This window comes from Oncorhynchus mykiss, chromosome 6 (genome assembly GCF_013265735.2).
Source record: "Oncorhynchus mykiss isolate Arlee chromosome 6, USDA_OmykA_1.1, whole genome shotgun sequence".
NCBI lineage: Eukaryota > Metazoa > Chordata > Actinopteri > Salmoniformes > Salmonidae > Oncorhynchus > Oncorhynchus mykiss.
In genome coordinates, this window is record NC_048570.1 from 51,362,234 (window position 1) to 51,434,322 (window position 72,089).

At 41.3% G+C, this 72,089-nt stretch overlaps 1 protein-coding gene across 2 annotated transcripts; it reads right to left on the minus strand.

Annotated features, from left to right (window-relative positions):
* Positions 1-10,629: 10,629 nt before the first annotated feature.
* Positions 10,630-36,630, minus strand: LOC110526142 (synuclein, alpha interacting protein). 2 transcript variants are annotated; one of them, XM_021606782.2, is made up of 10 exons: positions 36,515-36,630; positions 23,286-23,383; positions 22,932-22,983; positions 21,971-22,815; positions 21,678-21,857; positions 21,161-21,274; positions 19,102-19,227; positions 13,919-14,088; positions 11,991-12,080; positions 10,630-11,871 (listed from the first exon to the last, which is right to left on the minus strand). In XM_021606782.2, the coding sequence occupies exons 2-10, from the start codon at positions 23,340-23,342 to the stop codon at positions 10,872-10,874; spliced, it is 2,634 nt and encodes an 877-aa protein (XP_021462457.2). In that variant the 5' UTR covers positions 23,343-23,383; positions 36,515-36,630; the 3' UTR covers positions 10,630-10,871. The 2 variants fall into 2 exon arrangements, with proteins under 2 accessions (XP_021462457.2, XP_021462456.2); XM_021606781.2 differs by having other exon boundaries at positions 22,932-23,004; positions 36,515-36,629.
* Between the last annotated feature and the right edge of the window lie 35,459 nt (positions 36,631-72,089).

The following is a 72,089-nucleotide window of genomic DNA, read 5'->3' on the forward strand; positions in this document are numbered from 1 at the left end:
CTTCCAATACTCTACTCGGCAAACTGGATGCAGTTTATCACAGTGCCATCCGTTTTGTTACTAAAGCACCTTATACCACCCACCACTGCGACCTGTATGCTCTAGTCGGCTGGCCCTCGCTACATATTCGTCGCCAGACCCACTGGCTCCAGGTCATCTACAAGTCCATGCTAGGTAAAGCTCCGCCTTATCTCAGTTCACTGGTCACGATGGCAACACCCACCCGTAGCACACGCTCCAGCAGGTGTATCTCACTGATCATCCCTAAAGCCAACACCTCATTTGGCCGCCTTTCCTTCCAGTTCTCTGCTGCCTGTGACTGGAACGAATTGCAAAAATCGCTGAATTTGGAGACTTTTATCTCCCTCACCAACTTCAAACATCTGCTATCTGAGCAGCTAACCGATCGCTGCAGCTGTACATAGTCTATCGGTAAATAGCCCACCCAATTTTACCTACCTCATCCCCATACTGTTTATATTTATTTACTTTTCTGCTCTTTTGCACACCAATATCTCTACCTGTACATGACCATCTGATCATTTATCACTCCAGTGTTAATCTGCAAAATTGTAATTATTCGCCTACCTACTCATGCCTTTTGCACACAATGTATAGACCCTCTTTTTTTTCCTACTGTGTTATTGACTTGTTAATTGTTTACTCCATGTGTAACTCTGTGTTGTCTGTTCACACTGCTATGCTTTATCTTGGCCAGGTTGCAGTTGCAAATGAGAACTTGTTCTCAACTAGCCTACCTGGTTAAATAAAGGTGAAAAAAATATATAAAAAAATTGAAACTGGTAATACATTCTAGGGTCTCCCGAGTGGCGCAGTGGTCTAAGGCACTGCATCTCAGTGCTAGAGGTGTCACTACAGACCCTGGTTTGATCCCAGGCTGTTTCACAACCGGCCTTGAACGGCAGGCGCAGCGTCATCCGGGTAAGGGGAGGGTTTGGCTGGTGTAGGTCGTCATTGTAAATAAGAATTTGTTCATAACTGACTTGCTTACAGAGTTATATAAAGGTGAAGAAAAATGAATGCATCTGTTGGTCACATATACCTTTAAAATAAAAAAAAAGGGCCTCACAATGGGCCTCAGAAATACGCTTTTTGTGCGTATGGAACATTTTCAAGGAGCTTTTGAAACAGGACCAACACTTTACATGTTGCGTTTATATTTTTGTTCAGTGTATATTTTCAGAGTACCTTCCCTAACACTGCTCACATGATATTTATGTATTTCCAGTATCACTAGCTAGAGAGCAATTGAAAGAAATGGACCTATTTAATTTCCGCAGTAACTTTGCACACTCTTCGGAACCTTGCCTATGGAAAATGGGCTTCTAAAAGGCCTGCAGATCTACTATGTGTACAGTAACAATGTAAATAGGCCTACAGTATACCTGCACTGTAATTATGTGTACCTATACTGTAATATAATTGCAATGTAAATACATTTTACATTTACCACTTTTTACACAGAAATGGCTCATTGATGAATAAGGGATGTTATACCCAGACACAAAGACTTGCTGTAGATGTTTGATCACAGTTTATACACATTACTATACACCTACCTCTATGCTAGTTTGTGTTATATATTTTAAAGGTTTTGCCACTCATGATAAAGATAGGCATAGGATTACTTGTAGAAGATACTAGCTAGGCTACTCTGTGTAAAAAGTTGGAATATCTCTTCAGACAATGTATTGGTGAAGACATCTTGACATAACTTTACAGAGAATGCTTAGAAACATGGGAGGTTTCCATTACCTTGTCTAATCCATTGTGTCACATATCACATCAGCAGTATGGGAGACATGTTCCAACAAGATACAAAGAGAGATGGGGAGATTATTTTATTGATGTCACAAAATAGGGTGACTAGGCTATTAACTAAAGAAGTATAAAACCGTGTTGGATGAATTGCATCGCACAGGACTATGGGTGACTTAAGAAAACTGCGACCACATCTGTCTCTAACTAAATGACAACTGTAAAAGTCATTTGCCGGGATGCAACAGGATAGGGTGACAAAATGTTTTAAATCCACAAACTAAACTCTCGCATTGAACCCTGACAGTTTGAGAGCCCAAGATAGGGCCGCACGAGACACCATCCCCCACTCCCTGCACCCTCAACCCCCTAGACCCCCCAGTCCAGAATCGCAGACGGGCTGAACGCAGGCATCGAGCTGTAACGACAGTGCACTTGTCTGCCCCGCGATAATGAGCTGCTATTTACAGCAAATAAGGTGGCTAAGAGAACACAGGCCTAAATGAAGCGCTGGTGAAGCCGCCACTCCCCTGAGGGCAGGGCCTGGTAGGGAGGCAGGCCGGCATTGAGGGACTTCTTATTCCTTTCTCCGTGGACACACTTCTGAGCTTTAATGGGAGACACTCACCAATCAATGGAATAGGTTAAAGGAGCCATTGCATTCCAATAAATGTATGCTGGGCCCATCCGACTATGGCATTGGAGTGGGTTGAAGCACAGTGTGACATACACAATGAAAGTGCAGCCCCGGAAATATTAGGCTACAATCTAATAGGAAAATAATAAATCCAGGGCATGATAAAGAAGTTGAATAATGACTGGATGTTAGAATAAAGAGGGTTCTCCTTGGATCATTGGTTGCACTTGTAGACATTTCCCCTTCTGTTTAATAAGAACTCATCACAATTTTTTAACACTAGATTACCTAATCTAATCCCAGATCGGTTCGTGCAATAATGTCAACTCCTTGTCATCAAGCACAAACATATCTGGGACCAGGCTATAGATTTCCCTATGTCCTAGAAATTGAATAATTTCTAATCATAAACCAAGGCACAATTTTCAAAGTGGGACTAGGTCAGTGGTTCTCTAACCATATTTCTTGCCACACCCAAACCAGGAGGACCCAAGAGGAATTGGCTGGCTGGCTCCTGACTGATCCATTTGGGAAACACTGGTAGGCTTTAGGCAGCAAATAACTCTCTTTCATAATAGTTTTCAGAAATAGAAGGTGGTGGAACCGTCACCTTTCCTCCGTCAATATAACTCCTGGTTATGGTAAAGGATGCCCAGTAATGGAGTAAGCTTTTTCTTTCTGTTCGTAAGCATGATAATGTTTTATAAAACTCAGTATTGCAGGACCTCAAGACTGCACTGTACTTGAAGTCCACTACAAAGGATATAATTTGTAAAACTACTGGAGCTGATGTCCCAGACCCAAGTTAAGCCTATAGTCCTGGAATAAAAATCATTTTCGATGGAGAATCTTCATTGAAAGTGCCTTCCAGGACTAGTCTTAATCGGTGTCTGGGAAAACAGCCCAGAAAGTATACAATTAGTCATGCTTTGTTCTTTCATAACTTTTACATTAGAAATTTCAAGAAATGTGTGTCTTTCAGGAAATGGTAATGTGAGGAATCTGTACACACTGCAGATTGAGTCAGTGGGAAGAGTTGTCCTAACTGGAACTGCTTTCATGAAATGACAACATAGAAAAGCATTTGGGTGAATAAAGTGGCTTGCAACACAAAGTGAGACAGACAGACAGCATAGGATAGATGACAGAAGTACTCTTTAAAGGCCCAGTGCAATCAAATTGGTTTTTCCTGTGATTTGTATCCTATACATGTAACTAACACTAAATGTGTGAAAAATGTGATCAGTGTTATTTCCTGATAGTTGCTGGTTGAAAATATAATTTACACAGGACCTTCTAATCCTGTAGGTTTGGCATGTGTGGAGTTTTGACTTGCTGGGTGACATCCCCAGGCAGTATAAGTTCATAGACCAATAACAAAGAGAATTCGAAACCTCTGCCAATAACACCATCGTTTTCAGGTTACATATCCCTCCCATTTGGCCCCTCCAATTAGGCTCCTCACTCAGACCACTCCCAGACAGTCCTAGCAAAAATTCTTGCTTGAGAAATAGACTTTTGCTGAAAAACGTTTTATTTTTTACAATTGGAATGGGAAAGTATTAGAGTAAGAAAGGACGTTGAGATAAAAACAGCTACAGAAGTTTTTGGGAAATATATTTTTTAAGATTGAGTTGTATTGTTTCCAGAATACCTGTCAGCTACTTGTTTGAGAAGGAGTTCTCAGGCAGGCAAGCAGCCTGACAGCAGGTCAAGGGTAATTTCTAGCAGTACAAGAACACCACTCTGTACGGACACTCAGTGGACTGACAGACATAGGTACCATCTATAAGGAATAATTTGACAATCTCTCTGAATATGACAGCAGCTATTGTTTTCTCTATTCTCTCCAATGGCAGCTGTGCACAGTTGTATCAACCAGGTATGCACACCATTGGTGGTGGATGAGGTAAATTCCCCATTACAAAGTAAAGTACTAAACACGTAAATACACAAAATAAATCCAATCTATTGTTATCATTACAGTAATCTCGGTTAAACCCTTAAAGTCTCCGTAATTGGTCAGCTGCCCGATTAAGTTACGGGTCCATATGTTAAGAGAAGAGATGCTAGAACAAGGAGTGTAACCAGAACAAAGAGCTCCACCCTATCTCTTTGTTTATGGGCCGAATGTCCCATCCGCTTCCGAAATTCGAAAGATGCTAACACCTGCAAAACCGTAATTTGTCCAAATAACCAGTGCTGAAAAATTCAAACACCGGAACTGCTGCTGCTCGTTATCCCACGCATCCCATTCCTTCCCAACATATTCTACCGGTACCAGTTATGTTTACGTAGATATGTCCATGAGAGATTATCATTACATAATTCAAGGGATGCCCACTACACACATATTTCAACACATACTTGACTTCATACTGTGCTGCAACACTGTACTGTATGTACATAAAATGTTTTCCTCTCTCTCTCTCTTCCAAAGGGAAAATGGGTAGCATATGTTGCAACTTCCAAAATATGTAAACTGCAATAAAAACCCATTTGTTTATCATGATCTTCTACTGATGCTATTTTCACATTTCAATCTTTAATTCGTTGGGTGACCATTATTTGCCCTCTTCTCCTCTTCTGTGTGACTGTTATTAAAGGAGCAATCTGGGATTGGTAGATACATTTTTGGACGCATAAATTAATGATATACAGCCATTGATTCTTGAAGAATATAATTTATAAACGCCTCATGAGCTCAGTTCAACTGTCGTTCGCCATCAGAACCTAAAATATAAGATTGTTTTACTGCATCATTTGTAAGCAATGTGATTGTAAACAAACTTAAAGCATGGCTAAAAATAATTCTAATAATTCTAATAATTCTCATGGATGGTAAGTCCTTGCTTCAATAGCTCTGTTTAAAAATTTGAGAGTGGTTACATTTCTTCAGCCTCATCCCACAGCTGTTTACCAAATCAAGGGGTGAGGTCACCGCTTTGTTGTTTTTCAAATTCTGGATTGCCCCTTTGAGATGTTAAATAGAGTGTTTTACTATTATGGGATGTGTCCTAAATGGCACCCTATTCCCTGTGTAGCGCACTAATTTTGACCAGGACCCATAGAGCTCTAGTCTAAAGTACTGCACTATATAGGGAATAGCCTAGGGTGCCATTTGGGACAGGCCCATGTTTGGTCTGGAGCCATCTCCGGGGACTAGGGATTAACAATGAGCTGCCTGTCTCTAGTGGCTGTGTTGACAGACTTCATGTTGTTATGATTTACAAGGTGCTCTACAAACAAGCATCATTATTAATGCTGTAAAAAAGGGAAAGATAACATTCTCTATTATCTATTTCCTCCTCACTAATGCAAATCAAAAAGTTGACATTACAATTTCAGGATGTGCTCATGAGGTATTTTCAGACAGTTAAATAGTAGTTGTAATATACATCTGCCAGATGACCCCTGTTTTGCAGTGTATTTCTAAAACACATTTGATGCATACCAGTCTCATGCCCACATAAGTCAAATATACACTATGTAATGTGTGGTATGTTTATAAGGGGTCCATCAGGAATAACTTAAAAACCCAAGCATTCCAGTCCAAATACGGAGTGTGAATGGTGCTGCTTTCTAATTCCAAAATAGCACTCGCTTAAAAACCAAATAGCCATTATTCTTTCTTCCATGAATATGAAAAAAATATATTTTTATTTGCAAATTATGTTTTCTTACTCTCTGGTTATGTATATTAAAATAGTTATGATTATTACGTTATTACCAATCACTTAATGTTTTTAGCATACATAAATTATACATAACTTATACATTTGGAGGTTCATTAGAGTTTGCATCATCATAAGAGTTTTTGCTCTGTTATGAACATGCTCTATATTGAAAACTTGACTGCTGGCATGCACATTTTTGGGAGGATTGCATTAACGTTTTGAGTGTAGAATTACTTTAAACATACTATACTATAGCAATATACCGGGTATATGTTTAATACGGCACAGAGACAAGACCTAACTCCTTTTCTTTGTGGATAACCCTTATTTAATGACTTCAATATACCAACAGACAATTCGTCCATGTGGCCTAAGACTTTTGGAGCCTGATTGAAAATCACTGGACTTTCAGGTTCCACCTAATTTTTCATTCTCAAAATGTCTTTAAGTAAGAATAAAATTGCTTTTAAAGACTACCTGTTCATTGCTGGATAAAGATGACAGCTTTTGACAGCACAGGTAAATAATATAAGCAAATAAATGTTGAGATAAACAAAATGGCTTTGGTTTGTGAGTTACAAGATGTAAAACAGTACTAAGAGAATGAATGCTGCTGTTATTTGGTCTTTTTGCATGTGGTGCAACTTGAACAGCAATGCTTCCCTCTTCTGGTACACTGTGGAAGGAACAATCTACCCTACTGGATACCAAGCATTTCTCTGAATGAGTAGATGGCCATTTGCTATCTTAATATAATGCAACAATGACTAACCATATACGATATTAAGTTGCAAATGTCTTATTGTGAGCAAATCTATAAAATAACAAACTCCATGCAATACAACGAGTGAATGCTGGATACTTTCATTATTTGTTTTCCAATCTCTTTACATGCAAATGTGTTTGCTTGTGTATGTACAAAACTGTGTCTTACAAAAATGTGCTTTTCAAGTTGTTCCTATGCCATGAACAAAATAATACGTGGGGCTTTTGTGATGTATCATTGTTTACCGGCTCCCAGGTTCAACCAGCATGCATGTGAGCAATACAATTACCTTTTTTCAAAGGTTGCATTTATTAGTATCCATCATCTCTGCCATTACATCAATTAATGCTGTTGACGGGTGAAAGATTGTCACAGGCCAGGCAGAAACCTTTTCCCATCCTTCACAGGGAGAAGTTTCCTCCTAGCGTTTTTTTCCACTGGCATTTACTGCTGTCATCCCAGAAACAACAGAGCCCAGTGGTGTCAATTATATTTGATTGACTGAGTAAAGCACACACAAATAAGCCAAAACAATGGACACAAAAATCTATATATGACTCCCCTTGTCAAATCAAGTGCTTGTCTCCTCCATTTTCATGTTGCACACCAGGCCTGGCGCCCCATGCTTAAACGTTTCCTCTCACACCATCACCCAATTAAACTCCCTGGGTCTTCAAAGGTGTGGAATGGCTCCCTGGGATATTGACTCAAACTGTTGTCCAATAAATGAGGTCTAATTTGTCAGTTTAACTTCACCAAAAAATTGCTCGTTTTTTGGAACATGAACTGCGATCTGCTCCTGTGGTATAAAATGAAAATGTCTCTCAACCGATTCCCAAACTGATGCATTTTATGGATGTATTCAATTGACACTACTCACATCTGTGAATTATTGTTAGGCTAATTGTGTACCTATGGAAAATGTTTCATATTGTGGACGTATAACGTTACAGTAATGTGTTTCTGATAGCATGAAGCCACAACATGTATAGTGGCTATAACAACAAGCTGACATTATTCTTGTTTTTAACATACATTTTGAGGTCTGAACAAACCATATTGAAAGATTGTCTTAAGTGTCACCCCATGAAAAATATATGATCTTATTTAAACCCATCAGTCTCAATGATCTATCTCAATAGAACGAACCAATGACATATTACACTTTGATACAGCCTATCTATTGGTTGAATTGGGTTTAAAAAAACAGCATAAACCCAATGTGTTGTATCTATAAAAAAAATGCCAACCTGTCAGGCTCCTTAACGTAGAGTAGTCATCTTTAACTATGCTTGCTAAGAAATGATTGAATGGGCTCAATTTAATGGACTCCTTTATTTCCTGTTCCTGTATGTACTGTATTTTTGTTGTATGAACCACACCCCACAAGACATTCCCTGCACAGGAAAATCAAGTTACTCGAATTGAATACTTGGGGGGACACAACTTACATTACATGTGTAATAACTCTGTATTACCTCATCATGATGGCATTTTATCTTGATTATGGATTGTGGTGAGCCAATACTGACTCATGACTGCATTTGGACTAACATCTGAGAATGACCCAGGTAATGTTTCAAACCGTAACAATTTCAGACTTGTTTTGAATCCACAGAATCATACAGACAAACAGGAGACAGAAGACAAGTAATGGTTTATTTCAGCTCAGAGTTTGTCGTAACTAGTGGGAGGGCGCAAAGCATCATCAACATTTGGTTAATTCCGTCTTTGTGCATACAAAACCTAACAACTCATTTACAAAATGTAAAATACACTTTAGGTTTAACACCGCACATAGACTAGAGCAACTATTGCATTTGTACTGAAGGAAGTGTCAAATTCATCGTTTGACATTTTGTAAAATGTGTGTTACACCAAAGATAAGAACAAAAAACATGATCAACCATTTATATTCCACCAGAGCCCTAACAATGCTATCATAATTAGAAAAGGACACGTGTCCTCATTCTCAAAGTGTGGTTATATTAAATCACTGCATTCAAACCTCTCATCAATACATGTCACTGATACAGACAGGAACTCAAATATTGGCAATAACCAACCACTGCATAGATAATGAAACTACGAATTACTAGAAGTGATGTGAAGGAAGCTTTAAATATATACAGTGGTTGCAAATACACTGAACTAAAACATAAACGCAAAATGTAGTGTTGGTCTCATGTTTCATCAGCTGAAATAAAAGATCCCAGAAATGTTCCATATGCACAAAAAACTTATTTCTAAAAAAAAAGAAGAAAAAAAGCACAAATTTGTTTACATCCTTGTTAGTGAGCATTTCCCCTTTGCCAAGATAATCCATCTACCTTACAGGGGAGGCATATCAAGAAGCTGATTAAACAGCATGATCATTACACAGGTGCACCTTGTGCTGGGGACAAAAGTTCACTAAAATGCGCAGTTGTCACGCAACACAATGCCACAGATGTTTCAAGTTCTGAGGGAGCGTACAATTGGCAAGCAGGAATGTCCACTAGAGCTGTTCCCTGACAATTTACTGTTAATTTATTTACCATAAGGCGCCTCTGACGTCCTTTTAGAGAATTTGTCAGTACGCCTCACAAAACACAGACCATGTGTAACCATGCCAGCCAAGGACCTTCATGTTCGGCTTCTTCACCTGTGGGATCATCTGAGATCAGCCACCCCGGCAGCAGATGTTTTTTATTTAACCATTACTTAACTAGGCAAGTCAGTTAAGAACAAATTCTTATTTACAATGACGACCTACCCTGGCCAAACCCTAACCAGAACGGCGCTGGGACAATTGTGCGCCGCCCTATGGGACTCCCAATCACGGCCAGTTTTGATACAGCCTGGAATTGAAACAGGGTCTGTAGTGACACCTCTAGCACTGAGATGCAGTGCCTTAGACCACTGCGCCACTCAGGAGCCCACAACTAAAGAGTTTCAGCACAAACTGTCAGAAACCGTCTCAGGGAAGCTCATCTGCATGCTCATCCTCACTAGGGACTTGACCGGACTGCAGTTTGGTGTCGTAACCGACTTCAGTGAGCACATGCTCAACTTCGATGGCCACTGGCAAGCTGGAGATGTGTGCTCTTCACGGATGAATCCCGGTTTCAGCTGTGCATGGTGTTGTGTGTGCGAGCGTTTTGCTGATGTCAACGTTGTGAACAGTGCACCATGGTTGAGGTGGGGTTATTATATGGGCAGGCATAAGATAAGGACAATGAACACAACTGCATTTTATCGATGGCAGTTGAATGCAGATACCGTGACGAGATTCTGAGGCCCATTGTCGTGCCATTCATCCACTGCCATCACCTCATGTTTCAGCATGATAATGAACAGCCCCATGTCGCAAGGGTCTGTACACAATTCCTGGAAGCTGTCCCAGTTCTTCCATGGTCTGCATACTCACCAGACATGTCACCCATTTAGCATGTTTCGGATGCACTGGATCGACAGCATGTTCCATGTCCCGCCAATTTCCAGCAACTTCGCACAGCCATTGAAGAGGAGTTGGACAACATTCCACAGGCTACAATCAACTGCCTGATCAACTCTATGTGAAGGAGATGTCACACTGCATGAGGCAAATTGTGGTTAAACCAGATCCACGCCCCTACCCTTTTTTTAAAGGTATCCGTGACCAACAGATGCATATCTCTATTCCCAGTCATGTGAAATTCATAGATTAGTGCCAAATGAATTCATTTCAATTGAGTGATTTCCTTATAAGAACAGTAACTCAGTAAAATCTTTGAAATTGTTGCATGTTGCGTTTATATTTTTAATTCAGTGTATACGCTTTGTGCTAGTGCACATTAAGTGCATGAGAAAAACCACAGATTGTTTTACCAATGGTATAACTGTGTGTGCATAAGTATACATACTCTAATACAATTGTATTGGATACTTCAGAGGACACTTCAGTTACAGATAAATTGTCAAGTTGATCAAATACTGTGAGAGAAAGTACAATACTTTTTATTGTGTCCTTTAAAAAAGCAAACAAAGGCCCCTAAACAGCACTAGCTTTGCTCTTGCCCTTGGAGTGCCCACATGGACTGGTTTTAACCTCAGTTTTCCTGCCAGGCGAGCCCTGGGACACACCACAGCTTGACTGTTTGACAGAGGGAGACGATTGGACATTATTATTGTTGCTGTTCTGATTTCCACTCAGCGATTCCATTAGGGAGCGGAATGTCCCGAACGGGCGCTTCACCGTCTCAGACCCTGTGGGAGTCCTACCTCCGGCTCCTTCTTTACTGTGGGAACCCTTGGGCGGCTCACTCTCTGGTGGCCCCGTCTTGTGAACCACCTGCTCATCAAAGGTCACCCTCAGTTTCAGGTTCTGGGAGGTCTTCCTTCGAGAGGTAGGCGATTTGAGTGCACTTTTGGGGCTCGTCGTGATCTTTTGTCCATTGTTGTAGTCGGGGAAATCTCCACCGGCCTCCGGTTTCCCGTCAGCGTCAAGCTCGCTTTTGTCCGATGTGGGCGAGGGGTATCCATCCATGGACTTGGAGGTGCTGAGGACGAAAGCTGACTTGTGCTCAGTGGTCGATGTGTGCTTCTTCATGCCCAGATGCAGGCTGCCGACAGGTTCCTCGCTTTCTGCAATGGGCAGGTGGCTGGGTCTCTCTAGGCGCACCCCTGGGGGGGGGCCATGTTTGGCCTCTTCAGGGGGGTAGGTGTCCGAGTCGGACTCGCTGAGAGAGCGCTGCATGATCTGCTTGAGTCTGGCCAGCTTCAGCTCCCGTCTTTCCACCACCCCCATCCTGCGCAGGGGCCCAGGGTTGGCCCCGTTCAGACTAGGAGGCCCCGCTTTGGAGCCCTCCTGGAACTCCAGGGACAGCTTCTCCTTGGTGCACACCTTGTCTGAGATGTCTTTACCCAGTAGTTGGCGCAGGACGGTGTCTGAGTCGACGCTCCTCTGCCTCAGGATCCAGTGGCCATCCCCGGGGGTCCCCTCTGCGGTCAGGGTCATCTCAGGCCACGCCTCCACAGACGGGACATGGGAGCTGATCATCAAAAAGACAGAAATGACTGATTTGGAAATATTTAATTTACATGTACGTGCTTGTAATCAATGTGTAGACGGTGAATGGTGTACAGTACAGTATGTGGTGGAAGATCAGACCTGGGCGATCGTGGCAAAGTTCCCTCTGCTTTTAAGGGATCCAGGTGTAGCTGAACTTGATTCTGTAGAGCATTCGTCTTTGTTGCTTGTCTGAAATTTTTTGGAACAATATATAATGATAACACTGACATGCATTCAAGGTAAATTAACCAGCTAAGGAAATCTTCATTTTTAAAACATTGATTCATAAAAATTAACCTCCAAAAAATCCTCAGTGCATCTCCATTTCCAAAACGCTGTATAGAAGAAGTTTGCATGCTAAAAATGTACATTTTCTGAAATACTGCGGTTATTACACCCTTTTAAAGAAATTATTATTTATTTTTATCCACATTGGTGTAAAGACTAGGTTTTTGTGCATCCCAAATGGCACCCTATTCCCCATGTAGTGCACTACTTCTGACCAGAGACGAAGTGCACTGATAGCCAGAGGTGAGACCAAGTCCCTATTATTCGAGTAACAAGTGTTGTAACAATGGTACATACGTCTTCATCAGACTTATTGATTATTAATAATATTTCATCAACATTCATACATGGAACAATAATTCTCTCTTGTGCAACGTACTGACTCCAAAGTGTGGCACACAGTCCACGTAGCCTAGAATAGGCACTGAGGTGGGCGCAACCAGAATGACAGAGACATAGGACACAGACACACGGAACTCCGACATGAACAGGGAAATATGAGAAACGATACATTGAATTAAAGAAACAGAACTTCCACCACATGAGTCTCACAAACGCTCATGTGAACAATAAACCTTGCGCCGCCTCAGAGTGTAAGAAATGTTAAATTAAAATGTATCGTATCAAACAGAAAAGTCCAAGTGTTGCAATAAACAGTACGGGCATGGAATGATGAAACGCTAGCAATTATTGTCGGATTAGATTAAATATAGATTTACCATGTATGCATTTAAAACATGTGAAAGTAACAGCAACCATTTCAACAAGAAAACAAAGCTCTCTACACTGGCGAGAATTGCGCAACAGTAATAATGAATTTTAACATCAAATTCCAAATGCAAGATTCATAAGTAAACTATACATTTTAAGCAATTTTGACATACCAAAAGACCAGTAAGCCTATGCTATTAATTGTTCCTTGATGCCCCATTGCTGGTGAACTTTCATTTACATTTTAATTACTTAACAGATGCACTTATCCAGAGCGACTTACAGGAGCAATTTGGGTTAAGTGCCTTGCTCAAGGGCAGACAGATTTTTCACCTAGTCAGCTCGAGGACTCGAACCAACAGCCTTTCTGTTACTGGCCCAACGTTCTTCACCACTAGGCTGTCGGCAGTTAATATTCTTGATCACCAATTTTTTGGGGAGATGCATATTTATTTATTATGGCAATCCTCTCTCACTACCATTTCATGTTTGCGCTGCACCTGTACAGCAAATCAGCAATCTGTTCGCTAGCTCACCTGACCTGTGTTGAGGGTGAGGGTCGAGTGTGAATTTCACTAGCCAATCTGTTGCCTTTTTTGCTAAGGTGATGCTGTGGCTACTGTCTCTGACTGCATGGAGAGTGATCCACGGAGACTCTGTGCCACAATGAGTGACAAAATGTTACAAAACCTGGCCGGATAATTTCAAGTCATCAGTCTCAAGTCTTGAGAGTCCAAATCAAGTATTAAGTTATTTTCTTTTCTATTAAGTCGAGTCTCAAGACTCGAGTCCAAGTCATGTGACTCAAATCCAGAACTCTGCTAATAGTACTATATAGGGAATAATTTCAGAAAACAAGTAATCTGAGGTGAGTTAAAGGCCGCATCCTGAATAACACCCTGCTCCCTATATAGGGAACTCCTTTTGACCAGGACCCATAGGCCTCTGGTCAAAAGTAGTGCACTATGTATGCAATAGGATGCTTTTTGGGACAGATCAAAAGAGTCAGACAGGAACCTCCCACTCACTCGTTGAGCTGCTTGGTGAGCTTGACCACCTGGGAGGCCAGCGACATGCACGTCTCCACCACCACCAGGTAGCGGGCGCAGGTGGTGTGGCCCTGCCGTTCGGCGCTCTGGGAAGGCCTCTCGCCGCCCTGGTTCTGCACGGTGACGTTGGAGCCGTACTCCACCAGGGTCTGAGGAAAGAAAGACATGCTGCTTTGTCAGTTCATGTAGGAGGAGCTCCAAACAAAGACCTATCGGCTGTTAGTAGTGTCTGAAATGGCATTGAAGCCTTACCAGAATAATGAATAGCTGTTCAAGAAAATGGTACAGAAAGCATTTAGTGCAAACGGATGGGCAAACATCCAAAAAGTACATTTACAAATGTCCTTATCGTCCAGTATTCTTCCTCTAAAACAACTTAGTTTAACAACAAAACATGCAAATGAAATCTGTATTATCTAGCGTACATAGAAGTGCAGAAACAAAGTAAAACAGTGTTTTCAATGTTTCCTAGGCCCAGCTTGTCTCTCTGAAACATAGTTCATGTGGTCACCGACCGTACTTTGATACGTCTGGCTTGCTGAATCAACAGCCGGCCCCGCATCCTCATTCTATTTTGTAAAAGCACAGTCTAAAATTCCAGATCCTCTCTTTAATAGACAAGGGCACAATAGAATGAGCGGATATATAACTCCTGATTTGTTTCCTGCTGTTGATTCAGCAAGCCAGGAACAACCAGACGCTGCACTTGACACATTTACAACATTGCTTATTCCAGTTACTAATAAGCATGCATCCAGTAATAAAATGACTGTAAAAACTGTAAATGTAAAAAAAAAAATGTATGGTTGAGAGGGATGAGGCAAAAGTATGGCAAATAAGTCTGGTTGGCAAATGTACTACAAATTAAGAAATCATGTGACTAAAGTAAATAAAAAATAAACTTATGAAACAAAGAAAAATTATATAAAAAAAATGATAGTAAAAAGCTTTGGGGCACCTTAAATGAAAAAAAAAAAAAAAAGCCAACTCGGCACCATCATTGAATCAGATGGCTCATTCATCACAAAGCCCACTGATATTGCCAACTACTTTAATTACTTTTTCCATTGGCAAGATAAGCAAACTTGGGGATGACATACCAGCAACAAATGCTGACCACTACACATCCGAGTATATCGGACCAAATTATGAAAGACAAGAATTGTATTTTTGAACTCCATAAAGTCATTGTGGAAGAGGTAAAAAAAGTATTGTTGTCCATCAACAATGACAAGCCACCGGTGTCTGACAATCTGGATGGAAAATTACTGAGGATCATAGCTGACGATATTGCCACATCTTTAATTTAAGCCTACTAGAAAATGTGTTCCCTCAGGCTTGGAGGGAAGCTAAAGTCATTCTGCTACCCAAGAATAGTAAAGCCCCCTTTACTGGCTCAAATAGCTGACCAATCAGCCTGTTACCAACCCTTAGTAAACTTCTTGAAAAAATTGTGTTTGACCAGATACAATGCTATTTCACCGTACACAAATTGACAACAGACTTTCAGCAAACTTATAGGGAAGGACACGCAACAAGCACAGCACTTACACAAATGACTGATGATTGGCTGAGAGAAATTGATAAAATGATTGTGGGTGCTGTCTTGTTAGAGGTGTTGACATGTTGTTAACATTATCGATCATTCTGCTACTGGAAAAACGTATGTGTTATTGCTTTACACCCCCTGCTATAATGTGGATAAAGAGTTACTTGACTAACAGAACACAGAGGTTGTTCTTTAATGGAACATAATCCAGATAGAATCAGGAATTCCCCAGAGTAGCTGTTTAGGCCCCTTGCTTTTTTCAATCTTTAATAACGACATTACGGCAGTCACAAAATGTTATCAGCCGGTGATTGTCAAGCAAATAACTTCCGGTCTCACGGTAATTGAACATGAATTAACATCAATATATTTAGCATCTCCTGGCCTATGCCCTCCCAGGCCCACCAATATGGCTGTGCTACCCTGCCCAGTCATGTGAAATCCATAGACAATGGCTAGTGGATACATTTCTTACTCAGTAAAATCTTTGAAATTGTTGCATGTTGCATTTCTATTTCTGTTCAGTATGTATACAGTGGGGCAAAAAAAGTATTTAGTCAGCCACCAATTGTGCAAGTTCTCCCACTTAAAAAGATGAGAGAGGCCTGTAATTTTCATCATAGGTACACTTCAACTATGCCAGACAAAATGAGAAAAAAAATCCAGAAAATCACATTGTAGGATTTTTAATGAATTTATTTGAAAATTATGGTGGAAAATAAGTATTTGGTCAATAACAAAAGTTTCTCAATACTTTGTTATATACCCTTTGTTGGCAATGACAGAGGTCAAACGTTTTCTGTATGTCTTCACAATGTTTTCACACGCTGTTGCTGGTATTTTGGCCCATTCCTCCATTCAGATCTCCTCTAGAGCAGTGTTTTGGAGCTGTTGCTGGGCAACAAGGACTTTTAACTCCCTCCAAATATTTTCTATGGGGTTGAGATCTGGAGACTGGCTAGGCCACTCCAGGACCTTGAAATGCTTCTTACGAAGCCACTCCTTCGTTGCCCGGGCGGTGTGTTTGGGATCATTGTCATGCTGAAAGACCCAGCCACGTTTCATCTTCAATGCCCTTGCTGATGGAAGGAGGTTTTCACTCAAAATCTCATGATACATGGCCCCATTAATTCTTTCCTTTACACAGATCAGTCGTCCTGGTCCCTTTGCAGAAAAACAGCCCCAAAGCATGATGTTTCCACCCCCATGCTTCACAGTAGGTATGGTGTTCTTTGGATGCAACTCAGCATTCTTTGTCCTCCAAACACGACGAGTTGAGTTTTTACCAAAAAGTTATATTTTGGTTTCATCTGACCATATGACATTCTCCCAATCTTCTTCTGGATCATCCAAATGCTCTCTAGCAAACTTCAGACGGGCCTGGACATGTACTGGCTTAAGCAGGGGGACACGTCTGGCACTGCAGGATTTGAGTCCCTAGCGGCGTAGTGTGTTACTAATGGTAGGCTTTGTTACTTTGGTCCCAGCTCTCTGCAGGTCATTCACTAGGTCCCCTCGTGTGGTTCTGGGATTTTTGCTCACCGTTCTTGTGATCATTTTGACCCCACGGGGTGAGATCTTGCATGGAGCCCCAGATCGAGGGAGATTATCAGTGGTCTTGTATGTCTTCCATTTCCTAATAATTGCTCCCACAGTTGATTTCTTCAAACCAAGCTGCTTACCTATTGCAGATTCAGTCTTCCCAGCCTGGTGCAGGTCTACAATTTTGTTTCTGGTGTCCTTTGACAGCTCTTTGGTCTTGGCCATAGTGGAGTTTGGAGTGTGACTGTTTGAGGTTGTGGACAGGTGTCTTTTATACTGATAACAAGTTCAAATAGGTGCCATTAATAAATCAAATCACATTTTATTTGTCACATACACATGGTTAGCAGATGTTAATGCGAGTGTAGCGAAATGCTTGTGCTTCTAGTTCCGACAATGCAGTAATAACCAACAAGTAATCTAGCTAACAATTCCAAAACTACTACCTTAAAGACACAAGTGTAAGGGGATAAAGAATATGTACATAAAGATATATGAATGAGTGATGGTACAGAGCGGCATAGGCAAGATACAGTAGATGGTATTGAGTGCAATATATACATATGAGATGAGTATGTAAACAAAGTGGCATAGTTAAAGTGGCTAGTGATACATGTATTACATAAAGATGCAGTAGATGATATAGAGTACAGTATATACATATACATATGAGATGAATAATGTAGGGTATGTAAACATATTAGGTAGCATTGTTTAAAGTGGCTAGTGATATATTTTACACAATTTCCCATCAATTCCCATTATTAAAGTGGCTGAAGTTGAGTCAGTGTGTTGGCAGCAGCCACTCAATGTTAGTGGTGGCTGTTTAACAGTCTGATGGCCTTGAGATAGAAGCTGTTTTTCAGTCTCTCGGTCCCAGCTTTGATGCACCTGTACTGACCTCGCCTTCTGGATGATAGCGGGGTGAACAGGCAGTGGCTCGGGTGGTTGTTGTCCTTGATGGTCTTTATGGCCTTCCTGTGACATCGGGTGGTGTAGGTGTCCTGGAGGGCAGGTAGTTTGCCCCCGGTGATGCGTTGTGCAGACCTCACTACCCTCTGGAGAGCCTTACGGTTGTGGGCGGAGCAGTTGCCGTACCAGGCGGTGATAGAAGTTTGTGAGTGCTTCTGGTGACAAGCCGAATTTCTTCAGCCTCCTGAGGTTCTTCACGATGCTGTCTGTGTGGGTGGACCAATTCAGTTTGTCTGTGATGTGTACGCCGAGGAACTTAAAACTTACTACCCTCTCCACTACTGTTCCATCGATGTGGATAGGGGGGTGTTCCCTCTGCTGTTTCCTGAAGTCCACAATCATCCCCTTAGTTTTGTTGACGTTGAGTGTGAGGTTATTTTCCTGACACCACACTCCCGAGGGCCCTCACCTCCTCCCTGTAGGCCGTCTCGTCGTTGTTGGTAATCAAGCCTACCACTGTTGTGTCGTCCGCAAACTTGATGATTGAGTTGGAGGCGTGCGTGGCCACGCAGTCGTGGGTGAACAGGGAGTACAGGAGAGGGCTCAGAACGCACCCTTGTGGGGCCCCAGTGTTGATAATCATCGGGGTGGAAATGTTGTTGCCTACCCTCACCACCATAATACAGTTAACAAGTGGAGGACAGAGGAGCCTCTTAAAGAAGAAGTTACAGGTCTGTGAGAGCCAGAAATCTTGCTTGTTTGTAGGTGACCAAATACTTATTTTCCACCATAATTTGCAAATAAATTCATTAAAAATCCTACAATGTGATTTTCTGGATTTTTTTTTCTCATTTTGTCTGTCATAGTTGAAAGTGTGCCTATGGTGAAAATTACAGGCCTCTCACATATTTTTAAAGTGGGAGAACTTGCACAATTGGTGGCTGACTAAATACTTTTTTGCTCCACTGTATATATATTCTTTGGGGAGCCAAAGAATCAATATCTTCAAAAATAACATTCTTGAAGCACACGGCAAACAGTTGAGTATGAAAAACCCAGCAGCATTTCAGTTCTTGACATAAACCGGTGCGCCTAGCACCTACTACCATACCTTGTTCGAAGGCGCCATGCTTTTCCAACAGCCACATTGGCTACATACCTGAATGCAAGTGAGATGGCCGTACTGAGCAGCTACATGCACTGCACTGTTTCCGTACTGGTCCACTTCGTCCAGAGAAATGGCTTGCTCTTGCATGAATTGGAGCAGCCACAGCAGAACCTTTTCCTAAAAGAGAGATCATGAACATCCAAAAGGACAAAATATACACTAAAAAATATTAAAGAAAATGGGATTAAAAAGTCATACTATATAATACTAAGTGTGGATAGATATTGCGGTAACAGAAATGCTGCAGTGGTGACCACACTGCAATATACTGTATATATTTACACTAGAGGTCGACCGATTAATCGGAATGGCCGATTAATTAGGGCTGATTTCAAGTTTTCGTAACAATCGGAAATCTGTATTTTTGGGTGCCGATTTTGCAGTTTTTAATTATTTAATTTGATACCTTTATTTAACTAGGCAAGTCAGTTAAGAACACATTCTTATTTTCAATGACGGCCTAGGAACGGTGGGTTAACTGCCTTGTTCAGGGGCAGAATGACAGATTTTCACCTTGTCAGCTCGGGGGATCCAATCTTGCAACCTTACAGTTAACTAGTCCAACGCTCTAACCACCTGCCTCTCATTGCACTCCACGAGGAGCCTGCCTGTTACACAAATGCAGTAGAAGCCAAGGTAAGTTGCTAGCTAGCATTAAACTTATCTTATAAAAAACAAATCAATCAAACATAATCACTAGTTATAACTACACATGGTTGATGATATTACTCGTTTATCTAGCGTGTCCTGCGTTGCATATAATCGATGCAACGCTGGGGGATGATTTAACAAAAGCGCATTTGTGAAAAAAGCACAATCGTTGGACGACTTGTACCTAACCATAAACACCAATGCCTTTCTTAAAATCAATACAAAGAAGTAAATATTTTTAAACCTGCATATTTAGCTAAAAGAAATCCAGGTTAGCAGGCAATATTAACCAGCTGAAATTGTGTCATCTCTCTTGCGTTCATTGCACGCAGAGTCAGTGTATATGCAACAGTTTGGGCAGCCTGGCTCATTGCGAACTAATTTGCCAGAATTTTACGTAATTATGACATAACATTGAAGGTTGTGCAATGTAACAAGAATATTTAGACTTAGGGATGCCACCCGTTAGATAAAATACCGAACGGTTAAGTATTTCACTGAAATAAACGTTTTGTTTCTGAAATGATAGTTTCTGGATTCGACCATATTAATGACCAAAGGCTCGTATTTCTGTGTGTTATTATGTTATAATTAAGTCTATGATTTGATAAAGCAGTCTGACTGAGCGATGGTAGGCAGCAGCAGCCTCGTAAGCATTCATTCAAACAGCACTGTCGTGTGTTTTGCCAGCAGCTCTTCGCAAGCACAGCGCCGTTTATGACTTCAAGCCTATCAGCCTAATGGCTGGTGTAACCAATGTGAAATGGCTAGCTAGTTAGCTGGGTGTGCGCTAATAGCGTTTCAAACGTCACTCGCTGAGACTTGGAGTAGTTACTCCCCTTGCTCTGCAAGGGTCGCGGCTTTTGTGGAGCGATGGGTAACGCTGCTTCGAGTGTGGCTGTTGTCGATGTGTTCCTGGTTCGAGCCTAGGTAGGGGTGAGGAGAGGGACGGAAGCTATACTGTTACACTGGCAATACTATAGTGCCTATAAGAACATCCCATAGTCAAAGGTTAATTAAATACAAATGGTATCGAGAGAAATGGTCCTATAAATACTATATTAACTACAACCTAAAACCCCTTACCTTGGAATATTGAAGTCTCATGTTAAAAGGAACCACCAACTTTCATATGTTCTCATGTTCTGAGCAAGGAACTCAAACGTTGTACTTTTACATATTTTATTTAAATCGGCATCGGCTTTTTTGGTCCTCCAATAATCGGTATCGGCGTTGAAAAATTATAATCGGTCGACCTCTAATTTCCACACTTAAAAGATGCACTACGCAGAAATCGCTCCGCCATTTCATGGTTGCTAAAATTCTAATAGTTCTAATTCTAATAGTTATATTTCCCCAATGATAGGGTTATAAAACGGTGTGCGTCTGTCTCCCTCACCTGTCCGTAGCGGGCTGCGTAGTGGATGAGACTGGGGTGCTCTCGGCTACAGCTTAGCTCAGCGATGGCCTCCGTCTCACTCACCATCCAGCGCACACACTCCAAATGGCCGTTCTGCACGCACACAAACATGCACAAGTTATTCTGTAGATCAGTTTGATATAGACACTGTCCTGATGCTCTTTTATTGAAGACAAGGAATGAAAGAGGGTAAATGAGAAAAATACAGATAAGTATCCAAAACCCAGACTTGCACAGCCGGAGACATGGTGTCATCTATCCCCACAGGAATATCAAGGTCTTAACTAACAACCAACTCTAGTAGGCATTCGTTCCAAATGGCACCCTTTTCACTATATAGCGCAGTACCTTAGACTAGGGCCCATAGGGTGCCATTTAGAATGAAACCTAGACGTCTGCCTTGGTTGACATGGTAGGTGGACATCATTGGACATGGTTGACTCGCAATGTCCACAAGTTAAGTTCTCTCTCACCCGTCCTCTAACCCCTCACTCACCTTCACCCCGAGCCCAGCAGGTGTAAGCTGGTGGTTGTTGCGCTCGTTGAGGCAGTCCTCTCCCATGAGGGAGGTGAGGTGCTGCAGGCAGTCAGCGTGGCCCTGGGACGCAGAGATGTGGAGCAGGTTGTTCCCCTCCTCGTCCTGGATCATCTCCAGGTTATCAGCGGCCAGGTGAGGCTATGGACAGAGAACACCAGGAATAACACTCAGTGAGTTGCTGATACAAAATGGTATTGTTCATATAGCCTACAACTATATTGCTATGGCTTTCCCCCATACTGTTGACTTACCAACAGAGAGATCTGCCCCTCTCGGATGATATTGATGATGTTCTGGGATTTCTTGGTCTCGTCATCACACTCTCCGTGCAGTCTTGTACCGTTCCAGGTCTTACTGCTGTCCTGCCTAGACCCAGCACAGCCCTGGAGGGGGAACATCATAGCCTGGCTGCTCCCAGGGGTGTCAGTCCCTGTCTTGTGTGCCTGTGTCTCTGGGTAGGCCCTGTTGGCTAAAAGTTTATCCATGTCTGAGGCAGAGGAACTGCTAAGTGATCCTGGTGTGGAGTGGTCATAGCCCCCAGCGGGTGGCCGGTGATTGTCCGGGTCCAGAGATTTCAACTTCCTCATATCGGACCATTTGACGGGCGAAAGCATACAGTACTGGGTTACACTTGCAAGGCTCTCAGGGTGGGTAAGTGTTGAGGCCTTAACGCCGTGGCACCTGTCACTGGCGTTGCCACCGCCGCCCACCGTCCTTTTGTCATGGGGAACTCTGGGAAGAGTAGAGACATGTTGGCTGGATTTAATGTAAGGCACGTCCAGTATCTCATCCATGTCCAGGTCGTAGTGCTCCAGCTCCCCAAAAAGAGCTCCTCCGGTTCCCAGGCTCTTGGCTTTAAATCCCTGGCCTTCGCAGGCTGCAGGTGTTTTGTCTGAGGCTTCTTCTTTGCTGCTGCCTTCCCCATTGTGAGCCTGAGCCTCGTTGTCACTCTCGTTGTCAGAGGTCTCCGGTTGATGTTTGAGTGGCGAGACCCTCTTCACAGGCCGGAATTTGCTGTGGACGTCGGCGATGCCGGTCGGCTTGATTCCACCGCCACTATGTGACGACACACCACGGCTCCAGTTGATGGCTGGGGCTAAAGATGGTAAAATAAAACAAAAACGTTTCTATCTGCCATTTAGGCTACCTGTAGTGCTACAAAATAATAAGACATTCATTTATAAAAAAATACATTTGCAATAATAGCCACACCTTGTCTTTCTTCTCCCTGACCATCGTTTCTTCTGGACAGCTCTGGAATGTTCTTCAAGGATGTCACAGAATACTTTTACAGGGAAGAGACCATCAACATGTTTGTCTATAAGTGCTTATTACATTGAAATATTAATTTAGCCAACTGTAGCCTAGAAAGTACTCCATATAGAGGTGGTTTCCCCAGACGACACAGATTAAGACTAGCCCTGGACTAAAAAGCAAACTCAATGGAGATTAGGTTTAATCTGTGTCCAGGAAACTGCCCCATAGACTATATTACATCCCCTGGCATAGCCAGATGGTGTGTAACTATTTACTGTAGAACAACCTGAGTTTTGGACTTTTACTCACCACTGAATCATCAGTGAAGTCAATCTCATCCAAATCCAAGTACTCAGGAGCATCCATCTTCAGTCAGCATTATTCTTGACACCCTAGTGAGAAGCAACCTGTTTGATAAAGCCTGATATTAGCATTCCACATTCATTTACAGCCTAAGTAAAGACAACTTTGTGATTTATAGATCTGGACCGTGTCTTAAATAGCACCCTTTTCCATATTGCGTGCACTACTTTTGAACAGGGCCCATAGGGTACTATATAGGCAATAGGATGCCATTTGGGACACACTATTGACTATAGGCCACTTCCTGCAAATCTGTGATGACCAAGTTTCTATGACCTAGAGTGGCTGTTTGAACTGTCTCGATCCAAAAGTCACCCAACACAGCTGATCAATGTCTACAGGCTAAATCCTTTAGGTGACTCACTTAGACTGTTCAACGTAATGTGACTAGCTGTGCAGTGTTTAGGGTTGACCCTAAACGATAGGTCGATAGGCTGTTGGTCGACAGATTTCTTTAGTCAAGCAGTCGCAATTATCATTACTTTTTCATGGTGCACAAGACACCCGTCTGATTCGCACCTGTCTCAATGGACTAATCTATTGCGGAGGCTGCGGGGATGGCAAAGCCCATCACTGTAAGACATGTGATACTGAAATTGTATAAGGTTGTATTATGTAAAAATAATGGTGCTACACTAATAAATCAAATATTATTTTGGATATGGTCGCTGTCCGCAGTTCTGAAACAATCTTCAGTGTCCTGTAGAATTGGCACCTTTCCCTTTGTTGCTATATGCATAATAGTTAACCAGTATATTGGCTCTGGTGCTACCCCATGTGAGCCGGCACCATTCTGACCCAGAGCCCTCTGTTGTACACAAACATATGTATGTCACTTTCCCTGAGTTTTCCCCGCATTCCCAGCATAAGGCGCTCGTCGATTCAGGCGCGGCTGGGAATTTTATTGATAGAGCGTTCGCCCATAGTTTAGGGATCCCCATTGTTCCCGTGGCTGTGCCCTTCCCCGTTCACGCCTTAGATAGTCGACCATTAGGGTCAGGGTTGATTAGGGAGGTCACCGCTCCTCTGTGCATGGTGACGCAGGGGGGGTCACAAGGAGAGAATTACTCTCTTCCTTATTGACTCTCCTGCATTTCCCGTGGTGCTAGGCCTACCCTGGTTAGCTTGTCATAACCCCACTGTTTCTTGGCCACAGAGGGCTCTCACGGGGTGGTCGTGAGAGTGCTCGGGGAGGTGTTTAGGGGTTTCTATTGGTGCTACTACGATGGAGAGTCCAGACCAGGTCTCCACCATGCGCATTCCCCCTGAACATGCCGATTTGGCTCTCGCTCTAGTAACCGCATTTCAGCCGTGTGTAATTGGCCGACTCCAACCACGGTAAAGGAGGTGCAGCGGTTCTTAGGGTTTGCCAACTACTACCGGAGGTTTATCCAGGGTTTTGGTCAGGTAATGGCTCCCATTACCTCACTGCTGAAGGGGGGCTCGGTACGCTTGCAGAAGTCAGTTGAGGCGGACAGGGCTTTTAGTCACCTGAGGGCTCTGTTCACCTCGGCTTCCATGCTGGCCCATCCAGATCCCTCTTTGGCGTTCATAGTGGAGATGGACGCATCCGAGGCTGGGATAGGAGTTGTGCTCTCTCAGGGCTCGGGTAAGCCACCGAAGCGCCGCCCCTGTGCCTTCTTCTCGAAGAAGTTCAGCCCAACAGAGTGAAACTATGACGCGGGAAACCGGGAGCTGTTGGATGTCATCAAGGCCTTGAAGGTGTGGAGACATTGGCTTGTTGGGGCTAGACACCCTTTTCTCATCTGGATTGACCACCGTAATCTGGAGTACATCTGGGCGGTGAGGAGACTGATCCCTCGCCAGGCAAGGTGGGCCATGTTTTTCACCCATTTTGTGTTTACCCTTTACTACAGACCAGGCTCCCAGAACGTGAAGGCAGACGTATTGTCTCGGCTGTATGACACAGAGGAGTGGCCCATGGATCCCACTCTCATACTCCACGCCTCCTGCCTGGTGGAGCCGGTAGTGTGGGAGCTGGACACGGACATTGAGCAGGCGTTACGTGCAGAGCTCGCTCCCTGCCAGTGTCCCACTGGGCGTCTGTATGTATCGTCTGCTGTTCGTGACCGGTTGATCTATTGGGCCCACACGTCACCCTCTGATTATCCTGGGATCGGTTGGACAGTGCGCTGTTTGAGGGGGAGGTACTGGTGGTCTACCTTGGCTAAGGACGTGAGGATTCATGTTTCCTCCAGCTCGGTGTGCGCCCAGTGTAAGGTTCCTAGGCACCTGCCCAGAGGTAAGCTACACCCCTTACCCGTTCCACAACGGTCTTGGTCGCACCTGTCGGTGGATTTTCTGATCGATCTTCCACTCTCACAGGGTAACACCACGATCCTGGTCGTTGTGGATCGTTTCTCTAAGTCCTGTCGTCTCATCCCTCTGCACGGTCTCCCTACGGCCCTACAGACTGCGAAGGCCTTGTTTAAAACCTGTTAAGGATATGGCAGACATACGCCCCCTTTGGAGAGATTGGGTACCCCTAGTAAACTGGAAAAAAAATCTGTCAAAAATTGCTAATATATGCAAATAAAAATTATTATTGGATAGAAAACACTCTAAAGATTCTAAAACCGTTGGAATTATGTCTGTAAGTATAGCAGAACTCACAGGGCAGGCATTCTTCCAAACTAGTTTTTGTGGCCATGAAAGTTGGAGCAACTTTGACGTCATGGCCCCCACCCTTCCCAACCAGCTATGATTCTGGGGACACTTTCTATCTCTTCCGCTAGATGTCCTCTTTCATTAGAGCTTTGAATCGTTCAAATCCCGCGAGAATTGACCCTATGGGAGTGAAATTAGTGCGTGCCACGAGAGAATAGGCTGTGCGTATGGGCGCGAATTGGTCCCAGCCATTCCTTTGTTTCCAGCACTCAAGAGAAGGGCAGACGATGGCCGATTGAATTGAAGTTTGTTTTGCATGTCTAAAACATCATAAAGCTTGCTTCTGCACTTAGTTTGACCTGTTTAGTCGACATATAATGTGTAATTTTGAAGTTTTGATGCGCAACTTATCCGGACCAGAGGACGTTTTGGGTGCATTTCAGCTGATGTTATTAGCAGTAGCTAATACAAAGACGCAAGACTTGAAACCAAACGATGTATTGGGTAAGTATGAAGCCTTCCAGAACATTCTGAACGAAGACCATCGAAGGTAAGGGAATATTTATGCTTAAATCTGTGTTTCTGTTGACTCCAACATTACGTGGAAATGTAGCTTGGAACTGAGCGCTGTCTCAGCATATGGAATAGTGTGCGATTTCTGTAACGTTAAAAATAAATCTAACACAGCGGTTGCATAAAGAAGCAGTGTATCTTTCTAACTATATGTAGAACATGTATATTTAGTCAAAGTTTATGATGTCTATTTACGTTATCTTGCCGCGATACATAGATTTCCTGCGGGCATTTTTGAGTAATTTCTGAAGGTGAACTCACTGTAAATGGACATTTATGGATATAAATGGCATATTATTGGGAAAAAAAAATATGTACTGTGTAATATGTCATATTACTGTCATCTGATGAAGATTTTCAAAAGGTTAGTGAGCGATTTATTTTTTAATCCTGCGTTTGTTGATTGCATGTTTTGGCTATTGAAATGAGCTGTGTCTGGTGGTGGTTTTACATATATATGTGCTATGTTTTCGCCGTAAAACATTTTAGAAATCTGAAATCTTGCTGGCTAGATGAACAAGGTGTTTATCTTTCATTTGAGCTATTGGACTTGTTAATGTGTGGAGGTTAAATATTTTTAAGAATATTTTTGCGTTCCATGCGCCACTGTTTCAGCTGAACGTGGGAGGGTTGATCCCCAATTGGGAACCAGTATCGTAGACAGGTTAAGCACCTCTTCCGGCACTACAGGGTAACTGAGGATATAGTGTCTGATCGAGGTCCCCAGTTCACGTCTAGGGTCTGGAAGGCGTTCATGGAACGTCTGGGGGTCTCGATCAGCCTTACTTCAGGGTTTTACCCCGAGCGTAATGGGCAGGTGGAGAGAGTAAACCAGGATGTGGGAAGGTATCTGCGGACCTATTGCCAGGACCGGCCGCGGGAGTGGGCGGCTTTGTGCCCTGGGCTGAGATGGCACAGAACTCACTTCGCCACTCCTCCACTATCCTCTCTCCCTTCCAGTGCGTACTGGGGTACCAGCCGGTTCTGGCGCCTTGACATCAGAGTCAGACCGAGGTTCCTGCGGTGGACGACTGGTTCAGGCGCGCAGAGGAGACATGGGAAGCTGTCCGTGTTCACCTTCAGCAGGCTGTGATGCGCCAAAAGGAGAACGCAGATCGCCACCGCAGTGAGCCCGCTAGGAGTTTGCCAAAAGGCACCTAAAAGGAATCTCAGACCATGAGAAACAAGATTCTCTGGTCCGATAAATGAAACCAAGATTGAACTCTTTGGCCTGAATGTCAAGAGACACATCTGGAGGAAACTTGGCAACATCCCTACGGTGAAGCATGGTGGTGGCAGCATCATGCTGTGGGGATGTATTTCAGCGGCAGGGACTGGTAGACTAGTCGAGGGAAAGATGAACAGAGCAATGCACAGAGAGATCCTTGATGAAGAGCGCCCTGGAGCAGGTTAGGACCTCAGGACAGGACAAAGACCTTAAGCACAAAGCCAAGAACACGTAGGAGTGGCTTTGGGACAAGTCTCTGAATGTCCTTGAGTGGCCCAGCCAGAGCCCGGACTTGAACCCGATCGAACATCTCTGGAGAGACCTGAGAATAGCTGTGCAGCGACGCATCCCATCCAACCTGACAGAGCTGGAGAGGATCTGCAGAGAAGAATGGCACACCATATACAGGTGTGCCAAGCTTGTAGAGTCATAGCCAAGAAGATTCAAGGCTGTAATCGCTGCCAAAGGTGTTTCAACAAAGTACTGAGTAAAGGGCCTGAATACTTATGCAAATGTGATATGTTTTTTTTTAATATAAATGCGTAAATGTTTCTAAAAACATGTTTCTGCTTTGTCATTACGGTTATTGTTTGAAGATTGGTGAAGGAAAAACATCTATTTAATACATATGAGATAATGTGGAAAAAATACTTTCTGAATGCACTACATATCAAGAATTTAAAAGATCACTGAATATGAACCCCAGATTGAATATAAGTATAAAAGGTGCAATTATATTTTTGTTTCCTTAACCAAATTAGCAACAATAATTAGCTAGGTTTATGGGCTATGGCTGCCGCGTCTCCAACAATCGGATGTTCCGGTTTTCAGGGGAAGTGAAAAGCAAGCTTATGACACAACTTCTGCTTTTGGACATTAACAAGGTGACACATCTTAATTCCTCCTCTACATTTACTGGTTCGATTGAACAGTGCAGAAGAAAACATACTAGTCAAGACCAGTATGAAGGAGATCTAGATTCAGGCGTTTATTTTATGTCTGCTACTTTAGGTTAGTTAATGGGCTACAAATCAAACTCTGTCACATGCGTCTTAAATTTGATCGTTTATTTACATATTAGGGTACCTGAGGTTTGATTATAAACGTTGTTTGACTTGTTTGGAGAAGTTTATTGGTAACATTTGGGATTCATTTTGTATGCATTTTGAATGAGGGAAACCGGTGGATTATTGAATGAAGTCCGCCAGCTAAACTGGGTTTTTGGGGATATAAAGAAGGACTTTGTCGAAGGACCATTTGTGATGTAACTGGGACGTTTTGGAGTGCCAACAGAAGAAGATCTTCAAAGCTAAGGCATTTATTTCAATCTCTATTTCTGACTTTCGTGGCGCACCTGCCTGGTTGACATTGTTTTTCAAAATGCTTTTGTGTGCGGGGCGCTGTTCTCAGATAATCGCATGGTGTGCTTTCGCTGTAAAGCCTTTTTGAAATCTGGCAGCTGGATTAACAAGAAGTTAAGCTTTTTTTAATAATAAAAAAGTAACACAATAAGGATAACTAATGAGGTTATATACAGGGGGCACCGGTATTGAGTCAGTGTGTGGGATCAGGTTAGTTGAGGTAATTTGTACATGGAGGTGAAGTGACTATGCATAGACAATGAACAATGAGGGAGGGAGGGGGTGGTCAATGTAAATTGTTCAGTGATGATTTTATTAATTGTTCAGCAGTCTTATAGCTTGGGGGTAGATGCTGTTGAGGAGCCTCTTGGTCCTAGACTTGGCGCTCCTGTACCGCTTGCCATGCGGTAGCAAAGAAAACTGTCTATGACTTGAGTGACAGTAGTCGCTGACAATTTTATGGGCTTTTCTCTGACACCACCTATTATATAGGTCCTGGATGGCAGGACGCTTGGCCCCAGTAATGTACTGGGCCATTCGCACTACCCTCTGTAGCGCCTTACGTTCAGATGCCGAGTAGTTGCCATACCAGGCGGTGATGCAACCGGTCAGGATGCTCTCGATGGTGCAGCTGTAAAACCTTTTGAGGATCTGGGGACCCATGCCAAATCTTTTTAGTCTCCTGAGATTTAAAAGGTTTTGTCGTGCCCTCTTCACAACTGTCTTGGTATGTTTGGACCATGATAGTTCGTTGGTGATGTGGACAGCAAGGAACTTGAAAACGCTCAACCCACTCCACTACAGCCCCGTTGGTGTTAACCTTTTTGGGATAGGGGGCAGCATTTTCACTTTTGGATGAATAGTGTGCCCAGAGTGAACTGCCTCCTATTATGTCCAAGATGCTAACATATGCATATTATTATTAGTATTGGATAGAAAACACTCTGAAGTTTCTAAAACTGTTTGAATGATGTCTGTGAGTATAACAGAACTCATGTGGCAGGCGAAAACCTGAGAAAAATCCAACCAGGAAGTGGGACATCTGAGGTTTGTAGTTTTTCAAAGCTTGGCCTACCGAATACACATTGCGATATGGATAAAGTTGCACTTCCTATGGCTTCCACTAGATGTCAATCGTCTTTAGAAACTTGAATGGAGGATTCTACTATAAAGGAGGGGCTCATGAGACCTCTGAGTCAGTGGTCTGGCAGAGTGCCTTGGTCTCATGACGCTCGCTCCCGACAGAGTTACCTCTCGTTCCAGTGCTTTTCTGAAGACAAAGGAATTCTCCGGTTGGAATATTATTGATGTTTTATGTTAAACACATCCTAAAGATTGATTCCATACATCGTTTGACATGTTTCTAAAGGACTGCAACGGAACATTTCGAGTTTTTGTCTGGACGAAGTGCCTGCGCCTCATGAAGATGGATGACTGGGCTGAACACGCTAACAACAAGTGACTATTTGGACATAAATGATGGAACTTTATGGAACAAATCAGTCATTTATTGTCGAACTGGGATTCCTGGGAGTGCCTTCTAATGAAAATCATCAAAGGTAAATTAATATTTATGGTGTTGTTTCTAACTTTGTTGACTCCAAAATGGCGGATATTCCTCTGGCTGTTTTGGGTTCTGAGCGACGTTCTCTGCCACATCCAACGAGCGTCAGAGCCGGTGTAGTAGGATTCAATCTTAATCCTGTATTGACGCTTTGCTTGTTTGATGGCTCATCTGAGGGCATAGCGGGATTTCTTAGCGCCCGGATTAGGCTCCTGCTCCTTGAAAGTGGCAGCTCTTTAGTTCAGCCTTTAGTTCGATGCGGATGTTGCCAGCAGCAACATTATGTACACAATAAGTTAAGAAATAAGTTACACAACGCAAAAAAAACAACAAAAAAATAGCACAACTGGTTGGGAGAATGTAAAACAACAGCCATGTTCTTCGGCGCCTGGAAAGCCGCTAATGGGCGCTATGGATCTCCACTATCTATAGCGCACACTACCGGCTGCCCAGGCTAGTACGCTATCTAGGCTAAATCTGGTCGTCACTAGTTACCACAGCCATAAAGTCATAAACCCTGTCTATTTCAAAAATGTTGCTTCATAAAATCTGATCTTAAGCCTGACCTTAACCACACTGTTAACTGTATGCCTAACCCTAACTTTAAATTAAGACCAAAAATCATGTTTGTTTTCATACATTTTTACAATATAGACCATTTTTATTCTGTGGCTGTGGTAATTAGTAATAACCGCCAAGTCCCGTTCCCAAGCTGGAATAGCCTAAAACATGCCACTTCAATACAGCTATGACCAAAAGTGACTGTTTCGTAACATGTTAATAGAATTTAAGTAGCAGGTTAGGAGAATTAGGCTGAGGTCAAGTAAAGGGTCATATGCTTCGGCATTCAACATACTCTTACTACCTGAGTATGTTACTACATTCCTTCCGCAGCTGAAGGGGCAGTGTTGTCGCTTGGTTCCTTGATCTGATCTATGGGCTAGTCATCAAAGTAGCCTATTTTGCATTACTAACCAAATATAATCTCAAGGACTGTTCAAACAGTAAACCTAGCCATGTGCTTTTTTACTCTGTGACCAAAACATGATAACATTCTATTTTTAGCTGATATATATGAATGAATACACAAGCAGCAAATCAAATCAAACTGGGTTAGCCTGGGAAGCCAAGGCTCAATGTGCATTCCCAGTAATAGACTCGTGTCCCCAGTGGGGCATCATATTCCTCCTTAACTAGCTTTATAACGGGGAGAAGGCAGAGAAAAACTGGCATACTTTCTTTATGAAACACCATTTTCACCACCGTGCTAGAGTGGCTAATGTCTAGGAATGCTACCTTCTGATGTTGCGCCTTATATTCAGTCTTGGGTAAACAACAGACTGCAACCTGATTGGCTCAAAGCGATACACAACATCTGGGATTATCATTTCTAAGCATTAGCCACTAGCATGGGGGTGGAAAATTGTCTTTCATAAAGTAGGGATGCACAATATAATTGGTGAGCATATATCGGAATTGGACGATATTAGCTAAAAATGCCAATATTGGCCCGATGTCTAGCTTGTGTTTATGTTTGAAACATAAACACACTCCTAGCGCCATTCGAACAACTGACTCGAGAAATAAGCTAATCAACAGCGTCTGCAGCAGACGTGATACCCTCTCATTGAAACGCCTGCTCAACAATACTGTCGACACAGACGTGGGGTTAAAACTTACAAAAGTACTCGAGGCTGTGAACGAGCGATTAGGTGGTTTTCTCTCTGAGCCTCTTTACTGTGTCGCCACCATGCTCGATGCTAGGTACAAGGACCGCTACTTCGATGCAGACAAGAAACGGGGTTTACGTGAAATGTTACATACACAGCTGGACAAGATGGAAACGGACACAGTGACAGTGCGCACCGAGGAAGAGAGGCCACGGACAGACAGACCTGAAACTTCACTGCTTGACATGTATGATGAAATCCTGGTTGAGAATGAAATGACTGAACAAATGAACAACGAAACAGCACAGCAAGTTTTGTGAAATAAATAAGTTTTGATTATGTTTGACTGGTGATGGGGACCTAGGTTAATGCCAACAAAATAACTTTTTGGTCAGTGTGTGTGTTTCAACTATACTAGAATGCTTAAAAGTCCGCTAAACATGTTAATATCGGTTATCGGGTATTTTTGGCAAGGAAAATATCAGATATCCGTATCGGCCAAAAAATGTCATACTGGTCCATCCCTAAATAAAAGCATTACATGCATAATTGCATTTGCGGTCACTTTTGAGAATGGTGTTTTCCCACTAATGGAACATTTGCGCTTATAGCCTACTGCTATGTGCTCATTGCTGAGCTTATGTGAAGAAGTAGCCTAATACAGTGCATTGCGAAAGTATTCAGCCCCCTTGAACTTTGCGACCTTTTGCCACATTTCAGGCTTCAAACATAAAGATATAAAACTGTATTTTTTTGTGAAGAATCAACAACAAGTGGGACACAATCATGAAGTGGAACGACATTTATTGGATATTTCAAACTTTTTTAACAAATCAAAAACTGAAAAATTGGGCGTGCAAAATTATTCAGCCCCCTTTACTTTCAGTGCAGCAAACTCTCTCCAGAAGTTCAGTGAGGATCTCTGAATGATCCAATGTTGACCTAAATGACTAATGATGATAAATACAATCCACCTGTGTGTAATCAAGTCTCCGTATAAATGCACCTGCACTGTGATAGTCTCAGAGGTCCGTTAAAAGCGCAGAGAGCATCATGAAGAACAAGGAACACACCAGGCAGGTCCGAGATACTGTTGTGAAGAAGTTTAAAGCCGGATTTGGATACAAAAGATTTCCCAAGCTTTAAACATCCCAAGGAGCACTGTGCAAGCGATAATATTGAAATGGAAGGAGTATCAGACCACTGCAAATCTACCAAGACCTGGCCGTCCCTCTAAACTTTCAGCTCATACAAGGAGAAGACTGATCAGAGATGCAGCCAAGAGGCCCATGATCACTCTGGATGAACTGCAGAGATCTACAGCTGAGGTGGGAGACTCTGTCCATAGGACAACAATCAGTCGTATATTGCACAAATCTGGCCTTTATGGAAGAGTGACAAGAAGAAAGCCATTTCTTAAAGATATCCATAAAAAGTGTCGTTTAAAGTTTGCCACAAGCCACCTGGGAGACACACCAAACATGTGGAAGAAGGTGCTCTGGTCAGATGAAACCAAAATTGAACTTTTTGGCAACAATGCAAAACGTTATGTTTGGCGTAAAAGCAACACAGCTCATCACCCTGAACACACCATCCCCACTGTCAAACATGATGGTGGCAGCATCATAGTTTGGGCCTGCTTTTCTTCAGCAGGGACAGGGAAGATGGTTAAAATTGATGGGAAGATGGATGGAGCCAAATACAGGACCATTCTGGAAGAAAACCTGATGGAGTCTGCAAAAGACCTGAGACTGGGACGGAGATTTGTCTTCCAACAAGACAATGATCCAAAACATAAAGCAAAATCTACAATGGAATGGTTCAAAAATAAACATATCCAGGTGTTAGAATGGCCAAGTCAAAGTCCAGACCTGATTCCAATCGAGAATCTGTGGAAAGAACTGAAAACTGTTGTTCACAAATGCTCTCCATCCAACCTCACTGAGCTCGAGCTGTTTTGCAAGGAGGAATGGGAAAAAATTTCAGTCTCTCGATGTGCAAAACTGATAGAGACATACCCCAAGCGACTTACAGCTGTAATCGCAGCAAAAGGTGGCGCTACAAAGTATTAACTTAAGGGGGCTGAATAATTTTGCACGCCCAATTTTTCAGTTTTTGATTTGTTAAAAAAGTTTGAAATATCCAATAAATGTCGTTCCACTTCATGATTGTGTCCCACTTGTTGTTGATTCTTCACAAAAAAATACAGTTTTATATCTTTATGTTTGAAGCCTGAAATGTGGCAAAAGGTTGCAAAGTTCAAGGGGGCCGAATACTTTCGCAAGGCACTGTAGTTTATCAACATTTTAAGCTAAACATTATGATCTGTTGTGTCAGCCACATTGCGTAATTAATGTTTTTTGATGCTAGCGGTTATATTAATTTAGGACCTGTCGCATCCTGCAACTATCCCAGACTATGTTTGGAAATGTTTCTCTCACACAGAATAGGTTGAGTTTTGTACTATGGGGGATACAGATTGACATGGGCTAGGGCTTTTGCTGTCCGTTAGGCCTACTCATCTTGTTGGCTGACGAAAAGTAAATGTGGAAAGTTCTTCCAATATCTTCAATATGCACCCCGGAATTGTATAAGGACGCCCGCAGTTGCGTCCCTGATGTGTCTGTCTTCACTTGTACCTGTGAGAAAGATCCGATCACATGATGGAGAGCCATGTTAGTGAGGTGCTACCGAGCACACAGCACTCAGGGAGAAGGGCACAACGGCCACTGGCTGCAAAAGGCATGGATTCTTTTAGGGTGCATTATGGCCACACAAAGGGGATGCTGCCGTGAAATTCTAGGCATTATCAAGTGTTTGTCAAATTGTGAATGAGTGACTGATGAAGTGTGTACAGCCTGCGCAAAAAAAACTAAGCAGAGCTCATGCCTTTCAAGCAACTTTTTTCAAATCATCATTAGAGTCGCATCATGCAGCCTTACAATGTATTAAACATCAAAACATATAGCCCAACATTTGTAGAACAACTAAAGTTACATTATTAACTCTAAATTAAGCACACATCAACACCCATTTCTTTGTTCACCGCTCAACACAAAATAGCCGTATGTGCGCAATCCCTCAAATCGCTTGGAGAAAATATCCTTTCTATTTTATTCAGATTTGTCCAATTGTATCCTTCAATTGTATTCTAGAAAACACTGACGATAAGTAAAGCTTATTAAAGAGCAGTGATACTATCAAGAGCAGTGTTTGGGTTTCTTCTTTTTTCTCATTCTTCATGCTATAAAATAATGCCACAGAATTCTAAGCAAATCTTGTCTGCTAAATGAACTAGAGTAGCCCACAGCTATTTGGCAAAGTCAGATCAGGACCTAACATAAGGACAACTCAGAGTAAGCTATTCTGTTCTTTTGAAATAGACTACATTTCCTTCATATCATGCTACTTTAGACCAGTCTAAAATAAATTACAATTTTCGGTAGGGAGGGGGGGTAGCTAGCTAGGACATGGTGTCGCCCTAGTCATTGTCGGGCGACACCTTGGCAGTCATTGAGGAACAAATGCGGGCGCTCGATGGGCGGTGTTCATGAAGGAACCAATGGGATGCTCGACGGGGGGCATTGCTGAACATGCAGCAACGCCCCGAATTGCAGGCTGCAGTTGCACACTACCAAAAGGTGTCTCCTACTACAAAAATCCCACTCCACCCACGTAGATCAACGGAGTGAAGCTTGTAGTAAGCGAAAAATATTTCCCGAACCTGCTAAGAAAATATCTTCGTACGAAGTGATGTGTTTTTAGGGAGTCCCTAGTTAGCTAGCTAGCTTGATGGCTGGCTGGCATTTGGAAAACAAATAGCTAGCTAACGTTAGTTACATCAAACGTTAAATGCCTAACTAGCAAGCTAATTAACATGCAGTATAGGCAGTGAACATTTGACATGGGAAAAAAAGGTCTGACTGCTAGCTAATTGAGCAAGTATCACCATTCTGTGGAATGACCATCGACTCCAGCATCTCAAGGCAAGCAGGTTAGCATTTTAGCTAACGTTAGCTAGCGAGCAGTTGGAAACGAATCGGGTCATCAAAAAGAGGGATTGCAGATAGCTACACAAGTATTCAACAAACACGATTTCATATAGCTTAATATATAATATTATAACAAATAATTGTTTTCGTTTACAATACCTTTTAGCTCAGTTAGCTAATGCCCAGGTTTTGTCTTCGACTATTTTCTAGGCTCAGTTCCAGATTCCAGCTGTTTTTGAGGTCCCAGACTGGACCAGCGTCTCATCAGCAACATTTGAAAAGTACATCCGTTCACGGAATTTTGGAAAACGTTAAAAATAAAAGTCTCCCACGTAATAGTAGAAAAGTGTCATTAACCTGTATTTATTCATGATATTGTTTATGAAAAAGGATTGTCAAAACATCAACAATGGTTCATACTTGTTCATTTTTAAGTGACATTTGCATTAAATGGGGGTTTCAAACATATTTCCAAAGTTCAATAAATGCCCACAATGCACTACACTGTGTGTGAAATACATATTGGTTTACAGAGAAAAAAGTATTATATGTGCCGATGTAAAGTTTGTGTTGGGAATACTCAGTGGGGTCTGTAGAATCCTATACATGGTGTTATGGGGGACTCTGGTCTAAATACCCAGCAACACGTTCTACTCCACCCACTCCATAATGATGGGTAAAAACAATCGATACAGTTACAGTACATATCGGGATATTATTTTTGACGATATGTCATAACATTGTGACAATAACGCAATCTTATTTTTGCGCCAAAACTAGTACTTTTCCTTTGTATCTTGTTCTCCACCTTTTTATGTAGGGAGTCTGATCGAAACTAATTTTCTCATGGCCTTCACTTGTCCCTCTGCAGCAGACATATGGTGAACAATACGTTTGGAATTAAAAACATGAGCTGGCACACACCCAGAAAGATTCGTTTGTGTGGAGGTGCTGACTAACGGCGAATAAACTATCAAAATAAAGAGAGTCGCACACTCCATATATAAACTCCCAGTAATTTATTGGGTATTTACCAACGTTTCGGCATCACTGTGCCTTCTTCAGGGTAATGTCATGAATACTTGAACCAGGTTATGAAGACAAACAGGGCAATTAGTGCAACCAATGACAATAGTGAGGGGTGTGTCATAACGATTAAATCATTTAGAATTAATTAGTGAAACTGTTAAAAAAAACAATAGTTTATGGCATGTTAAATATATTTGGCTGTTGTTATCATATAGAAACATAATTTAATATTGTGCATAATATTAGCATCAAGATACATTATTGTTTAATTCAATTTCACATATTTAATTGTTTCGTATTTCATTTCATATTTGTTACATGTAATCTTTTGGTTCAATCTCAATGCATAAAAGCATCATCAACATGGGTAACATATTAGGGGTATGCTAATAAGCTGTAGAAAGAATATATCAATTTCTAAGACTTGTTCATAAAAGGAATAATTATTCATAAGAAGGGCCTGAGATCAAAGTCAATATTCAGACCACTAGGGGTCAAAATTTAGATAGAATACCCAGTAAGCCGCCCGTTGTAGTAGTAGGATCTCGATGTTACCTCCTCTCCTTGGTAGAGCAACATGCTCAATGCCTGTGTATTTGAGGGGGAGATTGGATGGGTAGCTTCAACAAAGTGAGCTGCTACTGGATAGGCAATGTTCTTACACCTGATTGAGCTGCAGTGTTCAGCTATGCATTGTTTTAATTGTCTTAATAGTTTGTTCTACGTAGGCTTTTTCACATGAACAGGTGATGAGATAGATTACTCCCTTGGTCTTGCATGAGAAGACACCCCTAACAGGGATTTTTCAACCGGTATGTGGGTGTCTGAAGAAGTGGGCTGGGTGGGCTCACGGGGTATGTCAGATCTCACCAAGCTATCTCTAATATTGCGACCACACTTATAGACCACCAGTGGGGGTTCCTTGAAGAGGTGTGCAATTTTTTTGTTGTCTGATTGCAGAATATGCCAGTGCTTTTTCAGGACTGCCATAATTTTCTCCGAACCCTTGGTGTACTTAGTGCAAAAGACGGTTGCTTTGTTTTTCCTCTTTGGTTGAGTTTTTAGTAATTCCTCTCTTGGTTTTTGAGATATTTTCATCATTGCAGCATCAAGAGTTTTGTCCTTGTAGCCTCTCATTTTGAAATTAATATGTGATTTTTTTAGCATTGCTGATACAATCTGTCTGGTGGCCACAGATTCATTTAACCCTGCATAACTGGCTACATGGTAGAATATTTTGAGGAGACGAGGATGTATACTATCTGCACATATCAAGGTATAATTTTTAAAAAATAGAATACTGTGCAATGTGTCTGCCCTTACAGAAAAAAAGCAGTGGCATCTATCCCTGCAATTGGTTTAATTGAAATCAAAATGAGAGAAGAAGAAAAAAACATCAATTTTGATTACTTCCATTACTTTTTACATGATTCATTGCATCAAACTCAAAATTGATTATTCATCTTTAAAAAAAAATCACAACCACTATGGGCTTTGTGTATAAGTCTGAGTGTAATGCATCATTCTCTTTGATGATCCATAAGTCCAGGTAGTTTATTTTTCTCTCATCTCATCTCAGTATTGCTCAGTGTTTTAGAATTAGTTGCTAGTGATGGGGGTCACCTTGGGGTCATGATAGGGGCTGCACCAAATGATTATAATAATTGATTATACTTATGTTGTATTAATAGAAGGGGAAGGGCTATAAGACCCCTACCCCACTACATTTATAGGGTCCTGGACCACAGATTAGCAATATATGCATTATAAGCTTTAATACTGTTCCACAGTTCTTTTCTAGTCTCTGTCTCTTATAAGAAACGGTCTGAGAGATGTGTGAGTTATTGTAGTCATAACAGAGTGTCTGTGAGAAAGCGCCTCAAGGCTAAAAGTGATACATAGACAGAACCCTGCAGGGGAGTAAAGAGATAAGAGACAAGTCAGACATACCACTGTAAGCCACACGGGAATGGAACATTACTGCTGAGCCCTTAGAACACACTGGACTACTGTTTTCTCCTGCAAGTTTGTATAACTGTAAATGCATGGGCTTGGTCTCATGCGTAGAAGATGTTGACGTCGGCAGTTACATCACTAGGGGTTGACTGAAAGCATATTAAAGCAACTTTGACCTTTTTAATTTTGCAGAACTTACTCTGAAACATGCGTGCTATGTTTCCATTGTCAACTTCTGTCTGCAATTGCATTAAGAAAGGTTTGATTGATTTACTTAAAGAAGATATTGTCTGATTGCTGATTTCACCAATAAGCCAATGATTGACAAGCAACAAGGAACATACCCCAACACTAGTTATAGCTCAATATATGCCCGATGCTGCCACTCATCCCTGATTCTCTGCTGGGCGCACAACATCAAGTGCGCCTATATTTAGTGTGGTCTCAATCAAATGATCCATAGTCTATATTAGGCTATAGGCCTAGGCTATATGAAGTGCATGCTCAAAGAAGCATTTTGATTTGTCAAAAAAATGCAATATACAGTGGGGCAAAAAAAGTATTCAGACAGCCACCAATTGTGCAAGTTCTCCCACTTAAAAAGATGAGAGGCCTGTAATTTTCATCATTTTCAATTATGACAGACAAAATGAGAAAAAAAAATCCAGAAAATCACACTGTAGGATTTTTAATGAATTTATTTGCAAATTATGGTGGAAAATAAGTATTTGGTCACCTACAAACAAGCAGGATTTCTGGCTCTCACAGACCTGTAACTTCTTCTCTAAGAGGCTCCTCTGTCATATTACATTAAAAATCTGCCATTTCCAGCTACAATAGTCATTTACAACATTAACAATGTCTGCATTGTATTTCTGATCAATTTGAGGTTATTTTAATCAACAAAAAAATAGCTTTTCTTTAAAAAACAAGGACATTTCTAAGTTTTGAACGGTAGTGTGAGTCTCTAAGAGCTTTGAACACCTGGCTTGTACAATATTTGCAAATTATTATTTTTACATTTTATTATTTTTATTATAGATTGTCAAAACTGTAACTAGGCCCCTCAGGAACATTCACTGATGTCTTGGTAAGCAACCCCTGTGTATATTTGATCTTGTGTTTTAGGTTATTGTCCTGCTGAAAAGGTGCATTTGTCTCCCAGTGTCGGTTGGAAAGCAGACTGAACAAGGTTTTCCTCTAGGATTTTGCCTGTAGCTGTATTCCGTTTCTTTTTATCCTAAAAAAACTCCCCTAGTCCTTGCCGATGACAAGCATACCAATAACATGATGCCACCACCACCATACTTGAAAATATGAAGGGTGGTACTCAGTGATGTGTTGTATTTGCCCCAAACATAATGCTTTGTATTCAGGACATAAAATATTGTAGTGCTCTCTCCCTCTCTCCAGATATACTCTAGACACCTGAAACAATCCTGCCATAAAGTTACAATCATTTATTTAAAGGTACATCAAAACAACTGACACTGAACTTCAAGTAGGCCTACAATTTGAACACTGGCCTGAATGTCCGAGAAAAAAATACAGATCCCAAAGATGGGAGATTAAACTTGAACATGGAGACTACACGTGTGTGTGTGTGTGTGTGTGTAATGCATAAACAGTAAAAATGTTTCTCTTATCTCAAGGCCCTATGATGCATTGCATTTGCAAAAGACCAAATTTGATAAAAGTCTGTCAGTCATTTGTGCATGATGAGGCCACAGTATGATGCCACCATAGCTGAAGACACGCTCCACCGTAGCACTGGAGGCAGGCACTGCCAAGACCCTGATGGCCAGTCGGTGAAGGAAGAGCCTTCCTGTTCATTGCCCAGAACAAGAGGGCATTCTGTCCTTCGCATATGTCAAGTTAGTGACTTAGGAGTAGTGCTGGAGTGGTTCCAACAGCTTTCTTCTGCCTCTTACAGTATGCTGCAAACAGCCCTTCTTCTTGTCCAAGACTATGGTCCTCTCACTCTTCCTCATCAACAAGGGGCACAGCTTGCTCAGTCCCTGTAGCATCTTGCAGAATCAGTTCTGACAAAACATGTAAAAGCATAGCAGAAACAAAAAGGCTGGTATTAGAGTATTGGTGATGCAGTGGGTTAAACTGAAAAATTATTATTGGATTAAATTATGAGAAAAAGTTACATTAAACTCAATAATATTTACCTTTCACTCTTTGTGCCAACTCCTCCTTGACCAGCACATGGTGCTCCACCCACATCAGAGAAAAAGCCAGATTCAAGGCAGCTGCTTTGAGGTAGACTGGATCTGAAAAGGGGGCAGTGATTCCATCTTGTGTCCTGGCCATTTTCACATTGATGAAGATTCCAAGAAATCTTTTGTTCAGGGATGCCTGGAGACTTCTGACCAGGCCGCTCAGGAAATGGACTTGAGGCTTCCGCTGCTCCAGGTGGTGATTCAGGGACAGGACCGAGGGAACAACAGAACTGATTGTGACTATCTTCTCCACCTGTGTCATATCTGTTGCTTCTCCAAATGGCTTCAGGATGTCCACCAACTCCTTCAACTTATTCCACTCCCATACTGTGAACAACAACTCCTTGTGCCCAGCCTTATGTAGAACATGACTGAGCTTAAGATGGTCACATTGGATAACTGCCTTCACTTGTCTCAGTGTTGAGTTCCATCTTGTGTTGACAGCAGCAGGGATGCCTCTTTCCCCAAATTCAGCCTCAAACACCTCTTTGAATGTTGTGCTTGTATGTAGCAGTGAGCTGATTTTTGATAACTTTGAAAGAGAAGAAGTCATCACTTTTGTTTCTTTCAAGCCATCTCCCACCACCAGCTGGAGAGTGTGGGCAAAACACTGGAAGCCCTGTTTTTTTGCAATAGGAGCATCCACTGTTTGCTGGTCTTCCAGGGTTAGGTCATTCCAGAGCTCTGGGTCATCAAGGTGATCTTCGTCAAGTACTTCATCTTCTTGTTCAATGGGGAAGCACACCGTGAATGCTTTTCTCATGTTGGCAACATTGTCACTAATGATATAGTCCAATTTATCTTTAATGCTGCACTCACCACATATGGCCTCAAATTGCTTACAGATTCTTTCGGCCGTGTGTGGGCCTTTGAAGCGGTCACAGGCCAAGAGATTGGACTTGAGCTGTATCCTCTCTCCATCTTTCTCCATACAGTGCACAGTGACACCAAGGAACCCCCTCATCTTTCGGTCAGACCAAATGTCCACTGTGACTGAAACATGGTCTGTCTTGCTCAACTGAGTTTTCAGTTTTGAACTTCTCTCTATAGCGAGGTTCTCTCCTTTTGATGTCAATGTTCTACGACACACTGGGCTGTACTTACTGTCAACCACTGACAGAAAGTGACGAAAACTCTTGTTTTCCACAAGAGACAGAGGCAAGTTGCAATCGATAGCTTTCTGCTGTGGATGATTCATGCTGTACTGCCCTACACGGGTCTCCATGAACTGTGAGATTGGAGACTGTTGTGGTTCACTTGTGACACTTTTGTTCATCTGGTATTGTTCAAATCTGTAAGCATCTAAAAAAAATAATTGAGCGGGGCAGTAGCACAATATTGCCTGGTCTCAATCTTGGGTGCAATGATCATGTTCCCGCACTGGCTGACTGTGTGGAGGCTCATTGATTTAACGTTATGTTAGCCTACATGCTATACTAGCAAAGTTATATATAGCTGTCGGCTATATTAGCCACGACTTACCATTCTTTGTGTAGCTTCAAATGTCGAATAAAGTTGGAAGTTGTTTTGCCTCCATCTGTCATTTTCTTCCCGCACGTTTTGCAAGTTGCAATCCATTTTTTGTTGACTACAGTGTAGTCTGTAACGTAAACTCACGTAAACTCGTACATCGCCTTGGTTCGTACAATTGCCCTTATTTTAGCGCCCCAAAAACGTAATACTTCCAGATCAACTGTAATGTCAATACCATTGTAAAGCACAATTTCTCCCCTTTCCAACAAAATCAATTACATGACCTAAACGCTGCCATTTTCTGCATAATTCAAGCAGGCAATGAGCCCCGTCGGGTCTTTTTAAAAATGGCGGGTGGGGAAGCGAAACTAATGCGTGATATTGAGAAGGAGAGATGTTGTGTGGGAAAATTGCTTTTTTTTCACTCGATCTGTCCAACTTATCACCTTATCGCCTCTAAAATGTAAATAAAACACTATAAAGAGTTTATATAATGTGTCATTACCTACCTATTTGAAGGTTTATGTCAAATTTGAATCGGGTTTTTAGGGCGGTGCTAAAGTGATCTTAGAAGTATTGAAATGACAATTGAGATGTAAAAACTATGGCATAAGGGGACGACAAGCGGATAAGAGGCAATAGTAACTTCGATTAAGACATTATTAATGAGCGAGCTAGGACGGGCGTAGTCAATATAACTATTTGTTTAGCACTTTTGAAATGTACAGCGACAGAATTCAGAACATGGGCCGTTCTTTCAGGGTTCTCCCTGTACACCAAGTCAGAACTTTAGGATAAATTAAAGCTGGGACCTAGGGACTGAAAAACAGCTTCTATCTCAAGGCCATCAGACTGTTAAACAGCCATCACTAACATTGAGTAGCTGCTGACAACATACTGACTCAAATCTCTAGCCACTTTAACAATAAAAAATTGGATGTAATAAATGTATCACTAGTCACTTTAAACAATGCCACTTTATACAATGTTTGCATACCCTACATTACTCATCTCATATGTGTATAATGTACTCTATACCATCTACTGCATCTTGCCTATGCCGTTCGGCCATTGCTCATCCATAAATGTATATGTACATATTCTTATTCATTCCTTTACACTTGTGTGTATAAAGTAGTTGTTGTGAAATTGTTAGATTACTTGTTAGATATTACTGTACGGTCGGAACTAGAAGCACAAGCATTTCGCTACACTCGCATTAACATCTGCAAACCATGTGTATGTGACAAATAAAATTGGATTTGATTTGATTTAAATAAAGGGGGCATATAAGCAGACAATGAAAGCTCTTACAATATTTGATGATTACATTCCTCTAAAACAGGTTATATATGTGCACCCCCAAGTCAGAACAGTAGGTGAAAATAAGTGGGACAAATAGACAAAATGATTAGGGTGAGGCTCATGGGCTACTAACATCTTACATCACTACATACACTTAGTATTACTTTCTTAGCTACAGTATATATTACATTATTTTATGCAGCAGCATACAACACATTTTTGGACTCACCTTGTTGTGCTGTGCTCACTTGAACAGGAAGGTGGCGCGGTGGACCTTTCTGGGTACATTTTGTCATCAAAGTCTGGAAATCTCTGGAATTATGGTGCTTTCAAAACATTGGGAACTCAGAAAAAAACAAGGTCCAATCATAATGGCGTCATTGATCTTCAGGTCATAGCTCTATAAAGAGGCTGGACTTACAATTCTGAGTTGGATGACCATTCAAAACTTATTTTCACAGTCAGAACTCGTTTATTCCCGACTTGCCAGTCGTCTTGAAATTTTCGCAGTTAAGAATGAACAGTTGTTTTGAACGCAACACTAATCATGCCTCATTGACAGCATGGCGAATGTTTAATGTTATTAGTTTTAAACTTGGAAAAGAGCCCCAACTTCTTCAGGCTAGGGTCTATTTTTCTCCACTTCCTGTCTGACTGACATGCCCAAAGGAAACTGCCTGTTACTCAGGCCCAGAAGCCACAATATGCATATAATTGGTACCATTGGATAGAAAACACTTTGAAGTTTGTAGAAATGTTACAATAATGTATGAGACTATAACACAACTGATATGGTAGCCAAAAATCCAAAGAAAAACCAACCAGAAAATTATTTGTTTTGAGAGCCCATGCTCTTTCAATGTAAAGCTTTGAGTCCTACGCAATTCCAGCTCCTAGATTGCAATTTCTATGGCTTCCACTAGATGTCAACGGTCTTTGTTCAAGGTTTCAGGTTTGTTTCTTCCCAAACGAGGATTTGGTACTGGGAGTCAGAGATGGAAATCACTGTGCGTGCCAGACGAAGAGGACGCACATTTGCTAATTTTACTTTTCTATTGAACATACTTCTTTCTGTATGAAATATTATAGTTTAATTACAGTTTAGGTTACCAGAGGATTACATAGAAACGTATTTTGACTTGTTTTAACAAAGTTTAGAGGTAGCTTTTTGGATTCCTTTCTCTGCATGTTGAACGAGTGGATTACTCGAAATTACAGAATTTCTGAAGCTCTGTTTTCCATTCTCTCCTTATATGGCTGTGATTGCGCAACGAATGAGCCTACACTTTCTGTCGTTCGCCCAAGGTCTTAGCAGCATTGTGACATATTTGTAGGCATATCATTGGAAGATTGACCATAAGAGACTACATTTTCCAAGTGTCCGCCTGGTGTCCTGCGTCGAATTCGGTGCGCAATTGCCAGCTGCTTCTACTTTACCATTTGATTCAGGGGAGAAAGCATGTGTCCAAGAACGATGTATCAATGAAGAGATATGTGAAAAACACCTTGATGATTGATTCTAAACAACGTTTGCCATGTTTTCAGTCGATATTATGGAGTTAATTTGGAAAAAAGTTTGCGTTTTGAGGACTGAATTTATGGATTTTTTTTGGTAGCCAAATGTGATGTATAAAACGGAGCTATTTCTAATACACAAGGAATCTTTTTGGAAAAACTGAGCATCTGCTATCTAACTGAGAGTATCCTCATTGAAAACATCAGAAGTTCTTCAAAGGTAAATGATTTTATTTGAAGGCTTTTATGTTTTTGTTAATGTTGCGTGCTGGATGCTAACGCTAATGCTAACGCTAAATGCTAACGCGAAATGCTAACTCTAGCTAGCTACTTTTACACAAATTATTGTTTTCCTATGGTTGAGAAGCATATTTTGAAAATCTGAGATGACAGTGTTGTTTACAAAAGGCTAAGCTTGAGAGATGGCATATTTATTTCATTTCATTTGCGATTTTCATAAATAGTTAACGTTGTGTTATGCTAATGAGCTTGCTGATAGATTTACACAATCCTGGATACAGGGGTTTTTTCATAGCTAAACGTGACGCAGAAAACGGAGCGATTTGTCCTAAACAAATAATCTTTCAGGAAAAACTGAACATTTGCTATCTGAGAGTCTCCTCATTGAAAACATCTGAAGTTCTTCAAAGGTAAATTATTTTTTTGAATGCTTTTCTGTTTTTTTGTGTAAATGTTGCCAGCTGAATGCTAATGCTAAATGCTACGTTAGCCATCAATACTGTTACACAAATGCTTGTTTTGCAATGGTTGAGAAGCATATTTTGAAAATCTGAGATGACAGTGTTGTTAACAAAAGGCTAAGCTTGAGAGCTAGCATATTTATTTCATTTCATTTGCGATTTTCATGAATAGTTAACGTTGCGTTATGGTAATGAGCTTGAGTCTGTATTCACGAACCCGGATCCGGGATGGGGAGATCAGAAAGGTTAAACAGCTTGGAAAATTCCAAATCATGATGTCATGACTTTAGAAGCTTCTGATAGGTTATCATTTGAGTCAATTGGTGGTGTACCTGTGGATGTCTACCTTCAAGACCTACCTTCAAACTCAGTGCCTCTTTGCTTGACATCATGGGAAAATCAAAAGAAATCCGCCAAGACCTCTGAAAAACAATTGTTGACCTCCACAAGTCTGGTTCATCCTTGGGAGCATTTTCCAAACACCTGAAGGTACCACGTTCATCTGTACAAACAATAGCATGCAAGTATAAACAACATGGGACAACGCAGCCGTCATACCACTCAGGAAGGAGACGCGTTCCGTCTCCTAGAGATGAATGTACTTTGGTGCGAAAAGTGCAAATCAATCCCATAACAACAGAAAAGGACCTTGTGAAGATGTTGGAGGAAACAGGTATAAAAGTGTCTATGTGCACAGTAAAATGAGTCATAACCTGAAAGGCCGCTCAGCAAGGAAGAAGCCACTGCTCCAAAATCACCATAAAAAAGCCAGACAACGGTTTGCAACTGCACATGGGGACAAAGATCGTACTTTTTGGAGAAATGTCCTCTGGTCTGATGAAACAAAAATACAACTGTTTGGCCATAATGACCATAGTTATGTTTGGAGGGAAAAGAGGGAGGCTTCCAAGCCGAAGAACACCATCCCAACCGTGAAGCACGGGGGTGGCAGCATCATGTTGTGGGGGTGCTTTGCTGCAGGAGGGACGGGTGCACTTCACAAAATAGATGGGATCATGAGGAAGGAAAAGTACGTGGATATATTGAAGCAACATCTCAAGACATCAGTTAAAGCTTGGTCACAAATGGGTCTTCCAAATGGACAATGACCCCAAGCATACTTCCAAAGTTGTGGAAAATTGCCTAAGGATAACAAAGTTAAGGTATTGGAGTGGCCATCACAAAGCCCTGACCTCAATCCTATAGACAATTTGTGGCCAGAACTGGATAAGCGTTTGCGAGCAAGGAGGCCTACAAACCTGACTCAGTTACACCAGCTCTGTCAGTAGGAATGGGCCAAAATTCACCCAACTTATTGTGGGAAGCTTGTGGAAGGCTACCTGAAATGTTTGGCCCAAGTTAAACAATTTAAATGCAATTCTACCAAATACTAATTGAGTGTATGTAAACTTCTTACCCACTGGGAATGTGATGAAAGAATTAAAAGCTTAAATAAATCATTCTCTCTACTATTATTCTGACATTTCACATTCTTAAAATAAAGTGGTGATCCTAACTGACCCAAGGCAGGGAATTGTTACTAGGATTAAATGTCAGGAATTGTGGAAAAACTGAGTTTAAATGTATTTGGCTAAGGTGTATGTAAACCTCCGACTTCAAATGTATATACAATTACTAATATGGGTAAATGGGAATCAGGAGTGCGTAATTAGACAGTTCAGTGATGCCTAGAAGGCCGGTGATGTAGAACTCCGGAACTGGTGCACTGAATGAGCAATTAATTAGATCTGCTTTCATATTGTTGAATAATGGAAAAAAGTTATCATATATTTGTTGTCACTTATTATGCATTCTATGTATTCAAATCTTTTTTGTAGTCCACTTAAAGTTTTGCTTTAGATTGTGATTTATTTTTTATTTTTCCTATTGCCATTATTTAGTTTTTTTCCACGTTAATTTTATATCCTGAGATTGTTGACTATTCTGATAATATTTTTAGCAATAGTTTTCAATATTGGTGAGGTATATCAGGAGAACATCTGCAAACAAGTTTAGTTTATATTCGTGTTTACCAATACTCATACCTGATACGTTTGAGTCCTGTCAATTGCTAGATTGGAGGGGGGAGAAGTGACATCCTTGTCCTGTGCCCCTTTCTAAAGCAATTTCATCAGATAATGTAATATTTGTATAGATTTTTGCTTTAGGACGTTTACATCATTTAACATGTATTATTTCAGCTGGAAAGTTGAAAGCTTCCAAAATTTTGAATAGAAAAGGCAATTCAAAATAATTTTCAGCATCAACAGCCATTATTGATCAATCTACATTTTGTTATTTTGCATATTTTACTGAAACATGTTCTTGTATTTATCAGCAGCGGACTCTCCAGACTTTCCTGGTTTTAATATAATTGGAATAACTGTTTGATATAAGGAACTAGAAAGTACTGAACTGAGTGACGTGTATGTTTTCATGTGTAAATAGGGGCGCGACTTTTCCCAAAATGTTGAATATGGGAAAGCTATTCATCCATGGTACATTTCAACATGCAAATCTATTAACAGTATCTGATATTTATTTTTGTGTAATCTCTGTTTTCAGTGATAATTTTTTTGTCTGCTGATAATTGCTTCAGGGTTGTTGAGTCTAAAAAAGCTATTTAATTCTGATGAGTCCACCTGGTCATGCTGCTGCTCCAGATTCAACTATTCTGCCTGCTGCTATGGAACCCTGACCTGTTCACTGAACGTGCTACCTTGTCTCAGACCTGCTGTTTTGGACTCTCTCTCGACCGGTTGGGGTCTCCCAACCCCTCCTGTCTCAGCCTCCAGTATTTATGCTGCAATAGTTTGTGTGTCGGGGGTCTAGGGTCAGTCTGTTATATTTATCTGTTGTCTTGTGTGAATTTAAGTATACTGTATATTCTCTCTCTCTCAGGACCTGAGCCCTAGGACCATGCCTCTGGACTACCTGGCCTGATGACTCCTTGCTGTCCCCAGTCCCACCTGGTCGTGCTGCTGCTCCAGTTTCAACTGTTCAAACTGTTCCAGTTTCAACTGACCTGTTCACCGGACGTGCTACCTGTCCCAGACCTGCTGTTTTCAACTCTCTAGAGACAGCAGGAGCGGTAGAAATACTCTGAATGATCGGCTATGAAAAGCCAACTGACATTTACCCCGGAGGTGCTGACCTGTTGCACCCTCTACAATCACTGTGATTATTATTATTTGACCCTGCTGGTCATCTATGAATGTTTGAACATCTTGGCCATGTTCTGTTATAATCTCCACCTGGCACAGCCAGAAGAGGACTGGCCACCCCTCATAGCCTGGTTCCTCTCTAGATTTCTTCCTTGGTTCCGGCCTTTCTAGGGAGTTTTTCCGTACTTCTACACCTGCATTGCTTGCTGTTTGGGGTTTTAGGCTGGGTTTCTGTACAGCACTTTGACATTGACTGATGTAAAAAGGGCTTTATAACTACATTTGAATGATTTATATAAATTTTCATAGAAGCTTTTAAAATTGTCATTAATAGCGTTGTTGTTTCCAATTACATTTGTATATTTGTCTTTTAAAATTATAACTGGTTTAGCGTGCATTCGTTTTGTAAAATCTGTGAGATATTTACCAGGTTTATTTGCCATTAAGTAGTATGCTTTATTTGAGTTTAACCTGTAGTTCTTGGCGCTCTTCAAATAGTAAAAGATTGTATTCCTGCTTACGGTCTTTTTCTAAGATAGGTTATTTCTTGAAAAATAAATCACTTTCTAAATCTGATTATCATTCGCCTAATGTACGCCTTAAAGGCATACCAAATTATATCGAGGGTCAGCTTGTCGCTGTCCTCTATGTTCTTGTAATGGTAAAGGTTTTCATTTACATATTTAATCAGTTTCGGGTCCAGAAGCTGCACTGTTCATTCTCCATATTCTGTTGCTAAGTGTATATTCTATTGGTGTAATTCAGCATGATACCAGAAAATGATCCGATCACTATATCAGTAGTGATCAGTATTTTTTTCCCTAATTGTGCCTTTTTTATTACTACGTCTGTCAATCAAATGTATGATTTAGGTCACCTGCAAAAATAATGGTTCCTGTCTGATCTATTATAGATTTGTCACGGTCGTCCTCCTCTTCATCTGAAGAGGAGAGGCGAGATGGATCGGAAGACCAAAATGCGGCGTGGTAAGTGTCCATGGTAAATCTTTAATAAAGAAAGACTGAACACTATACAAACGAGTAACAAAAACAATAAACCAAATTCGACCGTGAAGCTACAAAATGAGACCTGTGCTGACACAAGCCACTGACATAGACAATCAAACAGTGCAACCCAGGCTACCTAAGTATGATTCTCAATCAGAGACAACTAATGACACCTGCCTCTGATTGAGAACCATACTAGGCTGAAAACATAGAAATGCCCCAAAACATAGAAAAACAAACATAGACTGCCCACCCAACTCACGCCCTGACCATACTAAATACATACAAAACAACGGAAATAAAGGTCAGAACGTGACAAGATTCAATTCAGTCTAAAAACACTACATTTGCCCCTGGTTAGATATACAATGAAATCAATGTGTATTTTTCACCACAATTCAACATTAGAAAGTGGCCTTCTTGGTCCATGTGCTGGGATATAAGGGAAAATGGTGTATTGTTATTTATCAGGATGCCTACACCTCTGAAGTTAATACAGTGGTAGCACAGGCCTCGCCAACCCAGTTCCTCTTTAAATATTACATTTCTCCTTTAAAAAAAAAAATGTAACTCTTGCAAGAAAATCTGCTGACAATCTGTAAGTGTTCGAGAACCAAGTGTTTGAGAGCACCTGCGCATTCCATGGTTGGTCTTTACGTATAGAATACAAGTTAACCTTCTGTTCCGTCTATTGTTGAAGAACCAAGTAAAACATTTTAGCAGATATGACTGCAGTGGGCATTCCATAGAATGGGAGGATCATAGTATAAATACATAGTTATTGTATACAATACACATTTAACAAGAATCACACATGTATGTATTGTGCTTGACGTGCATTGTTAGGACTTAAACTATTCTCCTAATGTACCACAAGTCTGTGGATTATGTCATTGTACACTGGAGGAAGGCTATACTGTTGTCAATTTGTATTACCTTATGAATAAATAAAAAATATAGTGGCTGGTGGGGGTCTACTTGGGGAGTGTGTGTCCACCGAGAGACTAAAATGGGGTGTTTGGAGGCCCGAGAGACAACTCTCATGCCCTCCCAGTCACCCCATCCCAATGCACCGGATAAAGCTCCCCTCCATTCTCACCAATAGCCACCATTGAATCTTAGTTATAATGACAAACAAGGAATAAGAAAGATTTAACATCCTTTCCTAATTTGTCCAGAACTCTTATTCATTTTACAGTGGATTTGCAAGTCCCCAATAACTAAATAAAGTTACATTGTAGTATAATGAAGTACTTCCTTCACTCTCTCTCTCTCTCTCTCTCTCTCTCTCTCTCTCTCTCCCAAACCAAATCCATCCCTCTCCACTACCCCCTCCCAGTTCTACCACCTTTACCCCACCTAAGCCAAGCTTATCACCACCTCCCATCCTTGCCCTTTTTTACCCACCCAAGTTTATCAAACTCCCTTCTTTCCCCCCTTTCTTCTTCTCAGACACATTTACACCCCTCTATACATCTACTTACTCATCCATTCTCCTTCATTCATTCACACACACACACACACACACACACACACACACACACACACACACACACACACACACACACACACACACAACATAAACCCCATGATTCCGCACACCCATTCTCTCCCGCCCTCCTACACCTATTCATCCTCTGTCACACTTTAATTTATATACACATACACCCACTCACACCCTCTTGCCAACACACAGTGTTCGTAAAGTATTCAGACCCCTTGACTTTCCCCACATTTTGTAAAGTTACAATCATTCTAAAATTGATTACATTTTTTCAATCTAAACACAATACCCAATAATGACAATGCAGAGACAGGTTAAGACATTTTTGCTAATTTAGAAAAAAATACAAAACTGCAATATCACATTTGCATAAGTATTCAGACCCTTCACTCAGTACTTTGTTAAAGCACCTTTGGCAGCCATTACAGCCTCAAGTGGGCTGTGGGCTTAGGGTCATTGTCCTGTTGGAAGGTAAACCTTTGCCCCAGTCTGAGGTCCTGAGCACTCTGGAGCAGGTTTTCATCAAAGATCTTTCTGTACTTTTCTCTGTTCATCTTTCCCTCAATGCTGACTAGTCTCCCAGTCCCTGCCGCTGAGAAACATCTGCCACCACCATGCTTCACCGAAGGGATGGTGCCAGGTTTCCTCCAGACGTGTCGATAGGCATTCAGGCATCGGCTAATTATGTCGTTACTTTCTAGAGAGGAACAGTTACATGGGGAAAATAAAGTCTAGATTGTATTGTGGGACAGGGAAATAATATTGTCTCAACTTAAGATAAGCTGGTCTTGGGCATCACTGTATGTAGCCTAGTGTGCTTATCACTTTTTTTCTGCTTCTTCCTCTCATTCAACTGGACAGGTTTCCTGCAGCCTATTCAGGGCTTCATTGGCACTTGTGAACTCCATCCTCTGTGTTCCCTTCCATACCCACAGCACTGCAGGGAATCAGAGTTCAGACTTTATTCTTTTTTCCTTCAGTGACTGTCTGATTGTAATGAATTGCTTGCGTTTTTCCACAGCTTAGCAGACATGTCCTGGATGAATCTAAAGAACTGGCCATGGATTTAGGGACAGTATTCTCATGATGTTTGGTCTCATTCGGTATTTCTTGCTGGTCCAGTTCCTCTTCTAAAGTTTGCACATTTGTTTCCAGGAGGCCAATTCTGTTGTCCTGTTCATCCACACGCCCACCCTGTATATGGGTCTTTCTATAAACTAGTCTACCAGTGAAGATTTCCTACACTGGACAACCTGTTACAGCTGTTGATAAGTCATTAATAATAATAATAATAATAATCTACCAATTTTGCTCATGTCATTATATTAAGATATACAGTAAGGGGGATCATAGCTATATTCAATCAAATTCACAAGTTGATTAAAAACTAGGGCTGTTATGTTGACCCTATTACCGCCACACCGGCGGTCATGAGTCATGATGGCAGTCAAATTCCACGTGACCGCTCACGTTATTAGGCTTCTCCAAGCTCTGATGCTGCTGATGGTCATTAGTATCCTACCAAATGTGCTAACTGCCTGGGACTCAGCACTCTATTGTCCCTCTAAATCACTCAGACATCAATACAAAATGGGATTGAAAATCTAATAAAACACTTAATTTGAGCCCATGCGCTCATGTTGCGCAACATTTCTATAGCCTATGCAATTGCGTGAGAAAACAGAGTAATGTCCTCTATTACAAGTGATGGGCTCCCGAGTGGCGCAGCGGTCTAAGGCACTGCATCTCAGTGCTTGAAGCGTCATTACAGACACCCTAGTTCGAATCCAGGCTGAATCACAACCGGCCGTGATTGGGAGTCCCACAGGGCGGCACACAACTGGCCCAGCGTTGTCCGGGGTTTGGCCAGTGTAGGACGTCATTGTAAATAAGAATTTGTTCTTAAAACTTCACTAGGGTAGGGGGCACTATTTTCACTTCCGGATGAAAAGCGTGCCCAAAGTAAACTGCCTGCTGCTCAGGCCCAGAAGCTAGGATATGCAAAAATGGGTACATTTGGATAGAAAACACTCTAAAGTTTCCAAAACTGTTCAAATAATGTCTGTGAGTATAACAGAACTGATTTGGCAGGCAAAAACCTGAGAGAAATCCATCCAGGAAGTGGGATTTTTTTTATGTTTGTAGTTTTCTATTGAATGCCATTACAGTATCCATTGACTTAGGACTCAAATTGCACTTCCTATGGCTTCCACTAGATGTCAACAGTCTTTAGAAATTGTTTCAGGCTTGTATTCTGAAAAATGAGGGAGTAAGACCACTCTGAATGAGTGGACCATTCTGTGCCCCAGAGCTTTTTCATGCACGCGACCGAGAGCGCACCTTTCTTGTTTACCTTTTTTATTGACAACGTTATTGTCCGGTTGAAATATTATTGATTATCATGACTAAAAACAACCTGATGATTGATTATAAACATGGTTTGACATGTTTCTACGAACTTTACGGATACTATTTGGATTTTTTGTCTGCCTGTGGATTACTGAATAAAAACGTGAACAAAACAGAGGTTTTTGGATATAAACATGGACTTTATCGAACAAAACAAACATTTGAGTAAATGGGAGTCTTGTGAGTGCAACCATATGAAGATCATCAAAGGTAAGTGATTATTTCTTTCTCTATTTCTGACTTGTGCAACTCCTCTACTTGGCTGGTTACTGTTTGTAATGATTTGTTTGCTGGGTGCTGTTCTCAGATAATCGCATGGTATACTTTTGCCTTAAAGCCTTTTTGAAATCGGACACCGTGGTTGGGTTAACAAGAAGGTAATCTTTAAACCGATGTATAACACTTGTATGTTTTATGAATTGTTATGAGTTTTTCTGTGTTGAATTTAGTGCTCTGCAATTTCACTGGATGCTGGCTAGGTGGGACGCTAGCGTACCCTAGTGAGGTGTTCTTAACTGACATGCCAATTTAAATAAAGGTTAAATAAAAAAAGATCAAAAATCAAATAAAAAAAAGAGGGTCCCATCAACTTTCTATAGGCTAGGCCTACTATTTATAAACTTTCCTAATATTAAACACATTGCTTCTCTTTACAACAAGAGTATAGCCTACATGGCTGGCATGAAAATGAATCATGGGAAAAGCTTAGTCCATTCGCTATTTAAGTGCGTAGTTGACACTTTTTCCCCATGCCCCTGTTCCAAGACAGGTGCATGATAATGGTCCATTCGAATTCAAAACTAATTTCACACATATTATCTAGTATATGTAAAGACAACATTAAATCAAGAATAGTCTGATGGGTGGCAATTTTATCCTATCAATTGTGGATTATGTATTATCACTTGTGAATGACACCCAGCTTGTGCAGTAAGCAAGGTTTAGTGCATGCCTTTTTTTGTTACTTTTTCAAATCATAGTCACACACCTCATGTAGCCTAGCCCATAGGCCTATATGTTTTGATAAGGTTTGTATCAAAACTAAAGTGGCCAAATAACTCCTTAAAATTAAGCACATTAATCCACTTTATAATTGGGGAAGAGCCAAACAGGCATACATAGGGCGCGGATGAGTTTCAAGTTTGGGGAAGATTGCTTTAAAAAAAATGTATTGATGTGAGTGGTTGAATTAATTTGGGATCTATTGCATCCCACAACTGTCCCAGAGTAGGTTTGGAATATTTATTTCTTGCACAGAAGAACAGTTGACCAATTAGCATAGGTCAACTTTTGTACTATGGGGGATAGTAGATTGACATAGTCTAGTGCTTTTGCTGTACCTTAGGCCTACTCATCTTGTTGGCTGACGAAAGTAAATGTGGACAGTTCTTCCAATATCTTCAATTTGCACCTCGGAAATGGATAAGGACATGCGCAGTTGCATCCCCGATGTGTTTGCCTTCACTTGTAGCCTGTGAGAAAGACCCGATCACATGGAGAGCCATGTGAGTGAGAGGTGCTTCGGAGCACACAGTACTCAGGGAATTATAATTATACTTAGCCCAAGGGCACAATGACCACTGGCCACACAAAGGCGATGCGGCCGGGATATGCGAGGCATTATCAAGTGCTTGTCAAATTGTGAATGAGAGACTGATGAAGTGTGCAGCCTGCACAAAAAAAAACAAAGCCAAGCTCATGCCTTTCAAGCTAAAAAGTGGCAATTTTAGTAAGTCAATCTTGGTGGGGCAAACTCCCCCTAAAATGGTTATGCAGGCCAACAAAGCCACTACACAGCACAAAACAATACATTAATTGGACTATAACGGTGACAGACGGGGCCCACAAACTGTTAGGTCCTACATAAAGCTGCCCCAACAGCAGAGTCCCAACAGCAGTCCCAACCTTACCACTGTTACACCTGGCTATCAGTGGAGCCTTGTCTGGCAGCGAAACAGTTCATTCAGCCTCATTTACTGCCTTTTTAAAAAACAAGGCTGATATGAATGTAGTTTCTACTGGCAATTGAGATGTACAAACTATGGTATAAGAGGACGCCGAGCAGATAAGAGGCAATCCATAATATCTATTAAGATATTAATGAGCGAGCTAGGACGGACGTAGTCAATATAACTATTTGTTCAACACTTTTGAAATGTACAGCGACAGAATTCAGAACATGAGCCGTTCTTACAGTATTCTCCATGTACACCAAGTCAGAACCGTAGGATAAATACAAAAAGGCATATAAGCAGACAATTAAATCTCTTACAATATTTGATTATGACATTTCTCTAAAACAGGCTATAGGCTACATGTGCACAAACAAGTCAGAACAGTAGGCTAAATTATGAGGGGAAAATGGTGAGTCACATGGGCTACTAACAGCTTACTACCCAACATACACTTAGCATTACTTTCTTAGCTACAGTATACATATCTCGCTGGCATATTACATAATTTATGCAGCAGCATACAATACATTTACGGACTCACCTTGTTGTGCTGTCCTCACTTGAACAGGAAGGTGGTGCGGCGGTCCTTTGTGGGCAGATTATGTCATCAACCTTTGTCATCAATGTCTGGCATTCTCTGAATTTATGGTGCTTTCAAGACAACTGGAAATTTGGGAAAAAACAAGGTCAAATCATGATGTTAGTGATCTTCAGGTCGGAGCTCTAGAAAGAGGCCGAGTTCCTGACTTGAAATTCCGTGTCGGATGACCGTTCAAATTGTATTTTCCCAGTTGGAGCTCGTATTTTCTGAGTTCCCAGTTGTCTTGAACTTACTGAAGTCTGAGATTTCCTAGTTCTGAGTTTCCAGTTGTTTTGAGAGCGGCAAAAGTCATGCTGGATTGACAGCATGGCCAATGTTGAATGTTTATCCTTTTAAGCTTGGAAAAAAAGACCCTCTGCCCTACACGAAGGGTCACCACTGGGAGTTGTCATGGAAATTCTAATTAATGAGGAGAGACTGTCATTTCTTGAAACAATCAACCTTTATTTAATAAGAATTGCAATAATGCAGCTGGTCAGTCCTCCACTCTGAGGTGGAAGGCCGAGAGCCCAAATGACACTAGAAATACAGGAACCTTATATAGTCAGGCTGTCTCATGCAAACATATACAAAACACATGATCTTTGTATGTGCGTGGAGAAAAAGGACTAAACTGGGATAAAAAGGTACAGAATTTGGTTGTCTCGTCCTGTAGCAACTGCTGGTTATTCTAATCTTCTAGTGAGGAAAAAGGACAATAGGTGTCAGAGCAACAGGAAAATCACTAGTTCCTCATACATTTGCCAGCAAGCGCCTTTTGCTGTCTGCCAAGTTGATAGATGGTTTCACACCCACACATACACAATCATGAATCTTTCACCCAGCAACAAGCTAATACCAGGACAACATCTTTATCACTGGTGCCCAGGATACAACACTTTGCTCTGTTTTCAGTAGATTAAGAGTAATCAGTTCATTCTCTTCTGACTAACAGGATACCATTGGTCGCTCTGGTCAGCTCTTGGCTGTGGGCCCAGATCAGACAATGGGGACCTACTTCCCTAGGTAGGTTCCTATACTACACACACACACACACACACAAATTAAAACAGGCCTATACTAATGCATACACATTTATCTTATATGATCTAGCTTCTTTAACAATATAAACATTTCTGCCTAAGCAATTAAGCTTAAAGAAAGATCTTGTAGTATACAAGCATCAGTAAGGTTTAACAGAAATTGCCCTTACAGAGTACCTATTTCTTTGTTAACCGCTCAACACAGAATAGACGCATGTGCGCTCTCTCTCAAATCGTTTGGATAAAATATATTTCTTTAGACTTGTCTAAGAGAAATAATGGATTCATTGTGAAAGTGTGGGCTATATGACATGGATTTATTAGACTTTTTAAAATGTAGATGTTCCTGCGTCAGTGTCTTGTAGGCTATGTGTAGAAATTCTGTGACTGCCACAGCCCTATTGGTGTCTTCATGGATTTGTCCAAAATCGTGTCACATAAAACATTACTTTTTGGCCTTGCATTTATGGCAGTGTAAGTTGTCATTATATCAATCAAATGTATTTATAAAGCCCTTCTTACATCAGCTGATGTCTCAAAGTGCTGTACAGAAACCCAGCCTAAAACCCCAAACAGCAAGCAATGCAGGAGTAGAAGCATGGTGGCTAGGAAAAACTCCCTAGAAAGGCCAGAACCTAGGAAGAAATCTAGGGAGGAACTAGGCTATGAGGGGTGGCCAGTGCTCTTCTGGATGAACCGGGTGGAGATTATAACATAACATGGCCAAGACGTTCATAGATGACCAGCATGGTCAAATAATAATAATCACAGTAGTTGTCGAGGGTGCAACAGGTCAGCACCTCAGGGGTAAATGTCAGTTGGCTTTTCATAGCCGATCATTCAGAGTATTTCTACCGCTCCTGCGGTCTCTAAAGAGTTGAAAACAGGTCTGAGACAGCTGGCACGTCCTGTGAACAGGTCAGGGATCCATAGCCGCAGGCAGAACAGTGGACACTGGAGGAGCAGCACGACCAGGTGGACTGGGGACAGCAAGGAGTCATCAGGCTAGGTAGTCTTGAGGCATGGTCCTAGGGCTCAGGTCCGCCGAGAGAAAGAAAGGGAGAAAGGGAGAAAGAGAAAAAGAGTTAGAGAGAGCATACTTAAATTCACACAGGACACCGGATAAGACAGGATAAATACTCCAGATATAACAGACTGACCCTAGCCCCCCTAACACAAACTATTGCAGCATAAATACTGGAGGCTGAGGGGTCGGGAGGAGGGGTCGGGAGACACTGTGGCCCCATCCGACGATACCCCCGGACAGGGCCAAACAGGCCAGATATAACCCCACACACAGGGATATGTCCAACCACCAACTTACCATCCTGAGACAAGGCCGAGTATAGCCCACAAAGATCTCCCCCACGGCACAACCCAAGGGGGGGGCACCAACCCAGACAGGAAGATCACGTCAGTGACTCAACCCACTCAAGTGACACACCCCTCCTAGGGATGGCATGGAAGAGCACCAGTAAGCCAGTGACTCAGCCCCTGTAATAGGGTTTGAGGCAGAGAATCCCAGTGGAGAGAGGGGAACCGGCCAGGCAGAGAGAGCAAGGGTGGTTCGTTGCTCCAGTGCCTTTCCGTTCACCTTTACACTCCTGGGCCAAACTACACTCAATCATAGGACCTACTGAAGAGATGAGTCTTCAATAAAGACAGACTTGGACCTATCCTCTCACATGGATAGGCAGAACATTCCATAAAAATGGAGCTCTATAGGAGAAAGCCCTGCCTCCAGCTGTTTGCTTAGAAATTCGAGGGACAATAAGGAGGCACGTAAGTGTAGGTATGTACGGCAGGACCAAATCAGAAAGATCGATAGGAGCGAGCCCATGTAATGCTTTGTAAGTTAGCAATAAAAACCTTGATTAAGCAGGAATCTGTTCAATTAGACAGTAAACTTGACCCATGTAAGAATCCTGGATCTAGCTGTCCAACTGTGTTTTTGTATGGAGATCTCAGAAATGCAGTGTAACTACATAACATGTTGTGTCCTCTTATGTTACGGGCTGAAAACCGTTTTCATGGGTGCACAAATCCAAACTCGAATGCTTCTAACTGAAAGAGTCATCTTACCACCTAAAATGATGCTGTCATTAATAACGTGGTTCTTCCATAATTATGCATAATAGTTGTTGGATGCGGACTTGGTGTCCAGCTGATAGCTCCTTGGTCATGTGATCTAGTGACTTCAAACAAGGTTTAGAATGTACACTCAGTGGGCATACATATTGCGCACCCTTTAGTTTGTCCATTTTCATCTCACATGATTTTACATTAATTTTTCAAAATGTAAAATTTCAATAGCTCCTTGGTCAAGTGACCTAGTGCCTCTAAGATAACATGTTCCAAAAAATGTCTGTAAGTTTTTAGCTGACACTCTAGGATTCTTCTTAACCTCATTGAGCATTCTGTGCTGTGCTCTTGCAGTCATCTTTCCCTTACGGCCACTCCTAGGGAGAGTAGCAACAGTGCTGAACTTTCTCCATTTATAGACAATTTGTCTTACTGTGAACTGATGAACATCAAGGCTTTTAGAGACACTCTTGTAACCCTTTCCAGCTTTATGCAAGTCAACAATTCTTAATCTTAGGTCTTCTGAGATCTCTTTTGTTCGAGGCATAGTTCACATCAGACAATGCTTCTTGTGAATAGCAAACTCAAATGTTGTGAGTGTTTTTTATAGAGCTGGGCAGCTCTAGCCAACATCTCCAATCTCGTCTCATTGATTGGACTCCAGGTTAGCTGACTCCTGACTCCAATTAGCTTTTGGAGAAGTCATTAGCCTAGGGGTTCACATACTTTTCCCAACCTACACTGTGAATGTTTAAATTATGTATTCAATATAGACAAGAAAAATACAATAATTTGTGTGTTATTAGTTTAAGCCCACTGTGTTTGTCTATTGATGTGACTTAGATGAAGATCAGATCAAATTTAATGAAAAATTTATGCAGAAATCCAGGTCATTCTAAAGGGTTCACATACCGTTTCTTGCCACTGTATTTTCTCTTCTATTTGCAAAATAAGTAGTGTGTAGTTCCTGTAGTTAGCTATTACATTACATGGCACAAAGTAATTAACTACTGAATACACAACCAAGATATTAATTTAGTTCAACTACCACCAAGTTACATGAAAATACAATTCAATTGCTAGTTGAACTACATCTACTTCACTACTCCCCATCACTGGTTAAGACTCACAAAAAATGGGAGGGAAAGTAAATACATTTTGGGATTATCATGCTATTTCAATGGCAATACATATTTCACATTTTGGGAGGAAGTTGCCAAAACTTTTCCAATTGGAAAACCCATTCCCCCTGGGCACACATTGGTTGAATCAACATTGTTTCCATGTCATTTTAATGAAATTATGTTGAACCAACGTGGAATAGACATTGAATTGACGCTTGTGCCCAGTGGGTTGTCACTAAACATGGTGTAAAAAAATCTGTGGAATATGTGGGACAAGAATCGAGGTAACATTCTAAGTCTTGTTAATCAGATTAAGGAACAGGTTTAGTGACCAACTCTTTGAGCCCGTCACCCATGTGTAATGACATAGGAGATGACGATGACAGCACAAACTGAAGTCAATGAAACACAGTCAAAATCAAACTAATTGATACAAAAACACCAATCAAACACAGAGAATGGGGAGGAGAAACTGTCACGCCCTGACCATAGAGAGCCTTCGGGGTTCTCTATGGTGTAATAGGTCAGAGTGTGACTAGGGGGGGTTTCTAGTTATTTGAGTTGTATGTTGGTGTTTGAGTCTGGTTCCCAATTGGAGGCAGCTGAATACCGTTGCCTCTAATTGGGGCTCATACTTAGTATGTCCCTTTTCCCATCTGCGATGTGGGATATTGTTTAGAGTTAGTGCATGTGTGTACTATGTATTTGCACGTTCGTTAAATCGTTATTGTTTTTGTAAGTTTCATTTTGGCCTTGGTACACTTATTTATTCAACGGACGTGACAGGATAAGGTTCAGTCTTGCTTTCCAACAGACATTGGGAGATACATTTACCTTTCAGCAGGACAATAACCTAAAACACAAGGCCAAATCTACACTGGAGTTGCTTACCAAGATGACATTGAATGCTCCTGAGTGACCTTGTTACAGTTTTGACTTAAATCAGCTTGAAAATCTATGGCAAGACTTGAAAATTACTTTCTAGCAATGATCAAAAAACAACTTGACAGAACTTGAAGAATTAAAAAAATAAAAGAATGTGCAAATATTGTACAATCAAGGTGTGCAAAGCTCTTAGAGACTTACAGCTGTATTTGCTGCCAAAGGTGATTCTAACATGTATTGACTCAGGGGTGTGAATATTTATGTAAATGAGATATTTATGTATTTCATTTTCAGTCGTTTTGAAAGAAAATCTAAAAACATGTTTTCACTTTCATTATGGGGTATTGTGTGTAGATGGGTGAGATGTTTATTTTGATTTAATCCATTATGAAACCAGGCCACCATTGTTCCTGTTCCCAAGAAAGCTAAGGTAACTGAGCTAAACGAGCTAAAACTTCCGTCATCATGAAGTGCTTTGAGAGACAAGTCAAGGACCATATCACCTCCACCCTACCTGACACCCTAGACCCACTCCAATTTGCTTACCACCCAAATAGGTCCACAGACAATGCAATCTCAACCACACTGCACACTGCCCCAACCCATCTGGACAAGAGGAATACCTATGTGAGAATGCTGTTCATCGACTACAGCTCGGCATTTAACACCATAGTGCCCTCCAAGCTCGTCATCAGGCTCGAGACCCTGGGTCTCGACCCCGCCCTGTGCAACTGGGTACTGGACTTCCTGACGGGCCGCCCCCAGGTGGTGAGGGTAGGCAACAACATTTCCACCCCGCTGATCCTCAACACTGGGGCCCCACAAGGGTGCGTTCTGAGCCCTCTCCTGTACTCCCTGTTCACCCACGACTGCGTGGCCACGCACGCCTCCAACTCAATCATCAAGTTTGCGGACGACACAACAGTGGTAGGCTTGATTACCAACAACGACGAGACAGCCTACAGGGAGGAGGTGAGGGCCCTCGGAGTGTGGTGTCAGGAAAATAACCTCACACTCAACGTCAACAAAACTAAGGAGATGATTGTGGACTTGAGGGAACACCCCCCTATCCACATCGATGGAACAGTAGTGGAGAGGGTAGTACGTTTTAAGTTCCTCGGCGTACACATCATAGACCAACTGAATTGGTCCACCCACACAGACAGCATCATGAAGAAGGTGCAGCAGCGCCTCTTCAACTTCAGGAGGCTGAAGAAATTTGGCTTGTCACCAAAAGCACTCACAAACTTCTACAGATGCACAATCGAGAGCATCCCGTCGGGCTATATCACCACCTGGTACGGCAACTGCTCCGCCCACAACCGTAAGGCTCTCCAGAGGGTAGTGAGGTCTGCACAACGCATCACCGGGGGCAAACTACCTGCCCTCCAGGACACCTACACCACCCGATGTCACAGGAAGGCCATAAAGATCATCAAGGACAACAACCACCCGAGTCACTGCCTGTTCACCCCGCTATCATTCAGAAGGCGAGGTCAGTACAGGTGCATCAAAGCTGGGACCGAGAGACTGAAAAACAGCTTCTATCTCAAGGCCATCAGACTGTTAAAGAGCCACCATTAACATTGAGTGGCTGCTGCCAACACACTGACTCAACTTCAGCCACTTTGATAATGGGAATTGATGGGAAATTATGTAAAATATATCACTAGCCACTTTAAACAATGCTACCTAATATAATGTTTACATACCCTACATTATTCATCTCATATGTATATGTACAGTGCCTTGCGAAAGTATTCGGCCCCCTTGAACTTTGCGACCTTTTGCCACATTTCAGGCTTCAAACATAAAGATATAAAACTGTATTATTTTGTGAAGAATCAACAACAAGTGGGACACAATAATGAAGTGGAACGACATTTATTGGATATTTCAAACTTTTTTAACAAATCAAAAACTGAAAAATTGGGCGTGCAAAATTATTCAGCCCCTTTACTTTCAGTGCAGCAAACTCTCTCCAGAAGTTCAGTGAGGATCTCTGAATGATCCAATGTTGACCTAAATGACTAATGATGATAAATACAATCCACCTGTGTGTAATCAAGTCTCCGTATAAATGCACCTGCACTGTGATAGTCTCAGAGGTCCGTTAAAAGCGCAGAGAGCATCATGAAGAACAAGGAACACACCAGGCAGTTTTATATCTTTATGTTTGAAGCCTGAAATGTGGCAAAAGGTCGCAAAGTTCAAGGGGGCCGAATACTTTCGCAAGGCTGTATATACTGCACTCAATACCATCTACTGTATCTTGCCTATGCCACTCTGTACCATCACTCATTCATATCTTTATGTACATATTCTTTATCCCCTTACACTTGTGTCTATAAGGTAGTAGTTTTGGAATTGTTAGCTAGATTACTTGTTGGTTATTACTGCATTGTCGGAACTAGAAGCACAAGCATTTCGCTACACTCGCATTAATCTGCTAACCATGTGCATGTGACAAATACAATTTGATTTGATTTGATTTGGCTGTAACACAGCAAAATGTGGAGTAAGTCAAGGGGTTTGAATCCTTTCTGAAGGCACTGTATTTGTTGTCAATGTTTTGCCGACAAACTGGTGACAGTGGTGAAAAAAAGTCAATAGTTGGTAGAGTTGCAGAGTTAATTGAAAATAATGCCATTCTTGATTAGATGCTTTTTTCATTAATTAGGCAATTTTTTCTTGAACCATACGGTATATCTACAATTAACTAATTGACAATATGGAGATAGATTAAAAAAAGAATAGTATATATATGAATACATTTTTTTAGGTTTTTCAAGTATATATTACCAAAATGATGATAGTTTCTTAGATTTTCTGTTAATTACTAGAATTACTGAAGATTCCAGTAACTTTGGTAAACTACCGTTAGCTTTGCAACCCTATACACTAGTCAGGTTTGAGACCAGGTCACAGCACCATCTCTGCTACTTCTTTGGTTTTAAATGATGTTCGTATTAATAGTTTGGATAAGAAAAAACACTTTTTTCTTGACCTGTCTAAAGCCTTTGACACTGTGGATCACTCATTACTCATTCAGAGGCTTTCATCTATTGGCCTGGACCAGGCTGTGTGTAGGCTGAAAATTATTTAAAGGACTGAACATTTACTGATGGAGAAACATTTTCTGGACATAATAAATGGTGTCCCACAGGGATCGATTCTTGGTTTTTTATTTTTATTTTACATGAACAATATTGGTTTATCTGTAAAAAATATTATAAATACATTCACCCGAATGCAGATGACACTGTGGTCTATGCTATTTCCCCACAGCTGGCCAGGCTCTGTCAGAGCTTTAATCTGCCTTTATTGCCAGACAGCAAGCCTTTGTTAAACTGAAATTGGTACTTAATGCAGGTAAAACAACATTTATCATTTCCCAAATCACGTAAAAATGTATCTATGTATTTATGCGTATGTACTTTGGATCGTGTCCCCACTTATATATCTGGGCATCTGAATGGACGAAAAGCTAGCTTTCAAAAAGTATGTTGAAAAGTTAAGAAATTAACAATTAAAATAGGCTTCTTCTATAGGAACAGGTCCAGTCTTTCATTAAATAGCAGAAAACAAATAATTCAGTGAACATTCATTACGGTTACTGACTATGGCAATTATCGTCTATATGAATGCAGCTGCCACTGTATTGAAACTGCCACTGTATTGAAGCTGCCACTGTATTGAAGCGCAATGTTTTTATTTTGGGTGATAGTTTCAGTATACATCATTGCATTTTGTGTCAGAAAGTAGGCTGGAGGTAGGGGGGCCCCCAGACAGCGCATAATAGCAAAATGTGTATAATTGCAGGGAATTAGCTTTAACACTGTACCATTCTCTAAGCCTCATGACAAAGCTAGATAGAATTTTCACATCATTCGCTAATGTAGCTAGCTAGCTAGATGGCTAGCTAGGCCCTGTTACCGCCAATAACTATTTTGCACTTTTCCACTATAAGCTTAGACCTGGCATTTCTGCTTTCCACAACCCAAGTCGTGTTCATAACCTTACCAATGAAAGCCATGAAGTTAACTTTATTCACTATCAAAGTTTCTTTTGACACAGCACATTCATGATCGCAAGATTTCTGAACAGGTCTCGAAATCATGCCAGGACCAGCAGAAGCACCAGCCCTGACAGTATGTCCACTTATTACAGGAGCAGCCATGGAAGCTCCATCAGTCCGACTGTAGTTCCACCAGTCTGTTTAACAGCCTCTAAATATGATACATTGTGACTGATTCTATATCTCTGAGACTCTCTATCTGCACCTGAAATCCACCAAATGCTGCACTATGCTCCCACATTCACCAAAATCATGTTAGCCTCCACATTTGGCACATATTTTTATTTCCTTTACACTGAGTAATTACACATCCCATTCTTTGGCATTTAAAACACTAACACCGCAATGGGGATGGGACAAATTCTCTGACATTGAAACTAAGGAATCCTATCTGTACTTTTCCAGGCAAAAATCTTCACAAACCTCAGCAGCACTGATAAGCTTTCACTTCTTTGACCCTTTTTCCTACTGATCAAGCTTTTTACCTGAATCACTCTGCCTCCCTTCACATGTTATTTAATATTATCTATGGACATAGATATTGGGACCCCAGTGATGTCTGGCCTCAACCTAGTGTAAGCACCAGGGACATGGCTTCTAATCTTTTTAATCCCATTAAGCTTTTCCATTTGCAGAATCTTCCCTTGCTGAGCCTGACTACCACAAAACATGTGCAATCTACCTTTTCCAATGAACCGGGCTAGTTTGACTTCACCTATCTCTTTCTCTATGGCATTGGTTAGTCAGATAAGGTGTAAATGATGCCCTGTGGTCTAATCAAACACCATCACGACTTTACACTCCAACACATTATTACTCTTGCGTCCTACCTTGGCCCTCTTTATGCTTCCTTTACTAGATGGTCCACTGCTTTCAGTATCATGATATCTCTTCTTCCTATATTTTTCCACTACAGACCATTCGGGTCTTTGACCCTATTCCTCCAGCTCCATATCATCAGAATTGACACCCATATTGTTCACATTACAGCACAGCTGTTGCTTCTCCAAACTTTTCTCCATTTTGTATTTTTCGTTCACACTACTTGCTGCCATTTCCAACATGAAGGCCCCAGCCAAGTATCACACATTACCGCCATGTAAAACTGCTGTCAAACTTTCTAAACTGTATAGGCACACGTGACACCAACTTCTTCTTTCCAGGTGTGGGTTGCTGCCACATGTGGCTTCCATTTTGGCAGCAGAGTGTGAGAGGTGAGAGATCAATGTGATGTCACTTCCTGGTTCTTTTTACTTCTTCTTTTGAATGTGCAATGTACAATGTCCGTCACTAAATAGTGAACAAAAAGGTTGACTAAATGTTTGCTGAGTTTTTCTTAAACAAATATGTATAAGTGAGAGTTCACCAGGAAGTGAAATCACACTGACCTCTCACTCTCCTCTGCAACACAGACTTTCAAATATATTGACCAGATACTCTATTGTCCGATCTAACAATGTAAATCAATGTCTTAAAAAATAGTAGGCATTCAGGTGGAGGCAAGATCAGATGGGATCATTCTAGTGAATGTGAGGACTATACACGTGTGAACAACAGGCACAACTCCGATATGAAGTGTTTTTTCTCAAAGATGCCACAAGAGGTCTCTTTACAGTTCCCAAGCCCAGAACAGACTATAAGAAACTTATAAAGTACTACATAGAGCCATGACTACATGGAACTCTATTCCACATCAAATAACTGATGCAAGCAGTAAAATTTGATTTAAAAACAGATACAAATACACCTTAGGGACCAGCAGGGACTGTGAAGCAACACAAACAGACACATGCATACACACACACGATAACATATGCACTAAACACACATGTACTGTGGTGGAATATTGTAATCAAGTGAGAGACTTTGTAATTTCTTCAAACAATCATCTTTTTTCAATATAGGTGAATTATTGCAATAATGCAATAATGAGACTGGTTTTCCCAACAGTGGCTTACCTTTTACAGATCATGCTGTTTCTTATATAGCTGATACCAAGAATGCTTCATCATGGCTGGTTCCACCCCATCCATATAGATTGGAGACCACCATAAGCCACTTTGGGTTCAAGTCCTGTGGTCATATGCCTCTGGTGCTATTTCCCAGATGCAAGGATGAGAACAAACAATGAGATGTCTGTTCTATTCCTTCAGGCTATCTTGAGTCACACACACAATGCCGGCCCAATCAGACCGGAGACATATGTCTCACATGCAACACTAATCATAGAATGGAATGTAGCTGTTTGGTTTTCCTCACCAAGCCATCTCTCAAACAGTTGCCAGCCCAAGAATCAAAAGACTCCTCTCAGTTAACTCGGAAAGGAAAACAGAGAAAGTTCTAAGAACCTTGCTCTATTTCATAAAACAACAATTTGGTGCATAAACATTATAAAATACTCTTGTAATTCTGCTACCACAGTACACATGGATGCTGTACTGTAGGTATGTGGTAGTGGTGGAGTAGGGGCCTGAGGGCACACGGTGTGTTTTGAAATCTGTGAATATATTGTAATGTTTTTAAAATCGTTTAACTTCTTGTGACTCTCAAACCCGGATCTGGGAGCGTAATCATCGCCTCAAACTAATTAGCATAACGCAGCGGACATAAATCTTCCTAGAAAATCTTCCTATTCATGAAAATCACAAATGAAATATATTGAGACACAGCTTAGCCTTTTGTTAATCACACTGTCATCTCAGATTTTCAAAATATGCTTTACAGCCAACGCTAGACAAGCATTTGTGTAAGTTTATCATGGCATAATGCTATGCTAGGCTCTGCTAGCGGCAGGCAACATTTTCACGAAAATAAGGAAAGCAATCAAATTAAATAATTTACCTTTGAAGAACTTCGGATGTTTTCACTCACAAGACTCCCAGTTAGATAGCAAATGTTCCTTTTTTCCAAAAATATAATTTTTGTAGGCGAAATAGCTCCCGTTTGTTCTTCACGTTTGGCTGAGAAATCGACCGGAAAATGCGGTCACTACAACGCCAAACTTTTTTCCAAATTAGCTCCATAATATCGACAGAAACATGGCAAACGTTGTTTAGAATCAATCCTCAAGGTGTTTTTCACATATCTATTTGATAATATATCCGTCGGGACAATTGGTTTCTCATTAGAAGCGATTGGAATAATGGCTACCTCAGTACTTTACGCAAGATTTTCTGCGGGAGCCATCATGTGACCACTTGCTCAATGTGGTCCCTTACGGCTATGCTTCAACATAAATGCGTAAAAAGACGTCACAATGCTGTAGACACCTTGGGGAATACGTAGAAAGCGTAAGCTCATTCACAGCCATATACATTGTTGTGTCTTCTATAAGGTTTTAAAAAATGTGGCACTTCCTGATTGGATTTGTATCTGGGTTTCGCCTGTAACATCAGTTCTGTTGCACTCACAGACAATATCTTTGCAGTTTTGGAAACGTCAGAGTGTTTTCTATCCAAAGTCAATTATATGCATAGTCGAGCATCTTGTCATGACAAAATATCCCGTTTAAAACGGGAACGTTTTTTATCCAAAAATGAAAATACTGCCCCCTAGTCGCAAAAGGTTAAACTGCCTTAATTTTGCTGGACCCCAGGAAGAGTAGCAATGGGGATCCATAATAAATACAAAAATACAAATGTTACGTGTCCTACTATTGGTACAGTCGTAAAAACCTAAGCAATACCAAACATATATTTGTAAGCCACACGTAGCAAATAAGCTATTAAATGTTTTGTTAACCAAATTCAACACTCACTTATTGACCTCCATACAAGAACTCCTCTCTTGGTGGACAAAAACTAATTATAATAATAATTTACAATTAAAAAAAAACTCCACCTGCTGGAGGAGACAGATTTTGGGCCCAATTATCCCTCTCGCTTTGCCTCTTCTTCTCTGTCCTCACTTTGCCTCTTCCTATTTCTGTCTATTGTTCATGTTTATAAAGGTTGTAATATGCAAATGTACAAAGTCTCAAAATTGTGAAATAACATTGTTAACTAAAATTTTAATTTGTTATATGATGGTTTTGTAACGTTTATTGACCGAGTTGGAAACATGTTGGCATTGTGCCAGTGCTTAGCTGGCTAGCTAGCTAGTCACTCATTAGTGAATGATGGGGAAATGCTAGTTAGCTATGTTTACCACCACCTTGTGTTAGTATGTTTTACTAATTCAAATAGTTATTGCTTTGAGTCTGAAATTGAGAATTTAATTTGAAAGGTGTGAATATGAATCTTTGTCAAATCCATTAAAGAAAACTTAAACTGAAAAGTAAGTACAATGTAACTAAAAGGGTTAAACCTAATTGCCTAGTGTCTGCAAACGTTGTTACATTGTAACTACGTAGTAATTCTCAAGATTATACCATACTGGGTTCAACTTTACATTAAGTTGCTTGCTCCTGGGTAGGTTCATGATAATTACAAGTATATAATATGTAACTACATTGTTCTTAAATTACACTTGATCAGTGGTGAACCGTTATTCAGGGTAGGTGGGGTTTTAAACCCCACATTTTTAGCAAAAGAAAAACAGGCTTGTCTGTTTGGATGTTATTTTGGCATGAATACGTGTCACTTATCAGTTTACAAACAATGTAAAAAAATATATATCATTGAGTTAATAAAGCTGCATACTAACATGGTCTCTTTTTTGTTTTCTTGACTAAGGCAGCTCCAAAATGCATGTGTTTAAGCCTAGCTCAGTGCTTTCTGTGGTGGTGGGTCAAGCCAGCAGAAAATACAGAGGATTGCGCTGTGATTGGCTCAGTGTTCTGTCACTCATGGTGGCACTGCGTCACCGCCAAGTCTAAGGATAGAGCTAGAAAATTGAGGCTTCTTGGGTGCTGCCATAGAGTTACATTAGAAGTGCCCATCCAAGAGGGCTCAAGATCATTGGCCACAGATAAAATGACTTCAAATCACGTTATATGTACAGTAGCATTGATTGGACATCATCCTGAATCAAGTCGACAATCTACTGACAAATCCTTTATAATCCTTGTCATTTGAATAGAAATAATGAAGAGAAATTATTGATAAAACATATTGGTGCTCATCGGCTATTGGACATAAACTTTACACAACAAGTTGGAAATTACAAAATCAACAATTAGCGGTTTGGAAAGAATCGGTGACAGTGGCTAATCACGAGCCTGCTATTCAGCGGAGTGGCTGTGTGGTCCCAAATGAAGTGTCTCTTTTTGCAAATTTAAAATGATAAACATTCAACATTGGCCATGCTGTCAATGAAGCATGATATGTGCCACGCGCATAACAACTGTTAACACGGAACTGCGAAAACTTGACATCAGTGAGTTCAAGACACCTGGGAAGTCGGAATAAACGAGCTCCAACTGGGAAAATATGTTTAGACCTACCACCTGCATATGTTCTATAAGTTATCATAGGAGACGGTGCCAGAAACATGCCGGAACCAACCCTATGAACTATGCCTATATAACGTGTCTGTAAGCAGTATATGAGGGATCTAATACGGCCCCGGGGGACAGCCCCGGAAGAGCTCCTGACAGACGTGTACTGTGGTGCATCAAGTTGGTTGGAACCTCTCCAGTTAACTGTTAATAAACAATGATTAATTTAAGATTGACTTCGAGTGGCTTCCCAAGTGGTGCAGCAGCACAGCATCACAGTTCGATCCCAGGCTGTGTCATAAACCGCCATGACCGGGAG

What these genes read in the sequence shown, in the direction of transcription:
- LOC110526142 (XM_021606781.2), bottom strand. Translation starts at nt 23,342, where the DNA reads ATGGATGCTCCTGAGTACTTGGATTTGGATGAGATTGACTTCACTGAT. An exon ending in TCAGGGAGAAGAAAGACAAG is followed by an intron (nt 22,816 to 22,931) that starts GTGTGGCTATTA and finishes TACCATCTTTAG; the next exon opens with CCCCAGCCATCAACTGGAGC. An exon ending in GCCATCTCACTTGCATTCAG is followed by an intron (nt 14,089 to 19,101) that starts GTATGTAGCCAA and finishes TTCTTTCCTCAG; the next exon opens with ACCCTGGTGGAGTACGGCTC.